A 72089-nucleotide genomic window follows, 5' to 3' on the forward strand; every position below is an offset into this window, starting at 1 on the left:
CCGGTGCATAGCCCGCACCCGGTGCATAGTCCGCACCTGGTGCTTAGTCGACACGAAAATCTTTTCATAGACGGCACACGTTTACAAATGTCTGCTTTTCAGCTCACAATAAAGCCTATAATGTGCATAAATCATCATTAACATACACTTTCGTGCACAAAATTCGTCACGTCTCGTCATAATAAACGATCTTGAAAAACATAATTCCTGTATAGTCCGCAGCGTCGATAGTCCGCACAGCCAGAAATTTCAACTTTTAAACATGTATGGTCCGCGGACTATAGCCCGGAAAGGGCGGTGTATACTTTTTGTTTTTTGCATGGGAGGCACGGGGGGAGGAAGTATTTTCTTTTTCTGGTTATCATATCTCGGGCACAGAAAGCCCTCTTGAAAAGAGCAGGAGGTCATGTCTGCTCCTCGGTCCTACAACTGAGGGGAACAAAATAGAAAAATAACATGAATGCACCAGTCAGACGACTGAGCAATGCTATACAGATTCCTCAAATATATTTAGGTACTAACGAGGTTACGAGAAATGTTGCTGAAATAACTGTCAAGCTGAAATCATTGAAAGTTGATAGAGTTCGCTCCCCGCTGCTTTTTTACAGCGATAGCTCTGACGGGCTCTTCCCACCATTGGAAATGACGTTCGTTGTCGTTGTTGCAGTTGTCCATATTGTAGTTGGCATGATAGACATCCGTCGCGATATGGCCAACAGCTTGAGAAAAAGATAGTCTGCTGCGTTCGGGAATCGAACTTGGGCCCGCTGCTCGTGAAGCGGGCGCTTCAGTACATAGCTACGCCACAGCATTAGCAACCCACTTTATTAAACGGTTTTCGTGGAACAAACGTGAGTATGCGTCTCGCGTAGTGCCCACTAGGTAGACACAGTCGCTGTGACGTCTCGATAAAAAAAAATCTATTTTGTCATTCTTAATTATTTTAAAATTTAATCGGAGTTAATCGTTGAAATAAAAACCTTCGGCTACTTGGCGCGAACCGCCGCCCGATTCAAACGGTGGGGCCTTATCCCTTCATTCAATACCACTTAGAAAAAGGGCCTGCGCGTTACGTCATCGTTAGCAGAGATCGTTGGTGGCAGAGCCGTATATTAGGAGAGTTTGGCCAATAAACGGAGCAAAGGCGGGGGGAATATTCGCCAGCGCCGAATATTCCCCCCGCAGTCAGAGCGTAATGACAACGCGTCGATCAATCAGCACACCACGACGTCACAATATTGGAAACGACATTTAAAGCGTGATAGAGGCGTTCAATCTCGCAGCAGCATGACGACGTTTAGAGGATATCACACCGGACGTTGGCGGGGTGACTAAATCTAAGCCATGGGTCTCGGTACCTCGGAGGCGGCTGCTTTCATCTTTGACTGGGCCACCCCCTCGGAGCCTGATGCTTCGACCCTAGTGAGCGACAGCACCATCATGCTCCTGGGGCTCCTTTGTGCAACCGTGCACCGATCAAACGGCAGGCTGCAGATCCCCTCGGCCCGCTGCTGACCCACCTCAACGAAATGTGGACATCTTCAAATTGGACTGACGTACTCCGCAAGAGCAACAATCCATCTCATCGTCATCTTGCCTGTATATACTCATCGCACTATCATGTTCCTTAGACGCGGCACCGCGGGCCGCCATGGTACGGGCTGCTGCCTTTCCGCGGTGCCGCCGCTCTCCAGAGCCAAATAAAGATATTATTTTTATTATTAAAACAGGACAAAGGATGGGACGCGCGAGCGTCCTAAGACGCGGTTTGCTCGGCTCGAAATTGAGACGGTCCCGCACAGCTAGTGCGCGGGCTTCGTCAGTGCTTTCCTTCCCCCAGTCGTATCTGAGACGCTGTTTCTTGCAAGTCGGCCCTGGTTTGGACCGCACGTTCATTTATTCTACCGCTGAATATGGACGTGACGAAACCCTAACGTGCGCCAAGTTTTCAGTCAGCAAGAGCCCCAATTAATACCTTCGGAATTAATTGGGGGGCTAGTTGGTTGAACATCTAGACGGTGGTTTTAAAAGCGCAAAGGACTTTGCGCTTTTAAAACCACCGTCTAGTTATACCTTCTTACTCGAGCGACGCTAAAACGACTTAAATTAGTCGTGTCGCATATTTAGAGCTCACGACCACCACTAGGGGCTCTTTTAAAGCCTGTGGTTGGCCCCGAGATGCTTGCCTATTCTAACCAATATATGGCCAAACTCTCCCGATAAACGGCTCTGGTTAGTGGTTTCGTGAGCTGCCCCAAGCGGCAAACGCGCCGAAGATCGACGAGAGACGGCGCAAAGCGACAAACGCGGGTGTCTTGGCGTCCCCTATATCGTCGCGCTTCTTGTATGACGCTGGAAGACGTGCTGGCTGCGACGCGCGTCCCTCCGATCGTCGCAACGAGAACTGTAAGGTGCTTGCTCGTCATGACCTATTCAATTAAGCCAATGATTTCATCATCACGTGTCGCAGTTACCGCTGTGACATTGTGAATGAACGCGTGACTGCACATTTTTTAGTTGTTAGTCACTGAAAACTAGATCCTTCTGGAAATTCGTATGTATAGCATCAGATGGAATACAATATTTCCGCGCTAACTTAAAGTTGAAACTTGTACAGATAAAAGCAGGGTGCGGATTTCGCTGTTGAGAAAATAGTGGGACCTGATACGTACAAACGAACGAATTAGATAAAAATTTAAAAAATTCGAGAATTTTGGAATATTCAATAAGAAAGTGCACTCTGATTACTAATATGGTAATAATCAACTATTGGTTACCACCATGGTTGTAGCTGCTCGTACTTTCTTTAAAACCTAAATACTTTGCAGGAATTCTGCACCTCACTTGTTCAACAGCGGGACACCAATGACCTCCTGCACCTCCCTTTTTAGTTGGATGGCGGCCGGTACTGAAAAAGCCGATATCTGGAAAACTTTCATTAGTTCTCCGTGCAAGTTAATGACCCATTTGTTTTCGTAGCATGGTGTGGTGTGTGCAAAGCCAGCTCAATGCGTCAAACAACACAACCAAACATGCTAATCAGAGACAAGCAATTGCGGCTAGCATGTGCCACGAGGTTTTGTATTGCAGGAATATTTTAGTTGCAATCGAAGGGCTAAATTATGATATAGGCATAGTTCAGTCGTCCCAGCACACTGTGAACACGGCAGTCAATCATACATATAAATCAGACCTTTCAGCGGAATCGAGATGCTTGAGCATGCGGCCAAATCGGAGATTCTAGTCAAAATAGGCATTTATCCCGATTACAGCGTTCCGGTTCATTGAGGATTTCAGCCAAAATTATTATTTATCCAAATTGGAGAGTCGAGTCGAATTGGCCTTTCAAGCAAATTGAGTCAAAAATAGGGTTCCCCCGTTTTCAAATAAATCTGATAAAATTCGAAAAACACTTACGGGATGAAGTGCCACTTCAGTTTCCCTTAAAATCCCGGACTATAGAGCATAGGGTGTTTACCATGTCTCCAGGTTTCCATGTCTTTGAATAAATCCTAGAAAAATAGGAAAAATATATGAGACAGTAACATTTTCGTAAATTCGGATTTTTCCGAGACGCTCAAGAATTCCAGGTCATTACGGCAAGATAAAAATGAGAAAGAAAAAAAAAAGACGACGTTTTACAAATACATTGATAAAGAGCACACGGTCAGTGGTCCTGAGGACCGAGAGGTCACTTCAGTTTTCTTTGACATCTCCGACTCTTGACAAAACGATGTTTCCTTTTCAGTTTGTCAAGGTTCGTCCCGAACAACGGGTCACGGTACCTCTGGGTCACGGCATATTCCATTTATCATGCTTCCTATTCGGATCATACTACCTGCGCTCCTTAGAGGAAGAATGGGTGGTGTTTTCATAACAGTAAAAGTTGTGAACCCATAGATTTCAATGGAAGGGGACGACAGAAGAATCTTCCATGTTTCCCAGCGGCTATGTCCAGAAGTTTCTATATTGGAAAGTATCGACTAATATTAAGACAACGTTTCTTAATGCTTGTCGTGGGTGTTGGCGATGGCAAGGGGCCAGTACAAAATGCAGGTGCAGCAATACCATCCGTTACAGGTGAGTTGTGACGAATGTAGGGTACTTTTAAGTCCGGAATATAATAGTTTTATTTTTGAGTTTCGAAAAATTGAGAACACAATAAAATTAAACCGAAAATTAAAAAAAAGATTGCGTGTCTAACAAAATATAACTCCGATGAGTCCCGAACTTTTTGTGAAAAATAAACTCCGAAAAGTGCCCTCTTAATTTTAGGAGATGAACTCTGAAAACACGGAATCCTATGTAGTTCGTTCAGGACAAAGGCTCATTGCATTCTTTGGTCACGGCAAAAGTCACATTTCTGATTTCCAGTTTGGACCATACTATTTGTGTCCTTTGAGGAGGAGGGATCCTGTTTTTATAACAGGGAAAAATATGAACTTGGTACGTTTTTCGAAGGAGGGCAAGGCATTTGGAACTTCTATGCTTTCCAGTGATTACGTTCAGGTGTTTAGTGGTTTCAAAACGTCGACGTTTATTCAAGCAACATTTTGTTTGCAAGTCTTCACGTGGGACGTTTAGTATTTCCAATGGCAAGAGCGAAGTGCCAAACCAAGTTTAAAAAAATATAATTTGGTACGGGTGAATGTGGAGTATGGTTTGTTTCGGTATTTTATATTTATATTTTAAATATAATGCTGTGTTTGGAGATTTTTGTTTGTCCTTTTTCCCTCTTGCTCCCCTTCTCCAGGGATTATTTTCGTCAATCGTCGTCGTTATATTTTAAATCTGACAAAATTGGGCACACAATAAGTTTAACTCCAAATTTCGAAGCATTTTGAATATGGCAAAAATAAACCTGAATAAACCCTGTATATTAGGTGAAAAATTAACCCCGAAATACACCCTCCGAATTTTTTTAAAATATAATCTCCGAAAATGCGTAATGGGACCGTTCGGCTGGGCCAGGGGGCGCGCTGGAGCGATACCAATGGCGCCGCGCCGTGGCCCAAATTCGCCCTACTTAGCCGTTCGCTCGTCCCATCGCGCTGCCAGTTTGCAATGGAGGGCACCGCGTTGAAGCTTTCTGTCCGTTAAAAAACATTGATCATTTTTTTAGGGAGGCGAACCTCCGCAAAGAAAGGTTGCCTGTGTGTCAGGCCTTCGGGGTGAAGCAAATAATCCAGGCATAGGAATATTTGTCGTTTGCGAAGTGTGTCTCGCAAGTGCAAGACAGCGTCGACTGTAACATCCGCCTCGAGATAAATGCTCTTTTTCTTTATGGTTTCGCTAGCTCTTCAAAGTCAGGGTTATTCGGACAAAGATAAGGATGCAATATTGTGTAAATTGTCTTTTCGCGCACATCTGCGCTGTCTCATACTCACCTTGAACTCAGGTCAGTTCTTGAAGTTACCGGCTGATGGAAGCATGCCGTGCCTGTTCTAATTCATCCGGATGAAGTTAATGACGAGGCATGTACAGGCTGATCGCAACACTGGGTCAAGTTCTAATAAAAAACCGAAACGGTACGTCAATAAGGCCTCCGATTTTACTTTGAGCGGGTGCAACAACAACTAAAATATATATATATATATATATATATATTACTGTGCGCCGCAACACCTTGCTGTGTTGTCGCTGCCGTCAAAGCGGTAGAATCGCAATTCATTTACGTGCGTCATAACCCACTTTTAATTTTATTAGTGAAGAGAGAAATCTTCAATCGACTTGCATTTGCATTAAGCGTCCCCCTTTTTGAAACTTATTTTTATGTACCGCAGAATGATAATTTTGAACACTGTTCCGGTTCACAACAAATAAGAAAATTTGCGTCACTATTTGTTTTGTTTGCTGTTTAGGTACAATTAAACTTGATATATCTTGAGTCTGTGTGCCAGGAGAGGATCGTCAATATTCCTCCACTCTCTCTCTCTGCAGGAAAATATTACTTCGTTTTAAATATCAGTCATGAATGCTTTGTTACTGGCCTTTGTGACGTGCCCTGTCCTCGTCCTCTTTATTTTGCTTTCAATTTATACATCTAACATTGCCAACACACTCTTATCGGTTGACCGAGGAATGTCCGGGTTTGATGTTGTAGAGTTACTTGACAAGTAAGTATGCCTGTTGTAGGTTAACTACATCATTTTAATAATATAAAAACAAGAACTAGAGTACGGCCGTCAGTGTCAATCTCTTTTCAACTATGCGCTCAAGTCTGTGCTCAATACGTGCTATGATTATCTGCCTCATTGGCCCTCGTGTCTTTCGCTGCTTACTCGCCTTCTCTTGTAAGCATCAGGGAACAAAATTGATAGAAATTACTGTGAGAGCGCAGGCGAGCCGGTGTGTATATTAACAATTTAGATTAATCGCGCGAGACTGGGGCGAAAAAACTAAAAACATCAACCGTGTATGAGAGGTACCTCCTTCTGTCCACGATTGATGTTTCTAGTTTTCTCGACCCAGTCTCCACTAATTTATCAAAATGGAAAATTGGCTAGTAAGCAAGGTGAGCTGGTTCTCAAATTTAAACTTTTTAAAAAATAGTAATTGCATAATCGGGTTAATTTTGTCGACACCCACGAGGAACCATCCTAGCTATTACATTAGAAACATCTAACATTGCCAACACGCTCAAATTGGTCGACCCAGGTATGTTCTAGTCTAGAACATCCCTGAGAGAGTGGGGTGAGAGGCCCTTAAAAAGTAATTATACCTGTTGTGGGCTAACTACATCATTTTAATAATATATATAAAAAACTTGAATACAGCCGTCAATTTCTTTTCAATTATGCGTTGAAGTCAGTGCGCAATAGGGGCTACGATTATCTGCCTAATTTTTCCCCAAGTCTGTTGCCGCTTACCCGCTTTCTCTTGTTAACACTGGGGAACAAAATGGGCGAGTGAGCAAAGTGAGCTTGGTCCTCAAATTTAAAGTATTTTATATAAAAAAAAATGATAACTGCATATTCGGGTTGCGTTTGTAGACAGCCATGGGGAACCATCGTAGCTATTACATTAGGGACTTATCGCAGAACGTCAGTGTCGGATCACGGGCCCCACGGGCGCCAGCTCTTACCGCCCCCAAGCAACGCAAAACCCCTGCATGCTCTCGCGTGTGACCTACGAAAAGTCCCTATTAATGTGACAAGCAAGCGTTGCTGCATTACTGAATCACGCGACAAGATAGAGAAACAATAATTAAACCTGTCCTCCGCACAGCTGGAGATTCATGCTTCTGGCGATCTTTCTTGAATCACCCCCCAGGAACCAAACAAAACTTTTCGGGAGGCGGATACCTTTCAGTTTAATACGATTCTGTGACATTTGGGTACCTTTTGCATTTGGTACATTACTTTACGAAGCGCGAGGCCAGCACGACAAGCGCACCAGCCTCCCGCGTCGTCTGCTCCTCGTACTTCTAACAAGTATCGGCGCGCTTCGCCAGGGGGAGGAGTGGCGCTGCGTATGCGCGGCGAAACTTCAGCCGCACAGCCCCATTGCGGTCATAAACCAAATGGAAACTTCATCCGAATTGGAATACGACCAAATAATGCCAAAGCTAAGTTGTCCGAAAAAAGTGTGAGCTCTTTTCGTGATGTAAAATAAGGGGGTGGTGCTCCAGAAAAAATTTAGATAATTAGTAGTTCGTAATCCGGTGATTCTAATCCACAAATATACATTACAAAAGGCGCATTTCTAAACCTGTTTGGAAGTGGGCCTTTTGAAGCAGCCGGAAAAGTAATGGTTGCTTTTACAAGTAGCGTACCGTTACTTATTCTTTCAGGTTATTGAGCGCTACAAATAAGCCAATCAAACCAGTCAGGTTTATAGAAAAAAGATTCGAATTAATATAAAAGTAAAAAAAAATGTTGAAAAATAAAAAAAAGATGAGACAAAGAAGGAAACCTGCATTTTATATTAAAAAGAATAATTGCGAAAAGAAAAACAATAAGCGTTTTTAGAAAGAGCAGTCGGGTTATTAATTTAATTTCATTTTTTTTTTTTATTTCCGTGCTCATGAACGGCAAGTAGCCTAAGTAGATGCACAGAGTCAAAAGGAGCACACACAAGAAATCTACAGCACGTGCAACAGCTAATATCTATTATGGGGGAACAGAAATTAGGTAACTGTTAAATATTAGCCATTGAACGCCTAAACGCTTGAACAATCGAGTTGAAAATGTTGATGCTGGTTATACTGAACGTGTTATAAAAATGTTCGATGGGGTTCATAGAACTGGAAAGGTTATTTTGTTTTTGTTTTTTAACTGAGAACGCGGGTGGGTTCAACTTTAAAAAGCCCTCGCGGTAGATATATATATTAATAGCCAATGTGAGGGTTGAACAGACAATGAGACCATGAACACATTTATACAGAAACATTAGATCCCGCTCAAATCTTCTTGAGCTTAGTAAACTTTGTTCTTTGTTCAACCACATCGTCGTAAAAGCCTTTTATACTCATAATAAACACTGCGGCCATTGTAGCGATCATAAATAATACAAAGAAACATCTCTGCACGTTTTTAATGTTTGCCTGGTTTGCACTACCAATATAATTCCAGTACTTAAAAAAAAAAACAAAAAAAACATTGCAATATTGACTTGGACTGAACATGTATGTTCAGTCCGAGTCAGTCTGAGGGTTCAAGGCATTGGGGTGTCGTCTTTTTGGTGACAGTGAGGTTGTAGCCGGGCAAAGTGATGATGGTAGGTAGATCAGTATGAATCCAGTGCACCATGGTGCGACGTCGGGGAGCGGGAATTCAAGGTTTCCTCTCGGGGCTGAACCGAACGGAGGTTCCGTATCGCGCCGGTGACAAGACTCCAGAGAGCAGCATTCTGGTAGCATACAAAAGGCGGAGTCCCCGTAGCCTGTGACCTGGCAGTTCATTCCTGGTTTGGGGCGTATCCCGAGCGCCCAGTCGAGGCTCCAGGCCGCTGGCTGTTCTGTGGTGACCCTTCGACTCGTGCGCTCTTTCACATCCAACTTTTTTGTGTCCTCTCTTCCTCTTCTAATTATATCAATATCATCACATGAGGCGACGGGGTCATCTATTTATTGAGAACCGTTTCTGAGGAACCAACGAAAAGCAGCAATATTCCTGATACGAGTGCCATGCCCACCATGGACCTATCTGAGGGACTAGCTATGTGTAACCTGACACGCTTGCTGGGCAGCTACATCCATACTTCGTCTCCAAAGCCTCGTGTACATTCTTGATAAGGGACAGGATCAATGCTGGCTCATGCTCCATAGCTCAGTATGAACTGAGACCGACAGATTCTCAGAAATAATAAATAATTGACGATAATGCTTCTGAAACTGAAGCATTTTGACACGCGCACTGGTCCGGTCCAGCGTGTACCGGTGGCCAAGAAATCCGAAGTGTATAGTTTAGCCATCGACTACCGACCTTCGAGCTCTCGCGCAATCGTTTTAGATAGGTATTATAATCAATACATCAGACTTTTCCAAACGTTGACTATCGTTGAGTAGTGATAGTACATCAAGAGCCAACTATCGATGGTTCTTTAACTCCAAACAATCGATAGGTTACTGTAAATAATGGACCCAATTTTTCTTACACCATTGATAATTTAACAAGCACTATCAATAATTTTAATAATAATAATAATAATAATAATTTTTTATTTCACGTATTTCATAACAACATACAAGAATGCGGGTCCGTCGAAAGCCAAAAGAGGCTTGTAGGACTGGACCCAGCAGCTACGTGAAGACAATCAAATTCTGACGCTTGATTACAAAAAACAAACAAAACACTTAAAAAAAAAACAATTCCAAGAACTATGCATAAATAACTCTTAAAAAAAAATTACTGACATGTAATCATACACCACAATAAATACACTAAAGGGGATTAAGAACGGATGGCCACGGAATACATTCTTTGACCACAAAAAATCTTCTATTCAAAAACTGGGAAGTGTGAAAGCAAAAAAAAAAAAAGAAGAAAAAAACACGAGATGCACAAAAAGGACATGTTCAGAAGCAGGATATTTAGCAAATTGTTTTTAGTTGTTTTTTCAACTGACGCTTTGACCTGAGTTCCAAGAATGACTCTGACAATGTATTGAAAAGTTCAGGGACATAGAAAGAGCGCATACGTTTTCCATAATTTGTGTATACACGAGGAATGAAAAATCGTTCACTTTCCCTTAAGTTGCGCTGCAGGACACGGAGCGTTTTGAAAGGGCTGTGCCAATAGTGTTTGTCAATTACACATATTTTATAAAGTGCTGAAAAACGCGGGAGACACAACAAAGAAAACAACTCTTCACTTGGCAGATCAAAAGAGGTGTACGCTACGCTTTTTAAAATACTTTTTAAGATGCTATCTATTTTGTGATACCAGAGCATGGAACAATTCGCATATATAGTAATTCCGTAACGTAACAGGCCGTAGGCTAAAGCATTGACTATCATTTTTCGGATAGACAGCGGTAAGAACGTTTTTGTAGTATATAACATACAAGATACACTCCTTAACTTTTTGGCTATGTGGCTGAGGTGTGAATTCCACGATAAATCGCTATCAAAGAAAATGCCTAAGTACTTTGTTGTGTTTACATATTCAAGAGGCATACAGGAGCAGTGAGTGCATTTCGACGAGTGCAATATAAAAGGAATATCAAGGCTTTTGCGTTTCGACGGACTACTGAAACACATAATTTTTGTTTTCTGAACATTTATTTTAATAAGATTTGATTCGAACCAGTCCATAACTTTAGTCGAATTCTCTTGCAATGATACAGTCGCACTGCTCAGATTTAAATGTCTAGATACTAGCAGCGTATCATCAGCGTACTGATATATTTCGCATCCGGATATAGTTTTAGAAAGGTCATTGACATATAAATTAAACAAATTAAAACAGAGCCCTGCGGTACACCAGCTTTCAAAAGCACTTTGGCACTCCGGCTATCACACACTGAAACTTGCTGTGTGCGGTTCGTTAAAAAGTCTTTGAGTAAAGAAAAATATGGTCCCCTGAAACCATAGTCGAATATTTTTTTCATTAGTATCTTATGGCTAATGGAGTCGAATGCCTTTGAGACATCAAGAAAGAGGGCACAGACATATTTGTTATTTTCAGAAGTTCCATGCAAAGTGTCCAAGAGTTCTTCGAGTAAAGAATCTGTTCCACGTCCAGCAACAAAGCCGTACTGACACGGCGATAGCATATTAAACTTTCCAAGAAATGCGGTCATTGTTCTCAAAATATGCTTTTCTAGTACTAATGCTAAACATGGTAAAACCGAGATAGGCCTATAACTTTCAACACTATCACGTGCACCACCTTTGTAAAGGGGCCGAACAATGGCACTTTTCAGGCCACCGGGAATGATACTAGAATTGATAACCCCGTTTATGATGTATAGCAAAACTGTGCTCAGCGCCCATTTCACAGTTTACCATCACTATGCAAAGCCATTTCTTTGAAATGATCCTGGAGGTTATCATATCAAGGTCGTGTCGACGTCATGTAGTGCCATTAATGGAATATCACATTCTGATATCTTGACATCAGTAGAATGTTTGCAATGTCCCGCAGAGGCCGACAATGTCGCCGACCTATTCTAGACGTGAAGACATTTAATTGATGTTGCCTGGTACCCATGAATAGAAGGTCTTGATGGTTTATAGGTGCCATAAGTTTCGGTTGATGTGCCAATTTGGAGGAAGGTTTAAACGTGGCTGGACGTTCCAAATCGGCTTATTGCTCAGTGCAACTCGATTTTTTATTCGGCTGAACGTTTTCCAATTCGGCTACATTTTGAATTCGACTAGGAATTACAGTTCTTCTGGACACTTGAGTGCGATATTGTCTGCCTTTTTTTAACGGACGTGTCAATTCGGCTCAAGCATCTCAACTCGGCTGACATGACCTCACATCGGTCGGAGGACTACGCTCATCTTGTCTTAATACCATACTTTTGAATTACTAAAATATTGTAGTTTAGAAGGCTCAAATGTGTGTTAGTGTTTTTTGTTTTATGTTGAGCTGCACAGGCGCAAAGTTATGCTTCAAAATAACATTCTTCGCGTGGAGCACGCAGTTCCTTGGCCTTTTCCTGGTTGTACATCTTGAGAACTTATCATCTTCGCTCAGTTTCCTTATAATATTGAAACTAATGTGAGAATTAGAAGTTAGCAACAACACACGTTGACCAAGTTATCGAGAATGATGACATTTTACTGATTAGATATCTCCTGGCAGGAATACTTTAAATTCTTAATGTAACCACACATGAACTGAACGCTGTGTGAACAAGTTTCGGATTAGACAGACGAAGTTGTTTTATTCGGTAAAGTGCGAATGGAAGTAAAGTGGTGACAAAAGAAGTAAAACTTTTTTACGGGCTTTGGTGAGTTTCGCCAAAGGCGTTGAGCACGTCACCAAAGTATCCTCTTAATTAATGTGTCACCAACGTAACCGCAGTAAATTAAGAGTCAGGCACGCTGTCTCGTGACGTGGCAAAGGAGGTGGCAAAGAAAGACAAAAGGCAACGAGAACAAGACGAACGTCGTGAGACGCGCAATCTCAGCTTACGCAAACACCGTAAACGAGTGACTAAACGTCTATGTAAGCAAAGACGTCGAAACAATCCTCCTCTCCTAGCTCTGCGGTAGAGCGAGGCCCGTGTGCAACCGTTGGCTATAAAACGGTGGCCGCGTCCAAGACAGTAGTCAGAACACTCCAGGCTCCTTGAAGACAGAGCCGCTTCGGACATTCCACGGTCAGCTTCTCTCGAGACGACAGCTCTCTGTTCAGCATGCTCGCCAAGGTGAGACTGTGCCCTCTTGAGCTTCTCGGAGCGAAATAGACCCGGGGGGTAATTATCTCATTTAAGAAAAATAAAAAATAAAGCTTTTGCGGATGTTCACTGTTCACCTGCGCTTTAAAAATTACGCGTTTTTGGGGTGCGTCTGTTGTTTTGGTGAACTAAATTGAGAAGTATAGAATTGAAAAATGTTATCATCAGTAGAGAAAAAGAAAATTAAAAGAGAAAAGATCTTGAAAAAAAGAAGAACAAATAAAAAGTGCACATAATTTTATATGCGACTAAGGAATGTTTCATATTAAATATTTAACCGACACATCTCGGTAAGACTTTGAAATCTATTGACACGAGTGTTATAGCTATTACAAAGGTGTGAGGCCGAAAGTGGAGAAAGGTGATGCTTTAGTTGTTGAATATAAAGTAACTTGAGATGGAAGAATTAATCGAATAGGTACAGATAAATATACAAGTGATGTGTGCTCCTTGTTATATTCGGTTTTTTGCTTAATACTGAATTTTTGTTCGGAAAACAAAGCTAATATCTTTCTTGTGAAGTTACCCTTTAGCTATCTGAATCCGGTGTTTTGATGGCTGCAACACTAAAAACCTTCACTGCTGCTCAATAGTGCTGATGCTGCATGAAGAAATTGAGTCGTGTTACCAGCCTCGCTCGTCAACTAAAGCTATTCCCCGAAACTACTGTTTCTTTTAGCTGATCGTCGTGTACATGGCAGCTGCCAGCATTCATGCTGAAGACTCGTTGTTCGGGTCAGGCCTTAGACCCGGAGCGTATCGTGGGGCCGGATATGCCGACTACGCCTACGTAAGTGACCCTCGGTACTTGGCTCTCTGTCAGAGACACTGCCAGATTATACATGCCGCCTACAATCATTGACACTAATTGAACTAAAAACTGAATCGAGCTATTCAGAGCATGGTGAGGATAAACTTAGCAAAAAGTGAAGAATGGACTATTGAGCATTGAGAACAACCTTGAAATTACAAATAAAGCTGTCGGCGTTGTATTTTTATTTATGTTGTCGTTGGTCGTCGTGTCCTAAGAGAGAGTCAAAGCCCTAACGAAATCTTCTGAGCATGTTCGGCTTCAATTACACGCAAAACGTTAATTGAACAAGTTAACAGCCGAAGCATGAGAAAGGAGCAAATGTCACTGCCCTCGCTGTTACCGAAATTGTGATAAGAAGGATAAGCTCAGCAGGGGGTCTTTCGAGCCTTTCTAGTTAATAAAATGTTTACCATGTCACCAGCACATCCCGGAGCATTCGAAATCACTTCACCTAAAGGCAGTTTGAATTTTACTTCTACGACGGCTGCCTCCGTCAACCTCATGTGACTTCCCCAAACCTTCTTTGCAGCCGTCGGTGCCGTTCAGCTTCGGCTACGACACGGTGGACGAGTTTGGCACCAGGCTGTTCCACAAGGAGGACGCCGACGCCAGCAACTCCAGGACCGGCTCGTACGGCTACACGGACCCCTACGGCCTCTTCCGCCGCGTCAACTACGTGGCCGACGCCGGGGGATTCAGGGCCACCGTAGAAACTAACGAGCCCGGCACCGCCCCAGGGCAGAGTGCCGACGCAGTCTTCAACGCTAACCCTGTGGTCAGCGGGCCAGGCGTGAGGGCTCCTGGCGCTTTCGGGGCATCGGCGTACGGCGCGGCCGCTGGTCCTCCATATGGATACGCCGGGAAGTACGGATATGGCAGGGATCCATACGCTCGTGCCGGTTACGGTCAGGCAGGATACGGACCGGCTGGATATGGGCCTGCAGGGTACGGTCCGGCTGGATACGGACCGGCTGGATATGGCGCCTCTGGATACGGTACTGCTGGGTACGGTAGGGCTGGATATGGCGCGGCTGGATACGGTACGGCCGGATATGGTCGACCAGGATACGGTCAGCCCGCTTACGGTCATCACGGCTATGGCCACCACGGATACAAGGCTCGCTCCTGAAAGGGAAACTATAATTGAGTATTCATCGAATGCCCCTCTGCGAGATGACTTCGTTCCTGTCTTTATATGTAAAAACGCTCTGGGGGACAACAACTTTGGTTTGAAATAAAAGAGAGTGATATTCATGTTGAGTCACGTGTTTTCGTCTCTGTTCACGCGCGAAAATCCGGCGTCGTCAGTGGCGGGACCTAGCGATGGTACCGAAAATGACCGACGTCACAAAGAGTAAAAACACGTAAAAAATTCTCGGATTGACGTCAGTTTTCTCAGGGAGGTTCCTGTTAACAAAGTAAATTAATGGCTTTGAAAAGAAAATTTGGTACATATCGGTCTGGGTGGGAACCCGGACCTCCTGGGTGAGAGACGCACGCTTCCCCGACGACACGACGGCTCCACGGCTCCGGCTGACTAAAGGTGCGTCTAGTGCGTACGTCATTGCACTGTGGCCAACCTATACGCAAAGACACACACCGAAGCAACAGAAAGAACTTGAACTCATGTCGAAAACATCAATCGAAAGCATTTCACCAAAGGGACCATAATGATTTCGCATTCCCACATTTAAGCAGTCTTAAAGGAATACTGGACCAAACATTTTAGTGTCCATATTAACCGGCTCACGATCTTTCCACGAGCCAGCAACCGCCGGTGTGTGCGAGCACGCGCAACGAAAGTGACGTCATAGTCCTCCATTCACGTTTAAGATGTCAGTGAAATGTATGGGCTTCGGGCAAAATGAGAATGAAGACAGGCTTTTCTTCTCCAGAAGTGAAAGCTACGTGCTTAATAGACCAATTAATCACCTACCTGTTACACCAGACCCCACTGTGGGGATGAAAATCCTGTCTTTATTCTCTTTTTGCCGGGGCCCCATACATTTCACTGTCATCATAAACGTGAATAGTGGAGTATGATGTCAATTTTGTTACGTGTGCTCGCGCGCACCTGCGGCTGCTGCCTCGTGGAAACATCGTACACCACTTTTTATGGACACCAAGATGTTTGGTCTAGTATCTCTTTAAGGGTCTCTGCCGATTTTTCTCGTTGTTTGTAACGATAAATCGTGCTGGAGTGGGACTTTCTGAAAGTCACATGAATATCTGTTCCGGTGCGACTAGGTGGTTGCATGGTGAGAATGGAGCAGAAATTTGCGATACTCATTACAAATGATCAAATTACGTGTAAACGAATATGAATCGAATTAATTTTCTATTATTTTATTACTTTTATAATGCAATTCTCAGAAGAGTAATTTGAGAACTTTTGGGGAGTAATATAATTGCTCGTAACCCTTACTTTTTATAACCACTTCTACCCGGTTTCCGAGATTCGGACTACCATTTTTTCCGGTGTATAGTTCACCAAAACAAATGTGGGGTCCACAATCAAAATTTTTGCACGGCGGGGGCTGCACGAACAACCCCCGCCTTGGTCGGAGATCTCTTCGCAATCGACGGTATTTAGTTAGCGTGCCTAGCAACTCTACAGATCGTGTTCTGCAGGATACCGGCAATGGCAACGGGATTGCCTAACTTGTTGGGTCTTGCGCAGGTCGTCGGCACGTTGAACGTTTCCTTTTGAGTTTTTTTGAATGAGTCTTCGATATTCATAAATCTTAATCTTCAAGCAGCTCCTCATACATCCGGATTTGGATCCCACGTTTTTTTTTTTTTTTTTTTTTTTTTTTTTTTGTGTTGCGTGCATTTTTTTACCCAAAATTTGTTTTTATCAAGAAGCAGTTCTTTGTTTTCTGAATCTAACAGCGCTGCTGCCAACAATCGCGTACCGCCGTTTCATGCACACCTCCATTTTTATACTCTCTTCAGCGCGCACCGAACCTTGTTGTCGGGAGTGAGACCGCTAAATTCTTCTGATATCAACCATATTATTGATGTCCCTCTCGGCCATCCACCGTCCGTGGGAATGTTCGTGAATGCCGAAACCAAGGAGGGAATTCCGCTGGTTCCGCTCATCGCTGACGTCACGCACATTCCTCCCAGAGAAAGCTCCCACGTGTTGAATTGCCCCTAACAACAATAATATAAATTTTTTAGACGTTTTGGAAGCGAGTTACATAACCCCCCAAAAGGTTAACGCAAAAAGAACGTCGTTCAAAAACGGTCATTCTATTTCGCCCCTTTAGGCGTTGCAGCTGTTGGCGCTACGAACTCTATCCGCCCGTACCTGCTCGCGGGCAGGCAACAGAGAAGAACCGTTTTCCAACGCCGCACTTCCGTGGAGCTGTCAACAGATATATCAAAGAACGTTGGAGGCAACGACACGAAGTGCAGGCCTACGGATTCCCAGACAGTGGCTTTGAATTCCGGCCTCTGTACGGATCGACGAGGCTCATTGAGGAGAAGGCACCTTGCACCTGAGATTTCGACTGCACGTCAGAAGGTCCCGAGAGGGATGTCAATGACTTTTGAGGACTTCGTAACCCTTAAATATTGTTTCTATTTTTTCTAGAGAGCCTGTATTACGGAGACAGTTCAACTGCTCGGTGGCGGTCACGTGGTCGCCATCCAGTCGCATTTGCAATACGAGTGGCGAGGAGGTGACCAACGCGTTGATCTTCTGCGAGCGTGTGCGCCTTTCCGCAGGTTTTCCTCCTCGTCACGAGGCAGCGCGGCGCATGCGCACTAGCCACCATTAAATTACAAACGCTCCTCAAAGTTCGAGATGGACTCTCTCTAGAATCTAGACTCTCTAATTTCTCCATGTCTTCATGCTTCGACACATTTGTTTTAAGCGGTTTTATTATTATTATCACCTCTTAAGCTTTATTCATACCTATCTTTTAAATATTGTCTAAAAAAGTGAAAGCCGTTTACAACTCCCTGTAACGCTGAATTGGAGCGCAGCTCTTGAGGATGAGGAGGGAGGGGCACTGAGGGGAGGGTAGACCCCTCCTCCTCCTCCTCCTTCTTCTCCTCCTCCTCCCCTCATTCTTTAATATGCTCCGGGGGGGTCACCTGACTTCGGGGGAGGGGGTCACGTAACCTCGGGGGCGGGGGGGGGAGGGGGAGGGGAGGGGGGCCACGTGACCTGGGGCCACGTGATCTCAGGGGGGTCACGTGACTTGGGGGGTCACGTGACCTTGGGAGGGATACGAGCGCCCAGGTCACGTGACCCCCTAGGTCACGTCAGGTCCCTCCCAGGTCACGTGACCCCAGGTCACGTGACCTGGGAGGTCGCGTGACCTAGGGGGTCACGTGGCCTTGGGGTGACCTTGGGAGGGGTCACGTGACCTCGGGGGTCACATGACCTTGGGGTGACCTTGAGAGGGGTCACGTGACATTGGGGGTCACGTGTCCTGGGGGTCACGTGACCTTGGGGTGACCTTGGTTACGCCGACGGCGACGGCGACGCCGACGCCGCTCAAGCCGGAAACGGGCCCCTAAGAGCTGCGCTCTAAAAAAACAACCTTGAAGCGACAATCAAAATAATATTTACATTCTTGGCCCGTATGCTCACTGTCCAAGTATGCTCACTGTCCAGCTGTAAATCAAACTCAGTCACATCAAGGAACGTAGTCGGGCTCAATGAGCTTTGATGAGCAATAGAGAACCAAAACGTTCAACGCTGGATTTGCTTAGTGTTCCTATTGGAAATTTACAAACACGCACCAATATGGCATGGGGTAATTTCGTTATTTCGGATATAACCCTGAAGCCATCAACGCCGATCCTGCACGACCATGCACGTAGATCCGATATACGTATCCATAAAGAAACCGGTTTGAGTGCGGATCGTATCCAGGATCTCTCAATTCCGCAGCGCGAGCTTCCGCTTTATATGCTCCCGAGAAGGGATGAGCTAGCACATTCGGTCACTGACCTGATCCTGCATCAAATGGTGCGGGCCCACCGGTGCTGTCATGTACCAAAGTGCGTGATAGACCAAATGTGCACAAGTAATCGTTTTCTCATTTCCGTCCTTGTAGACACCTCAGAGAAGCTGAAACTTGTAAAAATGGGTAGTTCACTCGTGCAGGTGAAGCCAACTTTAAAGCGGCCTTTAGCAATCTCAGAGTTTGGGAAAACTTCCATGGAATCGTACTTTTACAAATATAGGGTATTGAGCATGCTTTCTGGAGACTTGGTAGACCGCAGATGTTGATCCGGCGCATTATGATTTAAAAGGCGAGACACGGATAAATAAGATAACGCACAAGACAATTTTGTGTCGTCTTGTCCTTTACTTTATTTCTCCGTGTCCGAAGGTTTAGATTGTGATGTTTTCATCACTTCGCTTTAAGTTAAGTCCAGACGCAGCCGACACGAGGTGATGGGACCACCCAAACAGCGTCAAAAGTGCGCCATCATCTGTTCGTCATGTCTGTGTACGTGTTCTGTCAGCGCTGAACCAATCATGAACAGTAAAGGCCCAGTGACTTGCGCTTTGGACACTGCTGGATTGGTCTCAGTACTTCTTAGCGTCGGCTGCGGCTGGCCTTAAAGGCCGACCTACACAACCACCTTCTGCTAGGCAGAAAACCGGTTCCCAGTCCTCTTTTTCTCCCATTCACTCTCCAACACTCCCCACAAGAACGAGTCTCCGAGCTGCTCCCCGCAGAAAGGAGGATGGTCTCCCTCTTTCTCACATGAAAAAGATGAATTGAGGGACGGTTTTTCTTTTCTGGTTGTTCGTCGGCCTTTAGGCTGAAACCAAGTATAACCAGCTCGCCTGCATACTTTTGCTTCTGGCAGATTCGGTTGGGGTTTTGACGAAAAATACGTTACATGATTGGATCCTGTAGCCACTTGCCTGTAACGCGCCCTCTTGTAAGAAAAAATCGTCACAGAAGTACTACGTCGGGGTTCGGCTGGAACTGGTGTCGTCATTGATTGGGTTGGTTGGGGTTTTATGGCGCAAAAGCATCTTAGGCTGTGCTGCGCCAGGTACATACACTATTGCAGATAGGGTTTCGAAGAGAATAGAACTTTAGTAATTGATGATACGTTAAAACTATGTGTATGACTTGTAAGTAGTTATGGGCATGAAGTTCGGTGTAAAATCATAGTCGGTGTAAAAGGCCGATAGCTTTCAAGAAACTAAAAACGCAGTGATCCGGAACTAATGGTTCGTTGCCAAGCAAACAAGGGGGGTTTAAAGGCGTATGCTCTTTATATAGCTGAGAAAAATGTTTCCGTCGGTCTAGGTCATAAGCAGGGCATTCTAGTAATATGTGTGCGACAGTTAAAGGATTGTTGCAGTGCTCGCACTCTGGGGCTTCCTCCCTGCGCAGAAGGTGGCGATGGGTGAGGTGCGTATGCCCTATCCTTAGCCGACACAGGACAGCCTCATAAAAGCGTCCACGGTGTCTTGCACTCTCCCACTCACTAAGCAGTGGCTTTACAGTATGCAGCTTGTTACTTACTTCTCCATCCCATTCTTGCTGCCACTTTTCTCTTATACGATGCCTTAAAAGTCTGTGATAGTCTTTATATAGAATGCCATGCAGTTCGACTTCTTTGTCACCAACAGAACTGGCTGCAAGGTCTGCTTCCTCATTACCCGGTATACCAACATGGCTAGGAACCCAGCAAAAGACTATTTTAATGTTCCTTTTGGAAGCATCGATGATTTTATTCTGCAACTCTATGATTATTGGGTGTTTAGAGGTATTTAGTGATGAGAGCGCTCTCAGTGAACTAAGTAAATCAGTATACACAACTGACTTCATTCTCTTCGTTTCTATAATATGATTAACTGCCAGGCGAATATTACATAGTTCAGCTGTTAAAATAGTGGCTGTATACGCAATTCGTTGAACATAGCGAACAGAGGGGCCAACCACAGCACATCCAACGAAGGTTTCTGTCTTGGTGCCATCTGTGTAATACGAGCTGTGTCCAGCGTATCTATTTCGGATTTCATATAATTCCTGTTTGATGCATTCTGATGGGGTGTCTTTGTTTCTGTACTCAGTCAGTGAAAAGTCACACAAAATGAGGCTATATTCCCACGGAGCTATTGCTTGAGGTACGGGGGTCACGGGCATTGTAGTGCTCAGTCCAACCGAATCTGCTGCAGCTGCATTTCTTATACTAAAAGGCGGGATTACAGAGGGCTTGTTGTCAAAAAAGTGCGCTTATACCTTGTTTTTTCTACAGCCTCGCGTGCAGGATGCAGTGTGAGTGAACGTATTCTACGGGAATACATAAACCCCAAAGCAAACCTTCGCTTCTCCATAGACCATTTATTTGTCTCTGCATAAAGGCTGGGGATAGGCGACGTGCGAAATGCACCTGTGGACGGTCGCAATCCCTGGTGACGAATGGGGTCAAGCATTCGAAGAGCTGAGGGCCTTGCCGATCCATGTACACAGCTACCATAGTTGAGGCATGAGCGAACCACCGAGCTGTAAATTCGGAGAAGGCAGACACGATCAGAGCCCCATGAGGTATGAGAAAGGACTTTAAGAATGTTTATTGCTTTTTGGCATTTTACCTTAAGACACCTAATATGAGAAAGAAAGGACAGTTTACTATCAAAAATAAGCCCTAGGAACCTCTGTTCCGGTTTTGTTGGAATTGGAGTGGAGTGCATGGTCACCGATGTATCTACTGTAGCTCCCCGTAAGCTAGAAAAGGAAACAGAAACTGTTTTCTCTGGTGAAAACCTAAAGCCGTTTTGATCAGCCCACTTGAGCAGATTGTTTACTGCTAATTGGATCCTACGTTCACAGAAAGCAATGTTACAGGATGAGACGGATATCTGAAGATCATCAACATAAAGTGAATACTGTACGGATGATGGGATGGCCCGGGCTATCGAGTTTATTTTTATTATAAAAAGGGTGACACTCAATACGCCTCCCTGGGGAACACCGTTTTCCTGGCAGAACTCTCGAAAGTAGGTAGTGCCTAATTTGACACGAAAGGTACGTATCGCCAAATAGCTCTTTACGAATGCTAGCATCCTGCCTCGAATACATATCTTCTGGGATGCCATGCCGCCAGGCAGTGTCGTAAGCCTTTTCTAGATCGAAAAAGACAAAGAGGCAGTACTGTTTATTTACGAAGGCCTCACGGATGGTGGACTCCAAGCGGACAAGATGATCCAATGTAGATCGTGACGAACGGAAGCCACCAGTGATATTTATCAAAAATATTTTCTTTTTCTAAAAAGTACATAAGTCGCTTGTTAAGCATTCTCTACAGAGTTTTGCTAAGACAGCTTGTTAGCGCTATTGGGCGGTAACTGGATGCACACGATGCATCCTTTCCAGGCTTTAGGAAAGGAATGACGGTTGCAACTCTCCAAGACGATGGAAATGTACTCTCCTGCCAAATGCGATTAAACAAATACAAAATTATGTCAAGTGTGGAAGGTGTGGGAATTCGCGTACCGACGCCGATTCGCCGTTTCCCACGTGGTCCGTCAACAACCCGAGTCCAGCCTGGTTCTTTCACGGGAGCGGGATTCCGCTCCCAGTTTATTCGTACAACAAAACACAACGCTACAAAACACTCAATCTAAAATACAAATACAAGTTACATTATACAAATATTTACAACCGCGCGTTAAGCCCAACGCTAAACACAAAGAAGGCCTTAGGCCTCGCGTCCCGCGATATCCTAGATCCGGTCGCCACCCACTTGCCTGCCTGCGTCTCGGTCTCGTCCGGAGTTCTTAGAGGCCTCTTGCCCCCTGCCCCACCGAGTATATATCTCTCGATGGGCGAGGAGGTTTCTCCTCGCCTGCCACGGGGGCGCCTGCAGCGCCCTCCAGTGGCTAGGAGAGAAAGCGGCGCGTCGGGAGCCGAATTCGAGATCCCGATCGACCCCGCGGCAACACGACCATGTGACCGTGTCGCGGCCAAGATTGGCCGAATGGTTTGATGGGCGCCCTCGTGAATTCACGGTGCGCCATACTCCCCTCTCCTAAAAATCGAAGTACGCCGGAATTCAGACGTACGGCTAGGCTGCTGGGAACACCGTCGCTTGGTTTGGCCTGGAGACCCCCCACACGCACGCACACACCGCTGGTCCCATGGGTCGTCCTCACTGAGGTCCATCAGTTCGCCCGAGACCTGGGGTGCGCGGCCACCACACACCTCGCAGTAGACTGTGTCGACTTCGGCTTGGCGGCGGCCTCCGGGGCAACGGGGTCCTTGAGCAGTGTGCCTGGCCACCATGAGACTGGCCCCTCCACAGAGTGGTGCACCGGAGAGGGACTGTGGTTGCGACCCAGCTGCGACCGCCCTCCCGGAACGATGCGGGGCTGGAAGTCCAGTGTCACTGAGAACTGCACCCCGGCGTCCTGCGTGGCGTCGCAGACGTCCCACAAGGCTCCCCGAGCTGTGGTTCCTGCCGGGGAATACGCTGCCAGAAGACGAAGAGCTCAGCCCAAGCTGGTGTTTGTCCAAACGGCGACTCCTCCTTTCATCCCTCCCAGAGAGGACCATTCGATGCACACCAAGTTGCGTCTCGAAGCAGCAGCCGCAGGGGCGATGACGCACAAGAAAAAAACAAAAAAACAAAAAAAAAAAAAACATTCAAAGCACAGACAAGAAAAACAAACACTGAGGGTTCCGAGGCACCCTCCCCCCACCCACAAAGAAAAACAATAAAAAAAAATGCCGGGAACGCCGATTTCGGATCGCTCCCCCCTCTTCTTCCCTTTCCCGGGCCACGCACTCTACGAAGTTCCGATCCCATCGGGTTGCCTCCGGCTACGCGTGTTGTAGCTGTGCCGCGGTGGTCCCAGGAACTCCTGAGATCGTTGGCGCCCGCGAATGCCCCTTTGCGGCCGCTTGACCGGCTCATCCCCTTCCCTGGGGAAAAAGGGTTTCAGTTCGCCGATGTGAACTGTCCCGCGGACGAGATCAGAATTCTGGTCCCTCAGCGTGTATGTCAGTCGAGACTTCTTGGAATCGATGACAAAGGGGCCAACCCACTTGGGGGCCAACGCCGCCGAGAAGAACTTACTCGCATCGCTCTGCACGTGACTTCGCCGCAGAACGGTGTCGCCCACCTCGAACTGCGCATCGCGGTGCGCTTTGTCATAGGTGTTCTTCTGCTCCGCCCGCGCGCGAGCCCTGTTTCCGCGGGCGGCGTCCAGCGCCCGCGACAGTCGCTCTCTTGTGCGCGTCGCGAAGTCCTCGTACGAGGGCACCGCTCTGGCCGCGCTCTGTCGCGGGCGAAGAACCGCATCGGTCGGCGTAGAGAGTTCTCTGCCGAAGTTCAAAAGCGCAGGCGTGAACCCAGTGCTGCGGTTGAGGTTGGACCGCAATGCAAACGAAATCGAATCCAAATGCAGATCCCAGTCCCGCTGCTTTCGAGCATACGCCCCGAGCAGCGGCTTGATGTCGCGGTTCCGCCGCTCGGTCACATTTGCTTGTGGATGGTAACACGAAGTCTTACAATGCTTAATCCCGAGGGCCTGGCAGGTTGCCGCGAAGACTTTCGAGCAAAATATCGAGGCGTTGTCACTCACCAGTCTCTCGGGGAACCCGTAGCGACACCAGACCTCGGACAGCCTGCTCAGGACTCCCTTGGCTGTCACCTTCCGCATTGGAAACATCTCGACGAATCCGGTGAAGTGGCAAGTGACTACCAACACATGTTGATAGCCTCCGCTTGACCGCGGCAGGGGTCCCATCAAGTCGCAGGCCGCGATCTCCCATGGCCGCGTACTCACGATGGGCTCGAGCAGGCCGGGTGGTCTGCCGCCCCTGGGCTTGCGCTCTTGGCACACTGCGCAGCTTATGCCACGACTTCGGTGCACTGCCATGACCGTCCGCATCGTGGTAGTGACGCAGCGCTGCCACTCTGAGATCGCGGGGAATCACGGTCTTGAACGACTCACTTGAATCGCTCTCTTCCGGGAAGTAGCGCAGCAGGACGCCGTCCCCATCGATCAGGTAAGACTCCAGCTCACCTGCTTCAATGTCTGACTCCTGGGCGGTGGCACTTGGCCCTCTCGGTGTTCCGGAGTGCCGGAGCGTCTTTTCGCCCGTCTGGTCAGGATCCATCTCTTGCCTGAGCCGGTCGAAGATAGCGCGACAAAACGAATCGCTCTGCTGTGCTTCGTACAGTTCCGTACGGTTGAACGCCGGTCCCAGTGAGGTAATCGCCTCAGCCAGCTGCGCGACGCCGCCACAGTGGGGAGCGGAGCGAGATGCGGGATTTCCCGTCTCCTGGGGGATGGCCCCGCCTCGGTAGTCTGCTGCCTCGCGCGGTGGGGGATCCACGGGTGCGCGGGAGAGCGCGTCGGCCACCACATTTGTCGTGCCCTTCCGGTACCGAATTCGGTACTCGTACTTCTGCAGTGTCAAGGCCCAGCGCGCCAGTCTTCCGGCGGGTTCCTTGATTCGGGAGAGCCACGCGAGGGCCATATGATCCGTCTCGATCGTGAATTCCGTCCCCTCGACATAATGATCGAACTTCTTAAGAGCAAAAATGATGGCGAGGCATTCGCGCTCACTCACCGTGTAGTTCTTCTCCGCCGGGTTCAGCGCCCGGCTGGCAAATGCCACCGGGCGGATCTCTCCCTCTGTCTCCTGCAGGAGCACCGCGCCGAGTCCCTGGTCGCTGGCGTCCGTCTGGATCGTGAAGGGCCTATTCAGGTCTGGCAGTTTGAGGGATGCTGTACGCGCCAAGGCCTCGGTCAGCTGGAGGAACGCCTCCTCCTGCGGCGCCTCCCAGCTCCAGGGAGCAGCTTTCCTCAGCAACTGCGTGAGGGGTGCCTGCATGGCGGCGCAGTTCGGGATGTAGGCTCGGTAGTATCCTATCATGCCGAGAAAACGGCGCACTCCCCCGACATCGGTAGGGACTGGGAACTCCAAGATCGCCCGCAACTTGTCCGCGTCGGGGGAAACTTTTCCTCTCTCGATCCGGAATCCCAACAAGCTGATCTCAGAAGCTCCAATTTGAGCTTTAGTCGGGTTTAGTGTGAGGCCGGCGATTCGTAGTTTGCGCAACACGTCCTCGAGGTGACGAAGGTGGTCCTCGAAAGTTTCCGAGTACACAATGATGTCGTCCAGGTACGCGAGCGCGTGCTGCCACTTGGCATCTCCGAGCACTCCGTCGATCAACCGCTGAAATGTCATCGGTGCACCTGTTAATCCGAACGGCATCCGAGTGAACTCGAACAAGCCTCGGTGACACACGAATGCAGTTTTGCTTTCGTCGCCCGGGCTCATCTCCACTTGGAGGTAGCCTTTGCTTGCGTCGAGGGTAGTGAAATACTTCGCCTTCCCCAGATTCGAGATGATTTCTTCGATGCTCGGAAATGGATACGCATCTTTTACGGTCACCGCGTTCAAGCGCCGATAATCGACGCAGAGTCTCGATGTTCCGTTCTTCTTGGGCACCAAAACCACCGGGAATCCCCAGGGTCCTGATGACCGGCGAATGATTCCCGACTTCAGGAGCTCATCGACTGCGGCATCTATCGCTTTTCGCTTCGCCAGGCTCACAGGACGCGGATTGGACTTCCAAGGGCGTGCGTCCCCAGTTTCAATGCGATGTTGCACCTGCTTAGTGCAGCCCGGCTGTTCGGTGAACATTTCGTCAAAGTTGTGCAGCAAAGCCGCCAACCTCTCTCGCTCTGGTCCGGACAGTCCATCGGCATTGGCCAACGGGTGGCCCATCTCGTCGCAGTGCTCGGCGGAGCTCGGAGTTGGGTGACTCATGGGCATGGCGTCGTCGCGGTCGGTTCTTTCCTGTTCTGTCGCTTTTCCCAGCGCTGCCGCCATGGCCCCCATGGAGCGCTCTCGGAAACTTGAAAGGGGTGCATGTGCCCCCTCTCGGTACCCGCCACTTGCCACGTCAATGATGATGCCAGTGTGGGCCAGGAAATCCCGTCCCAGAATGATGGGCACTGTCAGCCCGGCCAAATGGACGAACCGCTGTCTCTGCGCGCGTTGATTCCAACGTACCACGAGACGCACTGCTCCCCTCGAAGTCGTCGACCCACAAGCCAACTGGAAAGTGGTCTCCCCATGCCTCACCCGAACGGACTTCTGTTGGAGATGCCTGAGGACCTCGTCCCCAATTAGCGACGCACTAGCCCCGCTATCCAGAAGAGCTGCGAACTCCTTTCCCGCCACCGTCAGGGAAATAAATGGGGCCGCGGTGCTTGTCGCTGCTCCGACTCGATACGCCGTCGGCACGCACACGGTCGAAGGGGTGTCGGGGACCCGCTCGTTGGTCGGTTTCGCCGCCGATAACTTTATCGGCGGCCTCCTCCGTTTCCCGGAATCTCCCTTGTGCAGTCGCGCCTATAGTGCCCGATTTCGTGGCACCGAAAGCAGCGGCCTCGCCAACCTGGGATAGGATTCTCCCCAGTGGGACGTCTGATGCGCTCACCCCTTTGTGGCAGCGGGTCGGCGGCAGCCTGCTCCTGGGCTGCGGCGATCCGTGGTGCGCCGGTCGGACGGAATTCCGTCGCGTGGACGGCCGCGCTCCCTCCTCGGCGCGATCCTGGCTCCAAGGCGTCATCCGAGAGCTCCCAGGGATTCCCGCTCGGCTCCCCGCTGGCCCCCGCCATTGCGGCCTCCCCCCGTCGATACCCACGTGGCACCGGCCCCTGCCACGCGCATCGGGGTTCGAGCGTGTCGATTGGTGCTGGGGGAAGGTGGTACCTGCGCTCGGCCAGTATGTCGGCCTGAACCCTGCGCGCCTCCTGTGCGAGCTCACTCAGACTTCCGAATGGGCGCCCACGCAGATACCGCGAGAAGGTGGGATGCGCCTGCCTCACCACCCGCTCGACCTGCTCCTGGTTCGTAGCATTCGGATCGGCGATCTGCAGGAGTTCCTGCATTGCCCGCAAGTACTCTCCGAAGGGCTCAGCGGGAGCCTGCGTTCTTTCCTCCAGTTCCCTGCGCATTCTTGGCAGGTAGTCTGCCGGCAAGAACTCTTGTCGGAAGAGGGCCGTGAACTCGTCGAGTGTTCCGGCTGACTCGCCCACAAGGCGATGCCACCTGGCTGCTGGGCCTACAAGAGCCACCGGCAGAACTCTGCCTAGCGTCTCCTTCTCTGTCAGGCCGGTAGCCTTCCGATATCGCTGGATTTCCAGCAAGAAGTCGGTCGCGCTCAGAGCTCGATCGCTGTGTCCGCTGTACTCCGGCACCGGAATGCGGATGAGGGTTCTTGGCAGCGGCGTTTGCCCCTGCATGCTCTGTAAGGCCTGAGCGAACGCCGCAACCAACGCCGCGGACTCACGGGACATCTCCGTGCTTTGCGGCATAGACACCGCTGGCGATACCGTCGGCGTTTCCGGCACTACGGTCATCTCCGCGGCGTTCCCCTCCGTCAATCGCGAGAGCCGTCGCTCTTTTTCCGCTTGTGTCGTCGCGACGTCCGCCAGAAACATTAAATCTGTTAGCGCGAAATTACCCGCGGCCATCCCGAACACTTGTTTGGACGTGCCCTTTCCACCTTCACAGTGCCGCGGTATAGACCCGCCAACCAGGGGGACCGCCCCGCGTGAACTTTCACGTGGTGTCGTCGACGGACGTTGCGACCGTAATTACGGCTCGCCTGCCCCAACGTTGATGCGCCATTTGTGGGAATTCGCGTACCGACGCCGATTCGCCGTTTCCCACGTGGTCCGTCAACAACCCGAGTCCAGCCTGGTTCTTTCACGGGAGCGGGATTCCGCTCCCAGTTTATTCGTACAACAAAACACAACGCTACAAAACACTCAATCTAAAATACAAATACAAGTTACATTATACAAATATTTACAACCGCGCGTTAAGCCCAACGCTAAACACAAAGAAGGCCTTAGGCCTCGCGTCCCGCGATATCCTAGATCCGGTCGCCACCCACTTGCCTGCCTGCGTCTCGGTCTCGTCCGGAGTTCTTAGAGGCCTCTTGCCCCCTGCCCCACCGAGTATATATCTCTCGATGGGCGAGGAGGTTTCTCCTCGCCTGCCACGGGGGCGCCTGCAGCGCCCTCCAGTGGCTAGGAGAGAAAGCGGCGCGTCGGGAGCCGAATTCGAGATCCCGATCGACCCCGCGGCAACACGACCATGTGACCGTGTCGCGGCCAAGATTGGCCGAATGGTTTGATGGGCGCCCTCGTGAATTCACGGTGCGCCATAAAGGGTGAAGGTGAGTAAACATATGGTAGTGAATTCCATCTGGTCCAGCAGACGTAGGTTTAGTTTCAAGTACTCCTTCCAGTTCATTCAGTGTGTGAGGTAAGTTGTATGCTTCTCGAGCTCCGCCGGATGTCCGCACGGATTGGAGTTCTGCTTGTCTCTTGTGTTTCAGAAAAGCAGATGAACAATTCTGAGAGCTAGAAACACGTCCAAAGTGTTTCCCAAGGAGATCTGCCTGTTCTTCTAGGCTCTCAGGGCACAGTCCGTTTTCGGAAAAAAGCGGTACTGAGTAAGCCCGGTAATGCCCATTGACTTTATGTACTCTATCCCATACTTCCTTGTTGGTGGCGGTGCTATTAATAGAGGAAGCATAACCTTGGAAACTTTGACGCTGTGAGACGCGGCGGATGTATCTCGCATGAGCCTTCATCCGCTTGAAACTGATGAGATTAGTCACTGTTGGGTAACGTCTAAATATGCCCCATGCTCTGTTCTGCTTTTTTCTTGATTTTTCACAGTCGGCATTCCACCATGGTTTAGGGCGGCGGGGTAAGCGAGATGAAGTCATAGGGATAGATAAAATTGCAGCATTGAGGATGTGGGCGCTAAGCAAATTGGTGACTTCATCGATAGACAGTTTGTTAAGCGATGTACAAGCGAGCTGGGTTGCCTGGCTGAAGACAGACCAGTTTGCTTCCTCAAACTTCCAACGAGGAGTTCGTGTAGGCACCGTAAGAGGTGGATTTAGTCGGTTCAGAATGATAGGAAAGTGATCGCTCCCATAGGGGTTAGGATCGACAGCCCAGGAAAACAAAGGAAATAATGTTGGAGAGCAAAGAGACAGATCAATAAATGTAAAAGAATGAGTTGGGGCACTGAAATTCGTAGACTCTGCTTTGTTCAGCGAGCATATAGCTGTTAAGGAAAGAAAACGCTCTATCATCGAGCCACGTGTACCTCGTCTTCTACTACCCCAAAGAGGATTATGAGCGTTGAAGTCACCGAGAATTAGGGCAGGTTGGGATAATTGGTCGTGAAGTGATTCAAGCTCTTCGCGGGATACAGGATAGCTTGGGGGAATGTAAAGCGAACAGACGGTTATTAAACGGTCCAACAGAACACGAACTGCCACGGCTTCCAGAGTGGTATTCAAAGGAACCTCAACACATGGGGTAGACGGCTGGACAACTATAGCTATTCCACCAGTACTATGCGACAGAAGAGGTCTGTCCCTGCGAAAAACCTGAAAGCGCCTTAGGATGTTAGAGTGACTATTGTTTAAGTGCGTTTCCTGAAGACAAAATGCTATAGGGTGATGCTGGTCTAACAGAAAGTGCACGTCGTCGTAGTTTCGAAGCAACCCTCGACAGTTCCACTGCAGGAATTCTGCCATTATGCATGAATTAGAAGAAAGACCGTTCATCTAGACCTAAAAATCAATTTTGATGCGGGGTGCATTTTTGTTTTTAGATGTGATCTTCGGCCTATCTGTGTTACCACAGGAAGTCGAAGGTGAGGACTTCGAGCTTGAGTGGGGCCTGTCGTCCTTGGACTTGGGACCGCTCTCGTCCATCGGCTCGTCGGGGGCCGCCTCTGGCTAACCCCTAAGGGCCTGTGACCCCGACGGCTCACCAGGTTTTCGGGCGCCTTCAGAGGGACGAGAAGGAAGTCCCCGAACTCGAGGCACCTGGTTTTTGGATGGCGCAGGGATTGAAGAACCCTACGCTTGAATGGACCCCGAAGCGATAGCATCTACCTATCGTTTTGGGGTTGAAGTGGTTTGTGCTACTCCAGATGTGGTTGAGGGGGACTGAGGGGGGGGGGGGGGGGGGGGGGGACGCAGGTCGTCCGTTGACGTCTGCGTTCCCGTTGACGCCGTCGACCGCGCCGGTCCCCTGCGCGCGGCCTCGGCATAGGAGCCTTGAGAAATAAAAGAATATCTTTTCCGTGCCTCTGGGTAAGAAATATTTTCTTTGGCCTTTAGTGAGAGAATTTCCTTCTCTTTCTTCCACAGGGGACAGCTGCAAGAATATGCTGGGTGTGTTCCTCGGCAGTTGACGCAAAGATGGGTATTGTTGCCACAGTTGTCGGAAGGGTGGTCAGTGATAGCACATTTTGCACGGGTGGCTTTTCCTCTGCAGGTTAGTGACCCATGTCTAAAGCGCTGGCAGCGGAAGCAACGCCTTGAATTGGGGACGTAGGGGCAAACTTTGCAGTTGAGATACCCGGCTTTAACTGTGGAGGGGAGCGTTGTCGAGTTGAACGTTAGCACAATGTGTTTTGTGTCCCGTTCTTCACCGTCGCGACGGATAGTGATACGTCGCACAGCGACTACCTCTTGATCTTGAAGTCCCTCGAGTATCTCGTCGGTAGATATTCCAAGGAGATCATCTTCAGAGATGACACCCTGCCTGCTGTTCAGTGAGCGATGTGGAGTCACTGACACTTTGTAATCTCTTACTTGGTTGAGTGCAAGTGTTTTGCTTTGCTCAGCATTTGTGACCTTCACAAGCAGGTCGCCAGACGGAAGTTTTTTGGCTTTAAAAGATTTTCCTATCACAGTTTCTAGGGTCTTTGCGACCAAGAACGGGGAAAGCTTTGCAAGTGGTTGATCTTTGTTTTCCGAGTGCATTACAATAAATTTAGGAAAATTCATGACTGGCAAGGTAGCGTTTGTTGATGTTGTCACTTCGGTCCGGACCCTTTTCGGGGCCCGATCAAGGAAAGATTTAGTTCTGGTACCCATATGAATGGGAAAGGGACCTCGGCACCTGCGGTGTGCCGCCCACCATCGAGCCCAACTTAGGGAGTAGTCAGCAGTCCATAACAAAATGGGCTTTGCTGGAGCCGCTGATCTACTAGCACTTGCCCAGGTGCTATACCCAAGTGTGGTTAGGATAAGGGTATCTGCCACCACACAAGGTTGGCCCTTGCCACCAAAGAAGGTGAAAGTGAAGGAGCCGGAAGGGGAGAAAAGAGGAAGAGGGGATAGTAGAAGAAATGGCGACTAGGCTGAATCATCCTGGCCGGGCATTACCAGGACTCCCGTCCACGAGAAGCGGGGGCCGAAGTGGTGTGTTGCCTCACCCGGGGGGCCCCGAAGGGCCCAAACCTACCCCGGGCTCGGCTCAACCACCAGGATGCCCTTTTCCCCGGACACGGGCTCGCCACGCACAGCCAGACGTGGGTGGGTGTTAGCCACTTCTTACTCAGGGTCTGTGGTGTCGCCAATGTGGCTGGGGTCCGTGGTGACGCTACTCACCAAGCACCTACTTTCACAGGTGCCCCTGCGGGGTCCTGATTGATTGAACACGAGTCCCAGGAGAACGCTGAAATTGCAATCGTCTCTATTCTCTGCCATGCATTGGCCCTCGGAGTTGACGTAAAAAAAGAAACTTGAAAGCACATTTTCATGCGTGAAAAACCGGCCCTTCCTTGTGACCAAGCTGCTTGGTGCCTGTAGACGAGTCAGGCAAAAGAGCAATGCACCGCAAAACTCGTCTTTGTCTTCTCAGAAAACTACTCGCGGACCTTGGCTTACAGGGAATGAATATCGGTGTTCGGAAAGAGCAGCTTGATTATAACGTTCGAATTTTGTTACTTTGGCGTCTTTCACTCTCCCCATCTCCTCGTCTTTAAAACTCTCTCTCTCAATCTCCACGTCTCTTTCCCTCAGCGCAGACTGGTCAACCAGGAAAATTACCAAAGTTAAATTCTCCGTCTTCCTGATCTGCTTCATTCCCCCTAGCACCACTCCCTTGTTATCTAGGAAGTATTCAGCGATCGCGCTGAATACTGTAATACATAAGTGATGTAATCTTCGCGTTCCACTACCGCAAAAGCGCTACCGTTGGAAGCGCCATCGACATGTCATGAGTTGGTCTCTTAGAGACCGAACTCATGACGATGCTCGCGCCGTCGACGCACGGAGTTATCTACAGAACGTCACCGCGAAGCAACACACGATACATTTTGTGTTACCATTGCCTTTGCCACGATAGTGCGAGAGAGGGATGAAGGTTTTCGTTTTCCTAGTAATCAGGAAAAAAAAAAAAAAAAAAAAAACTCCCGCGAAACGAAATACACGAGGAATGTTTTATGAAGTTCTTAGTCAACAAGCCGAATACCTGTATGCTTCGGTTCATGTGCTCATTTGAAGGAACATTTAAACGTGGCTCAACGTTCCAAATCGGCTTATTACTCAATGCAACTCGAATTTTTTTTTTTTATTCGGCTGAACGTTTTCTGATTGAGCTAAATTTTGAATTCGACTAGACATTACAATTCTTTTGGACACTTGAATGCGATATTGTTTTCCTCATTAACTGGACGTCTCAATTCGGCTCAAGCATCTGAACTCAGCTGACACGTCCCAACAACGGTCGGGGGACTGCGCGCATCTTGTCATAATACCATACTCTTGAATTACTAAAATATTGTAGTTCAGAAGGTTAAAATGTGTGTTTGTGCTTTTTTTTATGTTGAGCTGCACAGGCGCGACGTTTATGCTTCAAAATAGAATTCTTCGCGTGGAGCACGCAGTTCCTTGGCCTTTTCCTGGTTGTACAGCTTGAGAACTTATCATCTTCGCTTAGTTTTCTTATAATATTGAAACTAATATGAGAATTAGAAGCTAGCAACAATTCACACGTTGACGAAGTTATTGAAAATGATGACATGTTACTGATTAGATATCTCCTGGCAGGAATAATTTAGATTCCTAATGTAACCACACATGAACTCAATGCTGTGTGGACAAGTATAGGATTAGACAGACGAAGTTGTTTTATTCTGTGAAGTGCAAATGGAAGCAAAAGTAGTAACAAAAGAAGTAAAACTTTTTTTACGGGTTTTGGCGAGCTTCACCGAAGGCGTTGAGCGAGTCGCTAAAGTATCCTCTTCACAAATAATGTCGCCAACGTAACCGCAGTAAAATAAGGGTCAGGCACGCTGTCTCGTGACGTGGCAAAGGAGGCGGTAAAAAAAGACAAAAGACAACGAGAAGAAGACGAACGTCGTGAGACGCGCGATCTCAGCTTACGCAAACACCGTAAACGAGTGACTAAACGTCTATGTAAGCAAAGACGTCGAAACAACCCTCCTCTCCTAGCTCTGCGGTAGAGCGACCCCCGTGTGCAACCGTTGGCTATAAAATGTTGACCGTCTCCTAGGCAGTAGTCAGAACACTCCAGGCTCCTTGAGGACAGAGCATCTTCGGACATCCCACGGAAAGCTTCTCTCAAAACGACAGCTTTCGGTTCATCATGCTCGCCAAGGTGAGACTGCGCGCCGCCGGGCTTCTCGGAGCGAAATAGACCCGGGGGTCATATACTAATTTAAAAAAAAAAAGAAAAAGCTTTTGCGGATGTTTACTCTTCACGGGCGAAATAATTACACGCGGTTTTTTGGGTGCGTCTGTTGTTTTGGTGAACTAAATTGAAGAGTATAGAATTCAAAAATGTTATCATCTGTATAGAAAAAAAGAAATTAAAAGAGAAAATACTTTGAAAATAAAAAAGAACAAATAAAAAGTGCACATAATTTTATATGCGACTAAGAAATGTTTCATATTCAATATTTAACCGACACATCTCGGTAAGACTTTGAAATCTATTGACACGAGTGTAATAGCTATTACAAAAGTATTAGGGCGAAAGTGGAGAAAGGCAATGCTTATGTAGTTGAATATAAAGTAACTTGAAATGGAAGAACCAATCGAATAGGTACAGATAAATATACAAGTGATGTGTGCTCCTTGTTATATTCGGTTCTTTGCTCAGCACTGAATTCTTTTTTCGGAAAACAAAGCTAATATCTTTTTATAATGTTACCGCGGCTTTCTTTTCTTTTCTTTTTTTCCTGTTTTCAGTGTATCACTACTGTCAACGTTTTATTTTTGTATGAATTCTCCCCTATATAATGCCCAAAAGGGACCTTAGGGTAAATGAATAAATTTGAATCCGGTGTTTTGATGGCTGGAACACTAAAAACCTTCACTGCTGCTCAATAGTGCTGATGCTGCATGAAGAAATTGTCGTGTTAGCAGCCTCGCTCGACAACTAAAACTGTTCCCCGAAACCACTGTTTCTTTTAGCTGATCATCGTGTACATGGCAGCTGCCAGCATTCATGCTGAAGACTCCTTGTTCGGGTCAGGCCTTAGACCCGGAGCGTATCGTGGGGCCGGATATCCCGACTCCGCCTACGTAAGTGACGCTCAGTACTCGGCTCTCTGCCGGAGACACTGCCAAATTATACATGCCGTCTACAGTCATTGACAATAATTGAACTAATAACTGAATCTAGCTATTCAGAGCATGGTGAGAATACACTTAGCAAAAAGTGAAGAATGGACTATTGAGCACCGAGAACAACCTTGAAATTACAAATAAAGTTGTCGGCGTTGTTTTTTTTTTTTTTATGTTGTTGTTGGTCGTTGTGTCCTAAGAGATAGTCAAAGCCCTAACAAAATCTTCTGAGCATGTTCGGCTTCAATTACACGCAAAACGTTAATTGAACAAGTTAACAGCCGAAGCATGAGAAAGGAGCAAATGTCGCTGCCCTCACTGTTACCGAAATTGTGATAAGAAGGATAAGCTCAGCAGGGGGTCTTTCGAGCCTCTCTAGTTAATAAAATATTTACCATGTCACCAGCACATCCCGGGGCATTCGACACCACCTCACCTAAAGGCAGTCTGAGCTTTACTACTACGACGACTGCCTCCATCAACCTCATGCGACTTCCCCACACCTTCTTTGCAGCCGTCGGTGCCGTTCAGCTTCGGCTACGACACGGTGGACGAGTTCGGCACCAGGCTGTTCCACAAGGAGGACGCCGACGCCAGCAACTCCAGGACCGGCTCGTACGGCTACACGGACCCCTACGGCCTCTTCCGCCGCGTCAACTACGTGGCCGACGCCGGGGGATTCAGGGCCACCGTAGAAACTAACGAGCCCGGCACGGCGCCAGGGCAGAGTGCCGACGCAGTCTTCAACGCCAACCCTGTGGTCAGCGGGCCAGGCGTGAGGGCTCCTGGCCCCTTCGGGGCATCGGCGTACGGCGCGGCCGCTGGTGCCGCATACGGATACGCCGGGAAGTACGGATATGGCAGGGATCCATACGATCGTGCGGGTTACGGTCAGGCAGGATACGGACCGGCTGGGTACGGGCAAGCAGGATACGGGTCGGCAGGATATGGTTCAGCAGGGTACGGTCCGGCTGGATACGGACCGGCTGGATATGGCGCCTCTGGATACGGTGCTGTTGGATACGGTAGGGCTGGATACGGCGCGGCTGGATACGGTACGGCCGGATATGGTCGACCAGTATACGGTCTGCCCGCTTACGGTCGTCACGGCCATGGCCACCACGGATACAAGGCTCGCTCCTGAAAGGGAAACTATAATTGAGTATTCATCGAATGCCCCTCTGCAAGATGACTTTATTCCTGTCTTTATTTGTAGAAACGCTCTGGAGGACAACTAGTTTGGTTTGAAATAAAAGAGAGTGATATTGATTTTGAGCCACGTGTTTTCGTCTCTGTTCATCCGTAAAAATCCGGCGTCGTCAGTGGCGTGACCTAGCGATGGTACCGAAAATGGCCGTCGGCACAAAGAGTAAGAACCCGTAAAAAATTCTCGGATTGACATCAGTTTTCTCAGGGAGGTTCCTGAAAACAAAGTAAATTAATGGCTTTGAAAAGTAAATTTGGTACGTTTCGGTCTGGGTGGGAATCGAACCGGGCCTCCTGGGTGCGAGACGCACGCTTGCCCGACGACACGACGGCTCCACGGCTCCGGCTGACTAAAAGTGCGTCTAGTGCGTACGTCATTGTACTGTGGCCAACCTATACGCAAACACACACACCGAAGCAACAAAAAGAAGTTTAACTCATATCGAAAACATCAATCGAAAGCATTTCACCAAAAGGACTATAATGATTTCGCATTCCCACATTTAAGCAGTCTTAAAGGCATACTGGACCAAACGTTTTAGTGTCCATATTAACCGGCTCACGATCTTTCTACGAGCCAGCAGCCGCCGGTGTGTGCGAGCACGCGCAACGACAGTGACGTCATAGTCCTCCATTCACGTTTAAGATGTCAGTGAAATGTATGGGCTTCGGGCAAAATGATAATGAAGACATGCTTTTCCTCTCCAGAAGTGAAAGCTACGTGCTTAATAAACCAATTAATCACCTACCTGTTACACCAGACCCCACTGTGGGGATGAAAATCCTGTCTTTATACTCTTTTTGCCCGGAGCCCATACATTTCACTGTCATCATAAACGTGAATGGAGGAGTATGGCGTCAATTTTGTTACGTGTGCTCGCGCGCACCGGTGGCTGCTGGCTCGTGGAAACATGGTACACCACTTTTTATGGACACCAAGATGTTTGGTCTAGTAACCCTTTAAGTGTCTCTGCCGATTTTTCTCGTTGTTTGTAACGAGAAATCGTGCTGGAGTGGAACTTTCTGAAAGTCCCATGAATATCTGTTCCGGTACGACTAGGTGGTTGCATGGTGAGAATGGAGCAGAAATGTGTGATACTCATTACAAATGATCAAATTACGTGTAAACGAATATGAATCGAATTAATTTTGCATTATTTTATTACTTTTATAATGCAATACTCAGAAGAGTAATTTGAGAACTTTTGGAGAGTAACATAATTGCTCGTAACCCTTACTTTTTTATAACCACTTCTACCCGGTTTCCGAGATTCGGACTACCATTTTTTCCGGTGTATAGTCCGCCAAAACAAATTTGGGTTCCAAAATCAAAAGTTTTGCACGGCGGGGGCTGCACGAACAACCCCTGCCTTGGTGGGGGATCTCTTCGCAATTGGCGGTATTTGGTTAGCGTGCCTACCAACTTTACAGATCGTGTTCTGCAGGATACCGGCAATGGAAACGGGATTGCCTCACTTGATGAGGCTTGCGAAGGTTGTCGGCACGTTAAACGTTTCCTTTTGAGTTTTTTCGAATAAGTCTTCGATATCCATAAATCTGAGTCTTCAAGCAGCTCCTCATACAACCGGATTTGGATCCCACGTTTTTTTGTTTTGTTTTTTTTGTTTTGCATGCATTGGGGGGGGGGGGGGAGGTTTCACCCAACTTTTGTTTCCATCAAGAAGCAGTTCGTTGTTTTCTGTATCTAACAATGCTGCTGCCAATAATCGCGTATCACCGTTTCATGCACACCTCCATTATTATAATCTCGTCAGCGCGCACCGACCCTTGTTGCCGGGAGTGCGACCGCTAAATTCTTCTGATATCAATCACATTATTGATATCCTCTCGGCCATCCACGGTCCGTGGGAATGTTCGTGAATGCCGAAACCGAGGAGGGAATTCCGCTGGTTCCGCTCATCGCTGATGTCGCGCACATTCCTCCCAGAGAAAGCTTGTGGGGTTCTTTATGAAAGTCCCTCCACTACTAATCGCCGACCGATCGGTATGCGCTCCGCCCGTCACCCAGGGAGTTACACACTGCAACGAGAAGACAGTGAATGGGTTTACTGTATTTCTCGGTTGCCCGTTGTCGAGAGCCTGAAGTCCAGGCACGCCGACCCTTGTTGTCGCCCGTCGATCAGAGCTAACAGTCGGGGTCCGTGTCCAGGCCTGCGGATCGCTTTTCCCACGCCAGCGCTGCGTAGGCTGGTTGTCCCGGGCTATCAATGCCCGAGTCTCGCTGCGGAACCACCCCGGGATCGTCGTAGCCCAGGTCACATGGCCAGGAATCGCCGTTTCCACCGGTCTTGCTCCAGACCTCGCTGGTGGACCGCTCTCGGGTTCGCCATGCATGGGCCGCGCCAGGCAGCTTGGCTTCGACCGTCCCTTGTCCAGCTCCAGCCTCGCTCAGCTCGGGCTATCTCGCTCAAGCTCGTGTCTTCTCCGCCGGCCGCCTGTCACGTGCCCTCTGCCTCGTCTTTCACCCTCGGCTCCCACACTCTCCCCCCTCAAGGCCCGGACTTCGGGGGACTTCATGGGCCTCAGGGAGCCGCTGGGCTTCATGGGCGGCCGCTGTTGCTGTTGCCGGAGTGGCCACATTGCAGCGTCCGAAAGCGGCGTAGATGGTGGTGGCTAGCGAAGCCATCAGACAATGCCGACCTGTCCGTCGCTTGCTGTCCCACTCACCGCGATGCAGCAGGGGGCTTGCTCTAAGCTGGTCCAGCCGACGCAGACGGACTTGCCCCGTTCCGCTTAGAGGTCGCAGCGGGCTTAAAACTGCCCGCCTGAACCGTTCGTCAGGCCGAACAGCTGTCAGCCACTCTGAGCACTTGGGAAAACGAATGGTCCCGTATTCCCTCCCGGTGGGCTTCCTGGGTTACAGCGTCTATATGGCCGTCTTTCCAAGAAGTTATTCTGCGCAGAACAAACTGTTAAAACAACATACAACGAAGAAGTACCCTGCCGCAGACTGTGGCAGTGGCCATAGCCTCCAACGGCAAATAGCTTGCCGACGGGTTCGTATACCATGCGGCAAACTCATCAAGTCTGCATTCCAGAGCTCGCTCCTGGGTCGCCAAGAACAGGGAATTTCTTGTGTCCTACCGCAACCTCATGTTACACGTCTCCCCCATCGCGACAACAGTAGTATCATTTCAAGTCAGCGATGTGAACCGGGCAAGCCTCCTTGTTTGTATCTCACCGAGAAAGCCTAGAAGTAAGACACGACGCTCGCGTCTTTATAGCTCGGGTGCCCTTCTCACCTCGCAGCAAGCGATGCGGCAAAACCACTAGCTGCATTGCTCAACGCGTGAGTTTCCTTCTGAACAGGTAACGATGGAGTAAACCTAGTCTATCTGTTGCGCAAGCGAGGGATGTAAAGCCTGTGCCGGGACGGCCATATTCCATACCCGCGCTCCAGAACGGCTACATATACCCTGTAGTACTCGATGTAAGCGTCAGCGTCCCGTTCCGTATACGAGCTCTAGGGATTTCTCGGTCCTCGGAGTGGGCGGCAGCTCAGCGAGCAAGCCCGCTTTAACCGTTCATGACTCAAGGCAAGCTAGACAGCTACAAGCCACTCGAATGTCTACCGCCTCATCCCCGGCCAGGTCGTGACGCGACATAACTCATTAAAAGTCCTGCTGTCACTGCCACGACCGGCCAGAGTGAAGCCGAAAAAGTATCCTATAAAACATTTCGTAACTTTCTCGGAACGACCCCCTCAAGGGAGAGTCGTCCCTCTGCCCTTCGTCGGTTGTTGGAGTGACGCGAAGCAACTAGCCGTCTTGGCCCAGCGGTTACAAATCATACTGCTCCTTAACTCGCCTGCCAGCGTTCCTGGTGTCAACTGCAATTCACGCCAGTTTACCCAACACCCGCTGACAACCTCGTCCGCCAGTGTTCCCGGTGTCGACTGCAATTCCCGCAATCTTTCCGACACCCACTGACAAAACCCATCTGCACCCGGGCCTCGACAAGCGCTTACTGGCTCACCGCATCACTCCAAGCCTAAATTCTAAATATGCAATAACTCCTGGCTGTTTTCCCTCCTGCCAGTCGCTATCCTGCCTTCCAGAGAACATGCCATGTCTCTCTTCTACCTCCGAAGACGACTTTCTTACATCTTAACGGCGCTCCTCGTGTACCCCCCGGTTGCGTCCCCTTCTGCCAACCACTATTTTGGGGTACCCGAGAAAGCGCGTTCGCAACCTCGTCCTTCGAGACCTTTAAGTACTCAATTCGAGGAGACACCTGCTGAGCTCTTCTGTGAGACAAGTGTCCCAAATTCCAACATACTTTGTCTCAACGGGCATCGTTAGCGTTAGTTAACAAACTCAACCAAACGAATCAGTGGGACTCCCTGGGGACGACTAGAAGCAGAGGTTTACCGAACGGGCCCCACGTTGGGCGCCATTTTAATCATGTCGTATTACACCTGAGACTGCGGTGGAAGAAATCGGAAGAACTTTCAGTAGAAGGAACAGACACAGAGAACGTCTCAAACTCAGCTGAGTTTGAGACGTTCTCTGTGTCTGTTCCTTCTACTGAAAGTTCTTCCGATTTCTTCCACCGCAGTCTCAGGTGTAATACGACATGATTAGCTACTACCAGCTCACCTGCACACTCACCGTCCTTTCGCCATTTTAATGTGGTGTTCTTTATGGAAGTCCCTCCACTACTAATCGCCGCCCGATCGGTATGCGCTCCGCCCGTCACCCAGGGAGTTACACACTGCAATGAGAAGACAGCGAATGGGTTTACTGTACCTCTCGGTTGCCCGTTGTCGAGAGCCGGAAGTCCAGGCACGCCGACCCTTGTTGTCACCCGTCGATCAGAGCTCACAGTCGGGGTCCGTGTCCAGGCCTGCGGATCGCTTTTCCCACGCCAGCGTTGCGTAGGCTGGTTGTCCCGGGCTATCAATGCACGAGTCTCGCTGCGGAACCACCCCGGGATCGTCGTAGCCCAGGTCATACGGCCAGGGCTCGCCGTTTCCACCGGTCTTGCTCCAGACGTCGCTGGTGGACCGCTCCGGGGTTCGCCATGCGTGGGCCGCGCCAGACAGCTTGGCTTCGACCGTTCCTTGTCTAGCTCGAGCCTCGCTCAGCTCGCACTATCTCGCTCAAGCTCGTGTCTTCTCCGCCGGCCGCCTGTCACGTGCCCTCTGCCTCGTCTTTCACCCTCGGCTCCCACAAGCTTCCACGTGTTAAATTGCCCCTAAAAACAATAATATAAATTTTTTAGACGTTTTGGAAGCGAGTTACATAACCCCCCAAAAGGTTAACGCAAAAAGAACGTCGTTCAAAAACGGTCATTCTATTTCGCCCCTTTAGGCGTTGCAGCTGTTGGCGCTAGGAACTCTATCCGCCCGTACCTGCTCGCGGGCAGGCAACAGAGAAGAACCGTTTTCCAACGCCGCACTTCCGTGGAGCTGTCAACAGATATATCAAAGAACGTTGGAGGCAACGACACGAAGTGCAGGCCTACGGATTCCCAGACAGTGGCTTTGAATTCCGGCCTCTGTACGGATCGACGAGGCTCATTGAGGAGAAGGCACCTTGCACCTGAGATTCCGACTGCACGTCAGAAGGTCCCGAGAGGCGTGTCAATGACTTTTGAGGACTTGGTAACCCTTAAATATTGTTTCCAATTTAGATGCGAAGCATCTCTTGTTCTGGTCTATGTCCCGCGGCGTCGTAGTCCGCACTCACACTACGCATGCGCAACTCTCCTCCTTCCCTTTCTCCAACAGCTGCGCGTTACTCTCTCCGCTCTCTCTCTCTCTACCAGCTGCGTGCACTTCGCGTGCGTTCGCTTCTACTCACACCGCGCGCGCATGCGCAACTCTCCTCCTCTAGTCTCCTCTCCTTCAAGTGTGACTATAAGCAGCGGTAGCGCGCTGCGCGCGTCCAGTTCACCGCTGTTGACTCCACTTCACTCCGTTCTTCCGATGAAGTGTGATGGAAGCAACAGCCCCGTCAGTTAGTGGGTTGGCGCAAGCAAGCGTCAGCACCACCCCACAAACTAACAGCAACGCTACGTCCACTAAAGACAAAGCTGCGCAGCGAAGGGCACGCGACGCTGAGCGCAAACGCTTGAAGCGAGCGGCAGACCCTGAACTACGGCAACGAGAAGCGGCGTCCATTCGTCAACGTCGAGCGGCGGATGCTGAACTACGACAACGTGAAGCAGCGGCGGTTCGAAAACGTCGAGCAGCAGAACCTGAGGTTCGGGACCGTGAAGTTCAACGTAAACGTACGAAGCGAGCGGCGGAACCCGACCTTCGAGAACGGGAAGCCGCGTTGGTTCGTGAACGTCGAGCAGCAGAACCTGAGGTTCGGGACCGTGGAGTTCAACAACGTTACTAACACCGTTAATAACACCGTTAATAAAGATCCGCGATGCTCCGCATCACCCCATGGTTCCCCTCGGGAAGATGGTGTAATTTTTTTTAGAGAGCCTGTATTACGGAGACATTCCCACTGCTCGATGGCGGTCACGTGGTCGCCATCCAGTCGCATTTGCAATACGAGTGGCGAGGAGGTGAACAACGCGTTGATCTTCTGCGAGCGTGTGCGCCTTTCCTCCCGTTTTCCTCCTCGTCACGTGGCAGCGCGGCGCATGCGCATTAGCCATCATTAAAGTACAAACACTCCTCAAGGTTCGAGATGGACTCTCTCTAGAATCTAGACTCTCTAATTTCTCCATGTCTTCATGCTTCGATACATTTGTTTTGTGCGGTTTTATTATTATTATTATCAGCTTTTAAGCTTTATTCATACCTATCTTTTAAATATTGTCTAAAAAAAACAACCTTGAAGCGACAATCAAAATATTATTTACATTCTTGGCCCGTATGCTCACTGTCCAGCTGTAAATCAAACTCAGTCACATTGAGGAACGTAGTCGGGCTCAATGAGCTTTGATGAGCAATAGAGCATTAACACGTTCAACGCTGCATTTGCTTATTGTTCCCATTGGAAATTTACAAACACTTTGCAATATGGCAGGGGGGTACTTCCGTTATTTCAGATAAAACCCTGAAGCCATCGCCGCCAATTCTGCACGACCATGCACGTAGATCCGATATACGTATTCAAAAAGAAACCGGTTTGAGTGCGGATCGTATCCAGGATCTCTCAATTATGCAGCGCGAGCTTTCGCTTTATGTGCTCCCGAGAAGCGATGAGTTAGCACACTCGGTCACTGACCTGATCCTGCATCAAATGGTGCGGGCCCACCGGTGCTGTCATGTACCAATGTGCGTGATTGACCAAATGTGCACAAGTAATTGTTTTCTCCTTTCCGTCCTTATAGACACCTCAGAGAAGCTCAAACTTGTAAAAATGGGTAGTTCACTCCTGCAAGTGAAGCCAACTTTAGAGCGGCCTCTAGCAATCTCAGAGCTTGGGAAAACTTCCATGCAGGGATGGGCAGTATTTCAAATACAAGTAATTGAAATACGTACTTCAAATACTTTGTGTATTTTGCATTTGTATTTAATTATAAATTGGGAAATGTGTTTGATGTGTGTAATTAAATACTAAAACGTGGGTATTTCAAATACAATTGTAATTAAATACAATTTCGTGGGCGAAAATACATCCTTCAAATTTAGTGTCACTGTTCAGAGCAGGAAGAAAACTACGTTCAGCACCGAATGCCGTGTCTCTCAATCAAGCACAAGCGTTTAGTGACTTTGTGATTACGGTGCTAGTCCCGGGGCAAGAATAGTGATGAAATCGACGTTCACAGGCAGACTGGCTAGATAAGTGCCTGTGACAACTTGTGATGCTTTCCAGCCTGATTTCCATCCATATTTTTGCCTGGAACATTCTAAATGCGCGGGTTGTCCAGATTTTCGTAACTGGCGCGAGCTGCAACAATAAACAAATTCTTTAGCTAGTGCTGCGCGTCTTGGTCGTCTCGGTACTTTGTTGGTCTATACCAGGGTTGGCCAAACCGCGGCTAGCGAGCCGCATGCGGCTCTTTGCTGGTCCAACTGCGGCTCGCAGATCCCTCGTAAGGGGACCCCCCCCCCCCCCCCCCCCTTCCCGCATTTTCCCAGGAAAAAAGAAGGGATTTCAGGCAGAATGAAGTACGGCTGGCGGTTTGGCGGCCTTGTACCTCCATACGTACTGTCGTACAGCCTTGTGCACTCATACGTACAGTCAGACTCTAAACAGAATTCAAACTTGCGCCCCCCCCCCCCCCCCCCCGTGGCTCTTAGAAGTTTCGTGGTTTCACTTGCGGCTCTTAGGCCTGGTCGGCCTGGCCACCCCTGGTCTATACCAAATGTAATCGACAAAAACAAGCTGCTTGAAGCTCTGTACTTTTTTCACTTATTACGTCCAAGCTGATTACATTTTTTTTGTGATTATATTTCTATTTACGTTACTACAGCCTCGCACACTAACTCCCGAGTGTGCGATGCAAAATTAAAATGAAATACCCAGAAACCCGTTGCAGGTGCCCTGAAGTCGCTGACGCAAATTTTGAGGAATGTATTTGGAAAAGTATTTGGAGGGGATCAAATACATTTGGTTGTATTTGTATCTTGTACTTAAATGCTTTCTTGGAAATGTAATTAGATTTGCAATTAAATACATTTTTGACGAAGTATTTTGTATTTGTATTTCGATACATATTTGCATGTATTTTGCCCATCCCTGCTTCCATGGAATCGTACTTTTACCAATATAGGGTATTGAGCACGCTTTCCGGAGACTTGGTAGACCGCAGATGTTGATCCGGCGCATTATGATTTAAAAGGCGAAACACGGATAAATAAGATAACACACAAGACAATTTTGTGTCGTCTTGTCCGTTACTCTATTTCTCCGTGTCCGAAGGTTTAGATTTTGATGTTTACATCACTTCGTTTCAAGTTAAGTCCAGACGCAGCCAACGCGAGGTGATGGGACCACCCAAACAGCCTCAAAAGTGCACCATCATCTCTTCGTCATGTCTGTGTACGTGTTCTGTCATCGGTGAACCAAACATGAACAGTAAAGGCCCAGTGACATGCGCTTTGGACACTACTGGATTGGTCCCAGTACTTCTTAGCGTTGGCTACAGCTGGCCTTAAAAGCCGACCTACACAACCACCTTCTGCTAGGCAGAAAACCGGTTCCCAGACTTCTTCCTCTCCATTCACTCTCCCCCTCTCCCCACAAGAACGAGTCTCCGAGCTACTCCCCGCAGAAAGAAGGATGGTCTCCCTCTTTCTCACATGCCGTCCCTCAATGAGGAATCGAGGGACGGTTTCTCCTTTCTAGTTGTTCATCCGCCTTTAGGCTGAAACCAAGTATAACCAGCTCGCCTGCAAACTTTCGTTTCTAGTAGATCCGGTTGGGGTTCTTGACGAAAAATATTTTACATGATTGGATCCTGTAGCCACTTGCCTGTAACGCGCTCTTTTGTAAGAAAGAATCGTCACAGAAGTACTACTTCGGGTTCGGCTGGAACTGGTGTCCTTATTGATTGAACACTAGTCCCAGGAGAACGCTGAAATTGCAATCGTCTCTATTCTCTACCCTGCATTGGCCCTCGAAGTTGACGTAGAAAAAGAAACTTGAAAGCACACTTGCATGCGTGAAAAACCGGCCCTTCCTTATGACCAAGGGGCTTGGTGCCTGTGAACGAGTCACGCAAAAAAAGCAATAAACCGCAAAGCTCGTCTTTGTCTTCTCAGGAAACTACTCGTGGACCTTAGCTTACAGGGAATGAATATCGGTGTTCGGAAAGAGCACCTTGGTTATAACGTTCGAATTTTGTTACTTTGGTGTCTTTCACTCTCCACATCTCCTCGTCTTTAAAAGTCCCTCTCTCAATCTCCACGTCTCTCTCCCTCAGCGCAGACTAGTCAACCAGGAAAATTACCGAAGTTGAATTCACCGTCCTCCTGATCTGCTTCATTCCCCTAGCACCAGTCCCTTGTTGTCTAGGAAGTATTCAGCGATCGCGCTGAATACTGTAATACATAAGTGATGTAATCTTCGCGTTCCACTCCCGCTAAAGCGCTACCGTTGGAAGCGCCATCGACATGTCATGAGTTGGTCTCTTAGAGACCAAACTCATGACGATGCTCGCGCCGTCGACGCACGGAGTTATCCACGGAACGTCACCGGCGAAGCAACACACAATACATTTTGTGTTACCATTGCCTTTGCCACGATAGTGCTAGTGAGGGATGAAGGTTTTCGTTTTCCTAGTAATCAGAAAAAAAAACTCCCGCGAAACAAAATAAACGGGGAATGTTTTATGAAGTTCTTAGTCAACAAGCCGAATACCTGTATGTCTCGGTTTATGTGCTCATTTGAAGGAAGATTTAAACTTGGCTCAACGTTCCAAATCGGCTTATTGCTCAGTGCAACTCGAATTTTTTTATTCGGCTGAACGTTTTCCGATTGAGCTGCATTTTGAATTCGACTAGAAATTACATTTCTTCCGGACACTTGAATGCGATATTGTTTTCCACTTTAACTGGACGTCTCAATTCGGCTCCAGCATCTGAACTCAGCTGACACGTCCCAACAACGGTCGGGGGACTGCGCTCATCTTGTCTTAATACCATAGTCTTGAATTACTAAAATATTGTAGTTCAGAATGTTAAAACGTGTGTGTTTGTGTGTTTGTGTTTTTGTTTTATGTTGAGCTGCACAGGCGCGAAGTTTATGCTTCAAAATAGAATTCTTTGCGTGGGCCACGCAGTTCCTTGGCCTTTTCCTGGTTGTACAGCTTGAGAACTTATCATCTTCGCTTAGTTTCCTTACAATATTGAAAGTAATACGAAAATTAGAAGTTAGCAACAATTCACACGTTGACGAAGTTATTGAAAATGATGACATGTTACTGATTAGATATCTCCAGGCAGGAATAATTTAGATTCTTAATGTAACCACACATGAACTTAATGCTGTGTGGACAAGTTTAGGATTACACAGACCAAGTTGTTTTATTCTGTGAAGTGCAAATGGAACTAAAAGTAGTAACAAAAGAAGTAAAACTTTTTTTTACGGGTTTTGGCGAGCTTCGCCGAAGGCGTTGAGCGGGTCACCAAAGTATCCTCTTAACAAATAATGTCGCCAACGTAACCGCAGTAAAATAAGGGTCAGGCACGCTGTCTCGTGACGTGGCAAAGGAGGCGGTAAAAAAAGACAAAAGACAACGAGAAGAAGACGAACGTCGTGAGACGCGCGATCTCAGCTTATGCAAACACCGTAAACGAGTGACTAAACGTCTATGTAAGCAAAGACGTCGAAACAATCCTCCTCTCCTAGCTCTGCGGTAGAGCGACCCCCGTGTGCAACCGTTGGCTATAAAATGTTGACCGTCTCCTAGGCAGTTGTCAGAACACTTCAGGCTCCTTGAGGACAGAGCATCTTCGGACATCCCACGGAAAGCTTCTCTCAAAACGACAGCTTTCTGTTCATCATGCTCGCCAAGGTGAGACTGCGCGCCGCCGGGCTTCCCGGAGCGAAATAGACCCGGGGGTCATATACTAATTGAAAAAAAAAAAAAAAAAAAAGCTTTTGCGGATGTTTACTGTTCACCGGCGAAATAATTACACGCGGTTTTTTGGGTGCAACTGTTGTTTTGGTGAACTAAATTGAAGAGTATAGAATTCAAAAATGTTATCATCTGTATAGAAAAAAGGAAATTAAAAGAAAAAATACCTTGAAAATAAAAAAGAACAAATAAAAAGTGCACATACTTTTATATGCGACTAAGAAATGTTTCATATTCAATATTTAACCGACACATCTTGGTAAGACTTTAAAATCTATTGACACGAGTCTAATAGCTATTACAAAAGTGTGAGAACGAAAGTGGAGAAAGGCGATGCTTATGTAGTTGAATATAAAGTAACTTGAGATGGAAGAATCAATCGAATAGGTACAGATAAACATACAAGTGATGTGTGCTCCTTGTTATGTTCGGTTCGTTGCTCAGCATTGAATTCTTTTTTCGGAAAACAAAGCTAATACCTTTTTATAATGTTACCGCGGCTTTCTTTTCTTTTCTTTTTTTTTTTCCTGTTTTCTGTGTATCACTACTGTCAACGTGTTCTTTTTGTATGAATTCCCCCCTATGTAATCCCCGAAAGGGCCCTTAGGGTAAATGAATAAATTTGAATCCGGTGTTTTGATGCCTGCAACACTAAAAACCTTCACTGCTGCTCAATAGTGCTGATGCTGCATGAAGAAATTGTGCCGTGTTAGCAGCCTCGCTCGACGACTAAAGCTGTTCCCCGAAACCACTGTTTCTTTTAGCTGATCGTCGTGTACATGGCTGCCAGCATTCAAGCTGAAAACTCGTTGTTCGGGTCAGGCCTTAGACCCGGAGCGTATCGTGGGGCCGGATATGCCGACTCCGCCTACGTAAGTGACGCTCGGTACTTGGCTCTCTGCCGGAGACACTGCCGAATTATACATGCCGTCTGCAGTCATTGACACTAATTGAACTAATAACTGAATCGAGCTATTCAGAGTATGGTGAGGATACACTCAGCAAAAAGCGAAGAATAGACTATTGGGCATTGAGAACAACCTTGAAATTACAAATAAAGCTGTCGGCGTTGTTTTTTTTATTTATGTCGTCGTTGGTTGTCGTGTCCTAGGAGAGAGTCAAAGCCCTAACAAAATCTGAGCATGTTCGGCTTCAATTACACGCAAAACGTTAATTGAATTAGTTAACAGCCGAAGCAAGCTCGCTGTTACCGAAATTTTGATAAGAAGGATAAGCTCAGCAGGGGGTATTCGAGCCTCTCTAGTTAATAAAACATTTACCATGTCACCAGCACATTCCGGGGCATTTGAAACCACTTCACCTAAAGGCAGTTTGAGTTTTACTTTTACGACGACTGCCTCCGTCAACCTCATGTGACTTCCCCAAACCTTCTTTGCAGCCGTCGGTGCCGTTCAGCTTCGGCTACGACACGGTGGACGAGTTCGGCACCAGGCTGTTCCACAAGGAGGACGCCGACGCCAGCAACTCCAGGACCGGCTCGTACGGCTACACGGACCCCTACGGCCTCTTCCGCCGCGTCAACTACGTGGCCGACGCCGGAGGATTCAGGGCCACCGTAGAAACGAACGAGCCCGGCACGGCGCCAGGGCAGAGTGCCGACGCAGTCTTCAACGCCAACCCTGTGGTCAGCGGGCCAGGCGTGAGGGCTCCTGGCGCCTTCGGGGCATCGGCGTACGGCACGGCCGCTGGTGCCGCATACGGATACGCCGGGAAGTACGGATATAACAGGGATCCATACGCTCGTGCCGGTTACGGTCAGGCAGGATACGGACCGGCTGGATACGGGCCTGCAGGATACGGCTCGGCAGGATATGGTTCAGCCAGGTACGGTCCGGCTGGATACGGACCGGCTGGATATGGCGCCTTTGGATACGGTACTGCTGGGTACGGTAGGGCTGGATATGGCGCGGCTGGATACGGTACGGCTGGATATGGTCGACCAGGATACGGTCTGCCCGCTTACGGTCATCACGGCTATGGCCACCACGGATACAAGGCTCGCTCCTGAAATTGAAACTATAATTGTGTATTCATCGAATGCCCCACTGCAAGATGACTTTATTCCTGTCTTTGTATGTACAAACGCTCTGGAGGACAACCAGTTGGGTCTTAAATAAAAGAGAGTGATATTCATATTGAGCTACATGTTTTCGTCTCTGTTTATGCGTGAAAATCAGGCGTCGTCAGTGGCGTGACCTAGCGATGGTACCGAAAATGACCGACGGCAGAAAGAGTAAAACACGTAGAAAATTCTCGGATTGCCGTCAGTTTTCTCAGGGAGGTTCCTGAAAACAAAGTAAATTAATGGCTTTGAAAAGAAAATTTGGTACGTTTCGGTCTGGGTGGGAATCGAACCCGGGCCTCCTGGGTGCGAGACGCACGCTTCCCCGACGACACGACGGCTCCACGGCTCCGGCTGACTAAAGGTGCGTCTAGTGCGTACGTCATTGCACTGTGGCCAACCTATACGCAAACACACACACGGAAGCAACAGAAAGAACCTTAACTCATGTCGAAAACATCAATCGAAAGCATTTCACCAAAGGGACTATAATGATTTTGCATTCCCACATTTAAGCAGTCCTAAAGGCATACTGGACCAAACATTGTAGTGTCCATATTAACCGGCTCACGATCTTTCCACGAGCCAGCAGCCGCCGGTGTGTGGGATCACGCGCAACGAAAGTGATGTCATAGTCCTCCATTTATGTTTAAGATGTCAGTGAAATCTATGGGCTTCGGGCAAAATGAGAATGAAGACAGGCTTTTCCTCCCCAGAAGTGAAAGCTACGTGCTTAATTGACCAATTAACCACCTACCTGTTACACCAGACCCCACTGTGGGGATGAAAACCCTGTCTTTATTCTCTTTTTGCCCGGAGCCCATACATTTCATTGTCATCATAAAGATGGATGGAGGAGTATGATGTCAATTTTGTTACGTGTGCTCGCGCGCACCGGCGGCTGCTGGCGGGTGAAAACATCGTACGCCACTTTTTATAGACACCAAAATGTTTGGTCTAATATGCCTTTAAGTGTCTCTGTCGATGTTCTTGTTGTTTGTAACAAGATATCGTGCGGGAGTAAGACTTTCTAAAAGTTACATGAATATCGGTTCTGGTGCGACTAGGTGGCTGCATGGTGGGAATGGAGCAGAAATGTGCGATACTCATTACAAATGATCAAATTACGTGTAAACGAATACGAATCGAATTAATTTTGTATTATTTTATTACTTTTATAACGCAATACTCAAAATAGTAATTTGAATCTTTTGGAGAGTAACGAAATTGCTTGTAACCCTTATTCTTTTAATACCACTTCTACCTGGTTTTCGAGATTCGGACTACCATTTTTTTTTATGTATAGTATGCCAAAACAAATTTGGGTTCCAAAATTAAAATTTTTGATTAGATAGTCCGCACCCGGTGCATATGCGGCATGCCGCGAATAATCCGCACTTAGTACATAATCTTAACGTAAAACTTATCATACACAGGACACCTTGACAAATGTCGGGTGTATTAGCTCACAAATAAGCTTGCATCATACGTAAATCAACATTATTTTACTTCGTTATTCATAAAATACTTCCCGTCTTGTCATAGGGAACGATCTAGAAGAAAGAAATACTCGTTTACTCCACACCTGTAGATAGTCCGCCGCGGGTAAAGTTTCACCTTTAAAATACGTATAGTCCGCGGACAGAAAATACGGTACTTAGTCAACCTATTTCTAGCTAAAATTGCTGCGAGTTGTTCGATTTATCGAATTCAACTTCTTGCGAACAAACAATAAACCGAATTTAACCCGGCTGTAGGAGAGGAAATAAGACTCTTTGTCTGGACACTTTGCGTAAAAATATGTTGAGTTCTGAGCTGGGACTGTGAAGCTAGAGTTCTAAAAAAAAAAAAAACTTTTGAACGCGAAGCTTGATAGCTAGTGTATAATCTGCCTCCTTACTAAATGTTAAAACAGTCCACCCGTCCCCTTTTAAAAAGATCAAATTTTGCTCTAAGCACCTTTTTGGTGTCCGAAGGAAGATTACCTATAATTCTGTCTGATCTGTTCTTTTGGCCGCTGGTTTATTATGGCTGAAAGAACAAATTGGGCGGGATGTTTCTATTCAGATAAACGCCCTGGTTGCCTAGAATTTCCAATTCGGCCGGATACTTCAGTTTTGGCAGAAGCATGTTGACTCGAATGGAAGGTTGGACTTATAGGCATGATTGACTTCGGTATTCATAGCGCGCTTGGACGACCGACCTATGTTGCGTCATGAGTTAGGCCTTTGGTGGCAAATGAAAACTTTCTGTAGTTTAAAAGACCTCGTGGCACATGGTAGCCACAATTGTCTGTCTCCAGTTACGTATCATTCGTGTTTATGTTGCTTTTCAGATTGAGCTGCAGTGCACATACCACTCCACGCTTCAAACAAAATAGTTTATTAACTTTTGCAGATAATGAATAACAGCTGTTCAGGGATCGGCTCTTCTTTCAGTGCTGGCGGCGATTCAGTTGAAAAAGGCAGAGCGTGCTGGCTGCTCCTCTGTCCAACACGTAAGGTGCAAAAAAAAAAAAAAATAGACACATCAGTTAGACAGCTGAGCAATATTATACACATTCCTCCAAAATAGGTAGGTATTAAAAAGGTTACGAGCAATGTTGCTAAAATGACTTTTAAGTTGAAATCATTGAAAATTTATAGAGTTTGCTCTCCCCTGCTTTTTTTTACAGCGATAAATCTTATGGGCACTTCCCACCACTGGAAATGACGTTTGTTTACGTTGTTGCAGTTGTTGGCGTTGCAGTTATTGATGTTGTAGTTGGCGTAACGGGGTGTATGGAGTCCGTCGTGAAATGGCCAACTGCTTGAAAAAAAGATAGCCTGCTGCTTTCGGGAATCGAACCCGGGCCCGCTGCGCGCGAAGCGGGCGTGTTGGCACAGAACAACGCCACAGCATTACCGACCCACTTTATTATACGGTTTTTGTGGAACTAACGTGAGTATAAATCTCGAGTAGTGCCCGCTAGACGGCAAAAGTTGCTGTGACTCGCGATAAAAAATTCTTCGTCCTACTTAACTATTTTAAAATATAATCGTAATTATTTGTAGAAATTAAAACCTTCGGCTAGGTGGCGCGAGCCGCCGCCCGATTCAAAGAGTTTAGCCGTATCCATCCATCCAATACCACCTAGAAGAAAGGCCTGCGCGTCACGTCATCGTTAGTGTTTTCGGGAGCAGACCCAAGCGGCAAACGCGCTGAAGATCGACGAGAGCACGGCGCAAGGCGGCAGTCACGGGTGTCTTGGAGTCGCCACGTGCTATAGCGTTACGCTTCTTGTAGGACGCTGAAAGACGTGCCGGCGCCGACGCGCGTCTCGCCGTTCGTCTCAATGAGAAGTGTTACGTGCATGCTCGTGAGAACCGAGTCAATTAAGTCAACGATTTCGTCGTCACGTGCGCAGTTTTTGCAGTGACGCTGGACTGCTCTTTTTTTCTTGTGGTTGTTAGTCACTGAAAACTAGATTCTTTTGGAAATTCGTATGGACAGCATGAGATTGAATGCGAAACTTCTTCGCCAAAAGGAATATGAAACTTGTTCAGATAAAAACACGGTGCGAATATCGCTGTTGAGTAAATAGTGAGATCATACACGTGCAGACGAACGAATGAGATAAAAATAAAATAATTTTGAGAATTTTGGAGTATTCAGTAAGAAAGTGTACTCTGATTACTACCATAAAATATCGTGACATTTTTGCAGCAGTATTGCTCATAGGAGAGTGGAAAGTTGGGCTAGTTGGTAGTTATTCATCTTGGTTTTAAAAGCGCACAAAAACGAGGACAGAGCGCTCGTCCGTCGTTTGTGTTCCTTACTCTGTCCTCGTCTTTTGTGCTCTTTTAAAACCAAGATGGTATTGCTCATACTTCCTTTAAAACCTATATAATTTGGAAGATATCTGCACCTCACTTGTTCTATAGAAGAACACCAATGAACTCCTGCGCCCCCCTTTTAATTTAATGGCGGCCGGCACTGAAGAAAGAGTCAATCTCTGGAAAACTCCTATTTGTTGTCCGGGCAAGTTAATGAACTATTTTGCTCGGAGCATGCAGTGGTGTGTGCAAAGCAGCTCAACGTGTCGAACGTGAACTCAAATGGGAATCAGAGACAGGAAGTTGTTACTAGTATGTTCCACGACGTTTTTCTACTACAGGAAGATTTTATCTACAATGGAAGTGCTAAATCATAATGGAGACATAGTTCAGTCATCCAGGTACACTGGTGACACCTCAGCCGATCATACTTATTAATGAAACCTTCCACCCGAGTCGAAATACTTGAGCTAACTTGAAGCATCTGGCAAAATCGAAGATTCGAGCCGAACTAGGCGTTTAGACTAATTAGAGCGTTCTGGCCAAATTGGGGATCCTAGCGTAAATTATAATTTAGCCAAATTGGATTGCGCAGCCAAATTGGTCTTGCAACCAAATTGAGTCAAAACTAAGGTCCCCAGTTTTCGAATAAATCCGATAAATCCAAAAATCGCTTGCCGGTTAAATTTTCATCAGTTCAGATTTACCCGAAGACTCCAAATTCCAAAATTTTAACAGGTCCCGTTGAGAGGCCACTTCAGGGCCCCGTTGAGAGGCCACTTCAGTTCCTTTCCAAATCGCGACCTATTGACCGATGGGGATTTACCATGTATCTAGGTTTACGTGTTTTCGGTTAAACTCAAAAAAACAAATCCGGAAAAAAAACGTCATCCTGTAAAATTATCGTGAATTCGGATTGATCCGAAAGAACTTAGAAAGTTTAGGTCAGGACGGCAAGGTAAAAATAAAAAAAAAGACGATGTTTTACAAATACATTTATAAAGAGCACAGGGTCAGTGGTCCTGAGGAGCGAGAGGCCACTTCAGTTTTCTTTGAAATCTCGGAATGTTGGCAAAAGGATGTTTATCTTTTAGCTTGTCAAAGCTCGTTCGGAACGACGGGTCACGCTGCCTCTGGGTCACGACCAACGCCATAGTTTATGCTTCCGATTCGGATCATACTATCTGCACTTTTCAGAGGAAGGCTAGGTAGGGTTTTTATAACAGTAAAAGCTGTGATTCCGCAGATTTCAATGAAGGGGAAGTCAGCTGAAGCTTCCATGCTTTCCAGCGGCTATGTCCAGAAGTTCAGTTATTTCAATGTGTGGGCTGATAGTCAGGCAACTTTTCCTAATGTTTCTCGTGAAATAGTTAGTATTGGCGATGGCAAGAACGCCAGTGCCAAATGCAGCTGCAGAAATATCATTCGTCACAGGTGAGTTCTGACGAATTCATTCATTTATTTATTTTCACCTTAAGGGCCCTGTTAGGGCATTACATAAGGGGGGGGGGTAAATAAATGCTATAGAAATCAAGACAAACAAGAAAATAAAAAAAAAAACACATGCTGATGAGTACATCTATATCAAGCTCATTAATCATACATAAAATGGAAGCAAAATACTAATAACAAGAAAAATGAATGCTTGATAGAAACACTTCTGCAGTGGTTCTACGATGGTGACGATGGAGGGTGGTAGGCTGTGCCAGTCCCGGATGGCTTGAGGAAAAAAAGACTGATTTAATGCGTTTATGGAATTGAAAATACGCCCGATTGTGCAGGAGTTATTAAGGCGAAAATATGTTCCAACAGGAGGTGAAAACAAAGAGTTCTTGAGTTCGGGAGAATGGTAATAGACTTTATGAAGAAGACAGAGGTGAGAAAGTTTTCTGCGGAGCTGCAAAGAAGACAGGATTAGTTGAGTTTCTAACGCGGATATACTGACAGAAAAAGCATAGGTGTACAAGATGAAACGAGTGGCCCAGTTTTGTATTGCCTGCAGGCGGTTGATGAGGTAAGCCAATGGGGACTCCAGATGGAAGCTGCTTATTCTAATTTTGGTTTGATGGACGTTTTGTACGACATTTTGCGGACGAGTGGAGGAGCACTGCTCAGGTTAAGTCAGAAGAAGTGTAGAGTTCTCGATGAGTCAGCGAGTTTGGCTTCAATGTGTTTATTCCATGAGAGGTCTGATGTTCGTCTTACACCAAAATATTTATACGTTAAAACGGTTTCGATCAAGTCAGAGTCGAGGAAGTACTGACGATATAGGATGGATTTCTTTCTGGTGAAGCGTTTAATTTACATTCAGATTTGGTTAGTGACATCAACCAGGTGTTGCACTATTGGTTAATTTTAGGAGGCCATCTTGAATCTGGTTGTTATCATGCAGACATGTTACTTTGTTATAGACGACGCCGTCGTCTGCGAAAAGGCGTATTTTAGAGGAAATGCTGGAAGGAAGGTCACAGGTAAATATTAAAATAAGCAAAAACCAGAGAACGGACCCTTGCGGAACACCAGAGGAGACATTTGTTAAGGTGAACTTGTGATCACTGATGACCGTGAACTGTACGCGGGAGGAAAGGAAGTCGCGTATCCAAACAAACACTAAAGGATCAAGGTGAAGAGGGGACAGCTTGGAAAGGAGGCGTTGATGGGGGACACAGTAGAAATCCTTGGAGAAATTAAGAAAGACGGCGTCGGTCTGAGCTTACTGTGTAGGTCATGAATGAAGTCACAAAGCCGCGTCTCACAGGATAGCCTTTTATGGAATCCATGTTGATGCATGACTAAAAATCGGTTTCTTGTCAAGACCGACCAACATTTAAAAAGGAGGAAACTCTCCCTTAATTTCTACTTTCCATTCAAGAAAAAGAGAGACCCTCCTCCCTTCTGCGGGAAGTAGCTCAGAGGCTAGCTCCTGTGGGGAGAGGAGGAAAGAAGAAAACTGAGAACCGGTTTTCTGCCCGTCAGAAGACGATTCTGTAGGTCGGCCTTTAAGTGATTCATGATGTGAGAGTGAAGTACATATGTCCTCAAGCAGTTTAGATGAGCCAGATGTTCAGGATATCGGGCGATAGTTAGAGACAGTAGAGCAAATTCCCTGTTTAAAAGCTGGAACAACCTGGCCAACTTTTCAGTCTGAAGGAAGGCGGTTTTCCGGTAAGAACTTATTATATATGAGCGCCAAAAATTCACTAGAAATAATGCTGGTGAGTTTTAGAAATTTTGAATTTATATTGTCAGGACCAGCGGACGATGTGAGTTTTAATTTGTCTATAAGATTTACGATTCCTCCAGCGTTTATTGAAGTTGAGGGCATTCGCTCGTAAAGCTCTTCGGTGAGAGTAGGGAGAGTGGCAATGCACTCTACAGTGAAAATTGAAGGAAAGTAGTCATTCAGCATTTCAGAGTACTCGCTCTAAGGGCTGAGGCCGCAATTTTTATGGCTAAGATATACGATAGGGTTATTAGTTTTTGGCGATACTAAGTTCCAGAACCTCCTTAGGTTAGTCTGCAGGATTGTTGGTAAGTCATGGAAGAAGAATTTATTTTTGGACAACTTCAGGCTTCTGGTGCAAGAATTGTAAGCCTCCCTGACTTCGGTCGTGTCGACACGTTTGGCCTTCGCAGAGAGTCTCTTTTTTTTCTATTTAGTAACGAAAGCAAAGTTTTTGTAAACGATGAGTTAGTCGAATCTACACGAATACGTATTCTATGAAGAAATATTTTCACAAGTTCACTCATTTTTGTTTTCAATATCATCCAGTCCTCCTCAACCGATCTCGGGTAAAAATTATCAATGTAAGAGTACAAAAAGTTGTCAACTTGCGGTTGATTAATTTATAATCTGCCTTATTATAATGATGAATGATCTTAGAAATAGGATGATTTATGATAACGGGCAGTGTAAAGGTAATATGCAGTAGCCTGTGATCCCCTAGCCCTTCACAGCTGTGAATATATTTGACGATGTCTGGTGACATGGTTAGTATCAAGTCTAGGATATTATCTGCACGGGTTGGTTGACCGACTAACTGTGTGAAGTTTAAAATGAGACAGATTTCCAGGAATTGTTTAGATGCAGCTGTACCACCAGAGGATAGATTTGACTAGCCAATGAAAGGAAAATAAAAATCGCCAAATAAGAGCATGTCGGCCTTAGGAAAACGATATTTAATATCAACGAGAAGAAAGTACAAATCGGTATGGAAGGGTTAAGCACAATCAGGTGGCTTATAGCACAGAAGATAATAATCTTACTCGAGGGAGTACAAACGTATATGCAAGTAAATTCCAAGTTGTTGTTCACTACGCACACGCCAAAAGAAGATATGTGTCTTTTTATCGCAAGAAGCACACCACCACCCTCTGTCCACGCCGGTCATGGCGAAAAACGTTATAGTTAAAGCTTACGGGAAATATTTCTTTTTCTTCAATATCGGGTTTCAACCACATTTCTGTGAGGATGGCTGTTTGATGAGCTATCCTCGAGTACGTCATGCAGCTCGTCTCGTTTTGGCATGACACTTAGAATGTTTGTGAAGAGGACAGAAAGATATTGTTTTTTATCGCGTGTTCTAGCTTGATGTGATGACGGTAACGTTTTCTTTTTATTCCGCCGAACTAGTTATGAGAATTCGATGAAAGATTGAGACTCTGGGTTAAATACGAATCGCTTGTTGATAGTATGCAACTTGTTGAAACACACTTTAAACCTTGCGTTCAGGTCTTTTCCGTAATTAAAAAGTTTGCTACAATCAAGCCAGACTCGGAAAAATCTTCATGTACAGCGTAAGGGCTATCTTTTAGCATAAAACCAGTGGACAAAATCTTTTCTTTATCTTTAGATCGGGCAAACTTTACAATGTTTGGTCTAGTTTTCTCGTAATTGAAATATCCCGGCGATGCGATCTTTCAAGATTCGAGGGGTCGGGCGCAATGCCCAAGTTCCGCGCGCAAAAACGGAATGATTTTTTTTTTCTTCCGATCGCCCCCACGTTTCGGCTTGGTTATTAGGGCAACCACAAAACAACAGATTTGACCTTTTAAGACCATTTTTATTGTCTTCACACTGTTTTTGGATATTCGCCAGGTTGACAGACAAGTATTGGGAAAGCTGAAGCGGAGTTTCAGATGCGGTATTGGTCGCAGCCAACTTAGCTTCCACAGCACTTATCCAAATAAACAATTGTTGAACTAATATATCGTTAGCTTTTTGTCCTTTCTCTAACAGAAGCTTCGCCAAGATGTCTGTCTGCGCAGCCTGGATTTTCTGGACAGCTGCTAGAGTACTCGCTATGTGGCCGCTGCCGGTATCGGGGCCTGTATTATCTACGTGGGCAATGGCGGTATCAGGGCCCGGATTCATTTCGACATCTCCCGATATTAATAAAAGTAGCTGATAGGCCGAAAAAACCTATGAGTATTGAAAACAGCAAAAACAAATCACTTTTCACCGAGAGCGCACATCGCTGTAGAGGCATGCCACCAAAACCAGGCCAAGGCCATTGCTGCGATAGCACTTGACGCGTTTGAGGTAACCAACCTGAATGAACAAGCCAATTTGCGTCGTGGCTTCAGCAGCGGCCGGACTGTTGAAGCGTCTTAAGTAGACACTCTTCCGTCGACGTCCCACGTTGCCAGCCAAGATGTGCAATCTTGCTTCGCAGACAGAGGAACAGCGTCATCACCGGGACCATGGGCATCGGGCGCGTAATTCACGAATGGCTAAGGTGAGATAATTGAAGAAAGGAGGAGCACCTCAATGAAGAAGCGAATTTGCCTCATGGCTTCCGTCGTGGCGTCGTGCCCATTTACTTTTGTGTCCGGAATGTATTAAGGCGAAAGCCTTATCTGTCCCATTACGCAAAAAGGCGTCGGCGTTGTTTCCGAAATATGTCCATAAAAATAGGTCATGAAGCTCAAGGTCGAAGCGGACGCGCCTCAGAAATAAAACACAAAGAAAAGCACAGCAACGCAGATGCTTCGTCACGGAAGCTGCGAAGCCGGCGGGGGCACCGCGCCTGCGCAGTGGGGTAGCGTGGTGTCACCGCCGGACTATATTTTCTTTCGCATTTCTATACATAAACAGTCTTATCTGTCTTCGACGTGTGTTCTTATTTTATTCTTGAATCTCGAAAAAATCAAATTAAACTCAGAATTAAAAAAAAAGTTTGAGAGTCTAACAAAAATAAACTCTAATAAACCCTGATTTTTTTTTTTTTTTGTGAAAAATTAGCTCTGAAAAGCACTCTCTTAATTTCAGAAGCTGAACTTTGAAAACACGGAGTCATGTGCATATCTCGTCGAAGTTTGTTCAAAACGAAGGCTCATTGCATTCCTTGGTCACGGCAAAAGTCACATTTTTTATTTACAGCTTGGATCATACTATTTGTGCTTTTTTGAGGAAAAGGGCTCGTATTTTTATAGAAGGGAAAGGATATGCACTTGTAAAGTTCATAGAAGCAGGGCAGAACATTTGGAGCTTCTGTGCTTCCCGGTGATTACGTTCAGGTGTTTAGTGGTCTCAAAACATCGACGTTTTTTCAAGCAACATTTTTTTGCAAGTTTTGTCATGTGACAATCAGTATTTCCAATGGCAACGGCGAAGTGCCGAACCTAGCCAAAGAAACATAATTTGATACAGGTGAATGTCGAGTGTGTTTTATTTGGATATTATATATTTAGATATGAAATTTTTAAAAAAATGGGTACACTATAAATTTAACTCCGAATTTCGAAGATTGTTGAATATGGCAAAAAGAAACATATATAAACTCCGAATTTTTCGGCTAAAAATGAACACCGAAAAGCACCCTCCGCATTTCACTAAAAATAAACACCGAAAACGCAGAACCGTGGTCATAAACGAAATGTAAAGTTCAACCGCATTTGGATAATACAAGGTAATGTCAAAGCTAAATTGTAACAAAAAAATGTGACCTTTTTCTGCGATGTAAAATAAGCTAGTGGTACCCCAGAAAAATTGATATAATCAGTAGTTTCTAATCCGGTGATTCCAATCTACAAATAAACAGTACAAAAGGCCCAGCTCTAAACTGGTATGGAAATGAAACTTCTGATGCAACTGGAAAAGTAATGGTTGCTTTTTCAAGTAGCATTCAATTACTTATTCTTTCGAGTAATCAAGCGCCACGAATAAAGCAATCAAACCGCTCTGGTTAATAAGAAAAATTCGAAGTAATAAAAAAAATGTTAAGAAATAAAGAAAGACGAGACAGAAGGAAATTACCAATTTTTATTTTTTTAATGCTTGACGAAAATTACGTTATATATAAAAAAACTAATCATTTAAAAAACAAAAGAGCTAAAACCTAGAATATTTTTGAAGAGTAGTCTGGTTATGTTTAGTTCGGGTCTGTACGAGGGTTCAAGGCATTGAGGTGTCGTCTTCATCTTGGTGACAGTGCGGTTGTAGCCGGGCGAAATTATGATGGCAGGTAGATCAGAATGAATCCGGTGCACCGTGGTGGGATGTCGAGGTGAAGGCGTTCATGGTTTCCTCTTGGTGCTGAACCGAACAGAAGTTCCGTATTAAAAAGCGGCGTCCCTCTAGCTTGTGACCTGGCAATTTTTTCCTGGTTTAGGACCTATCTCAGGTGCCCAGTCCTGGCTCCAGGCCGCTGGCTGTTCCGTGGTGACTCTACGCCTCGTGGGCTCGTTTCCCCTCCGCTTCTTCTATGTCCTTTCTTCCTTTTTTAACCATAGCCACATCATCGCATTAGACGACGGGGTCATCTATTTATTAAGAACTTTGTCTGAGGAACCAACGAAAAGCAGTAACACTCCTGACACGAATGCCATGCCCACCGTGGACACATGTGAGGGACTAGCTAACTGAGACGAGACACGCCTGCTGGACAGCTAGCTGCTAGCACACTTCGTCTGCAAGGCCTGGTGTACTTCCTTGTTAAAGTACAGGGTCAACACCGGCTCATGATCCACAGCTCATTATAAATTGATGCCGACAACTGCTCAGGAATGAGGAATAATTGACCAGTATGCAGAGGATCTACTTAAACAAGGACTGATGGAAGCCAGTTGGAGCTCCTGGACCAGTGCGCGTGTGCCGGTGGCCAAGAAGGACGGAGTGTATCGTTTAGCCATCGACTACCAACCTTAGAGCTCTCGTGCAGACACCAAAGTGTACACAATCGTTTTAGATAGGTATTATAATCATTACTTCAGACTGTTGCAAAAATTGACTATCATTGAGTACCTACAGTCATCGAGAGCCAACTATTGATAGTTTGTCAACAGTAAACAATTAATAGGTGACTGTCAGTGCTACTGTAAATAATGGACTTAATTGTTTTACACTATTGATAGTTTAGCCAACACTATCGATAATTTTGATAGTCAATTTGATAGTTTACCATCACTATAGTAAGCCATTTCTTTGAAATGCTCCTTGAGGTTATCACATCAAGGTCGTAAAGACGTCGTGTTATGCCATTGATGGCATATTACATTTGACATCATGGCATGAGCAAAACCGTTGGCAATGTCCAGCAGAGGCAGACAATGTCGCCGAACGTTTTTATACGGGAGACATTCATGCTGCCTGGGTACCCATGAATAGGCGGTCTTGATGGTTTACTGGTGCCATCTGGTTTCGGTTGATCTGTTCATATGGCGGAAGCTTCAAACGTAGCTGAACGTTCCAGTTTGACTTGATGCTCAGTGCGACTTGAATTGTTTATTCGGCTGGACGGTTTCAGGTTTGGCTAGATTTTGAATTCGACAAGAATTTACAATTCGTCTGGACGCTTGGATGCGATATTGTTTTCCAGTCTAACTGGATGTCCCAGTTCGGCTTATGCATCTCAACTCAGCTGAGATGTCCCCACATCGGTCGAGGGACTGAACTCATCTTGTGTTAATACCATTGTTATGAATTTTCTATTTTGCGGTTAAGAAGGTTAAAATGTGTGTTTGCGTTTTCTGTTCAATGTTGAGCGGCGCACGCGTGAAATGTATGCTTCACAATAAAATGCTTCGCGTGGGGCAAGCAGTTATTTGTCCTTCTCCTGGTTGCACAGCATGATAACTTGTCATCTTCGCTTAGTTTCCTTATAACATTAAAATAGGCGTGAAAAGTAGAGGTTAACAACAACACACGTTGACCAAGTTATTGAAAATGTTGACATGTAACTGATTAGATATCTCCTGGCAGGAATACTTTAGATTCTCAATATAACCACACATGAACTCAATGCTGTACGAACAAGTTCGGGATTGGACAGACGAAGTTGTTTTAATGTGTGAAGTGCAAATGGAAGTAAAAGTATTGGCAAAAGAAGGAAGCTTTTATTTTTTCACGGATTCCGCCGAGCTCCACCGAAAATATTCAGCGTGTCACCAAAGTATCCTCTTAACTAATGTGTCACCAACGTAACCGCGGCAACATAATGGTCAGGCACGCTGTCTCGTGACGTGGCAAAGGAGGTGGCAAAAAAAGAGAAAAGGCAACGAAAACAAGACGAACGTCGTGGGACGCGAAATCTCAGCTAACGCAACACACCGTAAACGAGTGACTGAAACGTTTATATAAACAAAGACGCCGAAACAATCCTCCTCTCCTAGGGTAGAGCGACCCTCGTGTGCAACCGTCGGCTATAAAACGGTGGCCGTATCCTAAGCAGTTGTCAGAACACTCCAGGCTCCTTGAGGACAGAGCATCTTGGGACATCCCACGGTCAGCTTCTCTCGAGACAACAGCTTTCTGTTCAGCATGCTCGCCAAGGTGAGACTGCGCTATTGGACATCTCGGAGCGAAATAGACCTGGGAGGTAATGCTCTCATTTAAATAAACTTTTGCGCATTAAAGTAAAAGCAAAAAAAGTAAAACAAAAAATAGAATGTCAGTGTTCACCCGAAATATGATTGTACGTATCTTCTTCAGCGTGTATGTTATTTTAGTGAACTAAAAAGAGGAGTGTAGGATTCAAGAATGCTATCATTAATATGCAAAGTGCACATAATTTTATATGGGAATAAGAAAAGTATTATATTCAATATTTAGCCAACACGTTCCGGTATGACACTGAATTTTTTTAAAGGAGTGTCAGAACTATTATAAAGGTGCGAGGGCGAAACTGGAGAAAGACAGTGTTTACGCAGTTGAATATAAAGTAACTTGAGATTGAGGAATCAATCAAATAAGTACAGATAAAAATACAATCGATATATGTTCCTTGTTATATTTGGATCTTTGCTCAGCCCTAAAAGTTTTTCGGAAGACAAAGTGAACTTTTTTTTTTTATAAAGTAGCTTTTCAGATGTTTGAATCCGGTGTTTTGATGGCGGCAACACTAAAAACCTTCATTGCTGCAACAACAGTGCTGATGCTTTGTGAAGAAATTGAGTCGTGTTAGCACCCTCGTTCGTCAACTAAAGCTGTTCCCCGAAACCACCGTTTCTATTGTTTTGTTATGTTTCTTTTAGCTGATCGTCGTGTACATGGCTGCCAGCATTCATGCTGAAGACTCTTTATTCGGGTCAGGCCTTAACCCTGGAGTGTATCGTGGGGCCGGATATGCCGACTCTGCCTACGTAAGTGACGCTCCGTACTTTGCTTTCTGTCAAAAAACGTCTGCCAGAATGTACATGCCGACTACAGTCATAAACACTTATTGAACCAAAACTTGAAGCGAGTTATACCATGCATGGTAAGGATGCACTTATCAAAAAGCGAAGATGAGACTATTGGGCAATGAGAAGAACCTTGAAATCACATATAAAGCTGTCGGCCTTTTATCCTTTATGTTATTGTTGATCGTCCTGTCCTAAAAGGGATCCTACGCCCTAATATGGTGGCTGGAAGGGGAAGTATGACGGGCACCTTATGCGCTCAATCATAAAGAGGGGCGCGATACGCGATCACATTTTTGAGAGAGCCTATACTCCGTTTCACCTTACTTCCGGACGCAGCGGACGCTACGAGCTACCCTAGGCACTCCCGCTCTGAGGACGTAGTCCGTGATATGCTTTCTGCGCGGCGTCGCTGTGCCCCCTTCTCCAAATTCCCGTAACACTCAAACGGCCTCGGGTTGGCTCCGATGGTTCGTAGCATCCGCTGCGCTCGGACGTAAGGTGTAACGGAGTATATATTATAGAGAGGGTCCATCTCAAACCATGGAGAGCGTTTGCAATTTAATGGCGGACGCTACCGGGGAAGATGGGTCGCAAGTGCGCATGCGCTACGTTTTCGCGTGGCTAGGAGGAAAGCAGGCGGAAAGTCTGAAACAATCGCAGACGAACAACGCGTTCGTCACCTCCTCGCACCTCGTATTGCAAACGCGGCCCATACACCACGTGACACCGATCGACTGGTTGGAAACTCTCTTACTAGAGATGTCGCGAACCTGCCCAGGTTCGAGTTCGACCAAGTTCGACTTTTTCGAACTTTTAAAGTGATGTTCCAGAAAGGTTCGACTGAAGCTCAACTTTAGTGCGCATGCACCAAATTATAAAAAGAAAAAGGAAACTGTTGACTTCATTTGGTGGAGTATAAGGGCAATATTTGTTGGGTGTATTGGCATCACTAGTTAACATTACTAACTAGCGAAAGCACTAAAAGCGCATAATTTCGTTTTTACATGATGTAAACATTAGTAAACATTTTATGAAATACAAAAAATAAACTACTTTTTAAATTAATTGTTCCAGAAACTTCAAAATATTCGTGTAGAAGCCGGGCAACACTGTCTGTAAGTCTTCGAACTTTAGTGAAACGTTGAAGGTTCGGCGAACCATTCAAACCTTGAGGTTCGTCGTCAAGATCGAGGTTCCACAAATGTTCGCGACACCCATATCTGTAATGTAGGATCCCTCAATATTTTTGAGGCCGCTGACTCGCCTGCTAGCTGCAGTGCCCCTCATTGGTCTGGAAAATTTCTTCGCGGATTTTCATTGCGAAATTCAGGTGCATGGCGCATTTAACGTGTGAAACATGCGTAATTCATCTAGTTGCAGAAACCTGAGTCAAAATATAAAGGGCTACGTAACGCGGTGGGTAGCGCGCGTGTTGCGATGAAAATCTTCGCCACCGCGAGGGACGCAGCAGTCTGCAGGCGAGTCGTTTTCATCGCTATACTCTGTGCAGCCCTTCGCTCCCGCCCGTCACACTTCCCGGTCCAGTCACACAAAACCTTAACAAAATCTTGTGAGCATGTTCAGCTACAATAGACCCCTCTCGAATGTCGCACGCAAATTATTAGAAGGACGGACCGCTGCATAATGGCGGAACAACTGACATCGTGGAACGTGCACGTCGTTCCATACGATAACGAACGTCGACGCTCGGCCAACGCAAGGAGCCCACGAGTAATTATATAGTGTCGAACGTGGAACGTCACTGCGCGCATCACCCTATGCATGGGTGTGTTTTACCTTCTAATCCAACAAAACGCATTAGGGTGCCGAGACGTTGCGGTTTTCGCCTGCCATTGTGCAGGTATTCCTCAGTTTCCAACAGAGGGCAGTCATTCTAAAGGTGTTTATTACACATAAAACGTTGACCGAAGAAGGTAACTGCCGAAGCATGGAGAAGGGAAGCAGATGTCGCTGCCCTTGCTATCCCGTACAAGAGAAAAAAAAAATGAATAAGCTCAGCAGGGGTCATTCCAGCATCTCTCGTTACCGCGAAAGTTACCATGTCACCAGCACATCCCGGGGCATACGAAACCCTTCACCTAAAGGCAGTTTGAGTTTGACTTCTATGACGACTGCCTCCGTCCACCTCATGTGACTTCCCCAAACCTTCTTTGCAGCCGTCGGTGCCGTTCAGCTTCGGCTACGACACGGTGGACGAGTTCGGCACCAGGCTGTTCCACAAAGAGGACGCCGACGCCAGCAACTCCAGAACCGGCTCTTATGGCTACACGGACCCCAATGGCCTCTTCCGCCGCGTCAACTACGTGGCCGACGCCGGAGGATTCAGGGCCACCGTAGAAACTAACGAGCCCGGCACGGCGCCAGGGCAGAGTGCCGACGCAGTCTTCAACGCCAACCCTGTGGTCAGCGGACCAGGCGTGAGGGCCCCTGGCGCCTTCGGGGCGTCGGCGTACGGCACGGCCGTAGGTCCCGCCTACGGATACGGCGGAAGGTACGGATACACCAAGGATCCATACGTCCGTCTCGGTTACGGTCAGGCCGGATACGGTCGAGCCGAATACGGTCAGGCAGGATACGAGTCGGCAGCATATGGCGCTGCAGGTTATGGCCCCGCAAGATATGGCCCGACTGGATACGGTACGACTGGGTACGGCGCGGCTGGATACGGCGCGGCCGGATACGGCACGACTGGATATGGCGTGGCTGGACACAGTACGGCCGGATATGGTCGTACACGATACGGTCTGCCCGTTGACGGTCATCGTGGCTACGGCCACAGCGGATACAAGGCTCGCTCCTGAATGGGAAGCTTGAGTTGAGTGTTCATTAAACGCCGCTGAACAGAATAAGTTTCTTATTGTTTTTATATTTAACACGCTCTCGATGGCATCCAGTTTGCCTTAAAAACAAAAGAAAATTTAAGTGTCTTTTAATTCAGCAGTATATTTATAATTTTTTCAACATTGGATTTGTAGATTTATTTAGTGGGCTGGTAATGCAAGTTAGTATTCGGTAGCCTTACATGTGTACAACTCGTGATAAAAAGTAATTTGGTCCTCATTAGAAGAACACAGAGCATCTGAAATATTGAAGGTTTATAATAAATGTAAACATAAGCATAAAACATACAGGTATTCGGCTTGTTGAGTAAGAACTTCATAAAACATTCCTCGTGTATTTTGTTTCGCGGGAGTTTTTTTTTTTTTTTCTGATTACTGGGGAAAAAAACCTTCATCCCTCTCTCGCACTATCGTGGCAAAGGCAATGGTAACACAAAATATATTGTGTGTTGCTTCGCCGGTGACGTTCCGTAGATAACTCTGTGCGTCGACGGCGCGAGCACCGTCATGAGTTTGGTCTCTAAGAGAAAGCGCTGTCAACGGTAGCGCTTTAGCGGGAGTGAAACGCGAAGATTACATCACTTATGTATTACAGTATTCAGCCCGATCGCTGAATACTTCCTAGACAACAAGGGACTGGTGCTAGGGAAATGAAGCAGATCAGGAAGACGGTGAATTTAACTTCGGTAATTTTCCTGGTTGACTACTCTGCGCTGGGGGAGAGGCACGTGGAGATTGAGAGAGAGAGTTTTAAAGACGAGGAGATGTGGAGAGTGAAAGACGCCAAAGTAACAAAATTCGAGCGTTATAATCAAGCTGCTCTTTCCGAACACCGATATTCATTCCCTGTAAGCCAAGGTCCGCGAGTAGTTTCCTGACAAGACAAAGACGAGCTTTGCTCTACTAGAAGCAAAAGTATGCAGGCGAGGTGGTTATACTTGGTTTCAGCTTAAAGGCCGACGAGCAACAAGAAAAGAGAAACTGTCTCTCAATTCCTCCTTTTCATGTGAGAAAGAGGGAGATCCTCCTTTCTGCGGGTAGTGGCTCCGGGACCCGTTCTTGTGGGGAGAGGGGGAGAGTGAATGGGAGAGAAGAAAACTGGGAACCGGTTTTCTGCCTGGCAGAAGGTAGTTGTCTAGGCCGGCCTTTAAGGCCAGCCGCAGCCGACGCTACGAAGTACTGGTACCAACCCAGCGGTGTCCAAAGCGCACGTCACTATGCCTTTACTGTTCATGATTGGTTAAGCGCTGACAGAACACGTACACAGACATGACGAACAGATGATGGTGCACTTTTGACGCTGTTTGGGTGGTCCCATCACCTCGCGTTGGCTGCGTCTGAACTTAACTTGAAACAAAGTAATGTAAACATCACAATCTAAATCCTCAGACACGGAGAAATAAAGTAACGGACAAGACGACACAAAATTGTCTTGTGCGTTATCTTATTTATTCCTGTCTCGCCTTTTAAATCATAATGCGCCGGATCTACATCTTCGCTCTACCAAGTCTCCGGAAGGCGTGCTCAATACCCTATATTGGTAAAAGTACAGTTCCATGGCCGGTTTTCCCAAACTCTGAGATTGCTAGAGGCCGCTCTAAAGTTAGCTTCACCTGCACAAATCAACTACCCATTTTTAGAAGTTTCAGCTTCTCTGAGGTGTCTATAAGGACAGAAATGACAAAACAATTACTTTTGCACATTTGCTCCATCACGCACATTGGTACATGACAGCACCAGTTGTCACGCACCATTTGATGCAGGATCAGGTCATTGACCGAGTGTGCTAACTCACCGCTTCTCGGGAGCACATAAAGGGAAAGCTCGCGCTGCAGAATTGAGAGATCCTGGATACGATCCGCACTCAAACCGGTTTCTTTATGGATACGTATATCGCATCTACGTGCATGGTCGTGCGGGATTGGCGTCGATGGCTTCAGGATTGTATCCGAAATAACGAAAGTACCTTCATGCCGTCTTGCTGCGTGTTTGTGATTTTACAAAAGGATCGCTAAGCAAATGCAGAGTTCAACGTTTTGGTGCTCTACTGCTCATCAAAGCTCATTGAGACCGACTACGTTCCTTAATGTGATTAAGTTTGGTTTCCATCTGGACAGTGAGCATACTTGGCAGTGAGCATACGGTCCAAAAATGTAAATATTGTAATTGTCGCTTCAAGGTGGTTTTTTTTTAGTAATATTTAAGATATAGGTATGAATAAAGCTTAAAAGTTGAGAATAATAATAAAACCGCACAAAACAAATATGTCGAAGCATGACACCATACAAAAATTAGAGAGCCTAGATTGTAGAGAGAGTCCAATGCGAACCATGGGGGCAGACGAGGCCCGCTCCGATTGGGCGCACGTGCGCACGCGCAGCGTTGCCGCGTGACGAGGAGGAAAGCGGGCGGAAACGCGCAGACGCACGCAGAAGATCAACGCGTTGGTCCATCTCCTCGCGCGCTCGCATTGGAAATACGACCCATAAACCACATGACCCCTACCGAGCAGTTGGGCATTCTCTGTATTACAGGCTCTCTAGAAGAAAAAAAATAGAAACAATATTTAGGGGTGACCCAGTCCTCAAAAATCATTGACATCCCTCTCGGAACCTTCTGACGGGCAGGTGAAATCTCAGGTACAAGGCACCTTCTCTTCAATGAGACTCTTCAATTCGTACAGAGGCCGCAATTCAAAACTACAGTTTGGGAATCCGTAGGCCTGCACTTCGCGTCTCGCTGCCTCCAATGTTCTTCGATTTATCTGTTGACAAGCTCCACAGAAGTGCGGCGTTCGAAAACGGTTCTTCTCTGTTGCCTGCACACGAGCAGGTACGTGCGAGTAGCGTTCCTAGCCCCAACAGCTGCAACGCCTCCAGGGTCAAAAAAGAATGACCGTTTTTGAATGACACGTTCTTTTTGCGCTACCCTTTTGGGGGGTTATGTAACGCACTTCCAGAACGTTTAAAAAAAATCGATGTTATGGTTGTTATGGGTAATTTAACTCGTGGGAGCTTTCTCTAAGAGGAATGTGCGTGACCAAAGCGATGAGTTTGAACCAGCGAAATTCCCTCCTCGGTTTCGGCATTCACGGACATTCCCACGGACGGAAAATGGCCGAGAAGGACATCAATAATATGATTGATATCAGACAAATTTAGCTGTAGCACTCCCGACAACAGGGGTCGATGCGCGCTGACGAGAGTATAAAAATGGAGGTGTGCATGAAACGGCGGTACGTGATTATTGGCAGCAGCGCCTGTTAGATTCAGAAAACAACGAACGGCTTCTTGATGAAAACAAATGTTGGGTGAAAAAATGCATGCAACACAAAAAAAACGTGGGATCCAAATGCGGTTGTATGAGGAGCTGCTTGAGGATTCTGATTTATGAATATCAAAGACTTGTTCAAAAAAACTCAAAAGGAAACGTTCAACGTGCGGACGACCTGCGCAAGCCTCAACAAGTTAGGCAATCCCGTTGCCATTTCCGGTATCCTGCAGAACACGACCTGTAAAGTTGCTAGGCACGCTAACCGACTACCGCCGATTGCGAAGAGATCCCCGACCAAGGCGGGGGTTGTTCGTGCAGCCCGAGCCAAAGCTCCCCCCATCCCCCCGGGAATGTCCACGTAAGCGCGCCTCTGCGCAAAGGCGTAAAGTTGTTAACGCGTGATGCATACTTCGGGAAACAAAAGGAGTGATTTCTGTCCCGTGAGAATGCCAATTTAAAGTCGCAACTGCAGTTTTTTGTAAGCTACCACTGAAAGGATTTTCTCGCTGGACGCGGTTAATGCAACCGATTACGGTCCCCCATCGCACGCTAGCTGCCGCAAACAAGGTCACTTGTAGGATTAAAAAGCAGGCTCGATCAAATTTGTAGTTGAGCAATGGCGGCTCAAAGGCTGTGTCGATTGGTGGCGACTCGGGTACCTGATGCGAGAAAAGCGTATACTCTGTTTCTCATTACGATGGACTGCAGTGGACGGGCTAGGGTGGCTCGTAGCGTCCACTGCAGCCGAGCGTAACATCTTCAGGAAAATGTCTCCCTAATAGCACATAATATTATATCCATACCTTGTTCTCCAGTTATTACAACCCACCGGATAACTATGCCAGTCCTTAAAAGGGTTAGGCCTCGCCAAATAAAAAATATCAGATGACTATAGGAAGTATTCCCTGGCGGCCATAGCTGTGTGCACGACTGCTGAGCGCGTGCTGATGGCGAGCTTCCACAGTTCTTTTGTAACGTGCATTCCGCACCCTCAAGATTGCCGGTCTTAGCAGCCTATTAATGTGGGCTCGGTGTGAGCATGCGCTCTAAACAGCACCCACAAATATGGCACCCAGTGAATACTCCTTATAAAAGGCATTCATTTGACACCATATATGAGGGCGATGTTTAGAACGCATGCTCAGAAGGAACTCACATTATTAGGCTGCACGCTAAGACCGGCAGTCTTGATGGTGCGGAATGCACGTTGTGAAAGAACAGCGGAAACTCGCCATCAGCACGCATTTAGCAGTCGAGTACACAGCTATAGGCCTCATGCGCTGAAGCTTTGAAGAAACTGTGGCGCCCTCAGTTTGGGAGTACAGGCTCATCTGATTGGGGCTTCGTACTACTTGTGGCGCCTTAGCTCAGCTTTTTTTTTCTGTATAGTGCTGAAAAACCCATAAACAACTTTCAACGTCCGAAATCGGCTAGATTTAAAGGTGCTAAGGAAATTGAAAGTTAGAAATTCATGTCACCACAGCTACGTTACCCGCCTCTTATCTCTAGGTGGTGAGATTTGAACATCTGTCGTCTCAAAGTTATTTTTCCCCTTTTTTCTATGGAACGCGTGACACGGCGTTTCTTCGTTCACACTCTTATCGTTTTAGCTT

General features: G+C 47.0%; 1 protein-coding gene across 1 annotated transcript; it reads left to right on the plus strand.

Moving 5' to 3' along the window:
* The first annotated feature begins 34059 nt into the window (after nucleotides 1-34059).
* Nucleotides 34060-36248, plus strand: LOC115313134 (probable peroxisomal membrane protein PEX13). The gene is made up of 3 exons (XM_040206575.2): nucleotides 34060-34133; nucleotides 34952-35062; nucleotides 35619-36248. The coding sequence occupies exons 1-3, from the start codon at nucleotides 34122-34124 to the stop codon at nucleotides 36246-36248; spliced, it is 753 nt and encodes a 250-aa protein (XP_040062509.2). The 5' UTR covers nucleotides 34060-34121.
* Nucleotides 36249-72089: the final 35841 nt, after the last annotated feature.

The sequence above is a fragment of the Ixodes scapularis genome, unplaced genomic scaffold (assembly GCF_016920785.2).
Source record: "Ixodes scapularis isolate PalLabHiFi unplaced genomic scaffold, ASM1692078v2 PGA_scaffold2__306_contigs__length_199485367, whole genome shotgun sequence".
NCBI classification, from domain to species: domain Eukaryota; kingdom Metazoa; phylum Arthropoda; class Arachnida; order Ixodida; family Ixodidae; genus Ixodes; species Ixodes scapularis.

What these genes read in the sequence shown, in the direction of transcription:
- LOC115313134 (XM_040206575.2), top strand. An exon ending in GATATCCCGACTCCGCCTAC is followed by an intron (nt 35,063 to 35,618) that starts GTAAGTGACGCT and finishes CCTTCTTTGCAG; the next exon opens with CCGTCGGTGCCGTTCAGCTT.